General features: G+C 43.1%; 1 protein-coding gene and 1 long non-coding RNA gene across 3 annotated transcripts; one reads left to right on the forward strand and one right to left on the reverse strand.

Annotated features, from left to right (window-relative positions):
* The first annotated feature begins 3,487 nt into the window (after positions 1-3,487).
* On the forward strand, positions 3,488-4,976 carry LOC106148936. Its single transcript, XR_001234725.1, has 2 exons — positions 3,488-4,263; positions 4,630-4,976. It is a non-coding gene; the product is annotated as an uncharacterized LOC106148936 (long non-coding RNA).
* Bbs2 (Bardet-Biedl syndrome 2) lies at positions 4,900-60,490 on the reverse strand. 2 transcript variants are annotated; one of them, XM_013516125.1, is made up of 18 exons: positions 60,401-60,490; positions 56,637-56,778; positions 29,282-29,509; positions 23,801-23,926; positions 23,352-23,414; positions 22,342-22,419; positions 19,544-19,648; positions 19,369-19,455; positions 15,159-15,294; positions 14,780-14,919; positions 14,282-14,426; positions 14,027-14,198; positions 13,207-13,336; positions 11,420-11,551; positions 10,694-10,831; positions 9,602-9,714; positions 6,202-6,350; positions 4,900-5,312 (listed from the first exon to the last, which is right to left on the reverse strand). In XM_013516125.1, the coding sequence occupies exons 2-18, from the start codon at positions 56,652-56,654 to the stop codon at positions 5,206-5,208; spliced, it is 2,067 nt and encodes a 688-aa protein (XP_013371579.1). In that variant the 5' UTR covers positions 56,655-56,778; positions 60,401-60,490; the 3' UTR covers positions 4,900-5,205. The 2 variants fall into 2 exon arrangements, with proteins under 2 accessions (XP_013371579.1, XP_005388410.1); XM_005388353.2 differs by lacking the exons at positions 56,637-56,778; positions 60,401-60,490 and adding an exon at positions 34,555-35,639.
* Positions 60,491-72,089: the final 11,599 nt, after the last annotated feature.

Here is a 72,089-nt window from a genome sequence, read left to right on the forward strand (position 1 = left end):
GTATGTAGAAATAAGGACATAAAATAATTTTGTATAGCTATACAGTGTGTTTTAAGATAAGTGTTGGGGCTGGGGATTTAGCTCAGCGGCAAAAGCGCCTGCCTGGCAAGCGCAAGGTCGTGAGTTCAGTTCCCAGTACCAGAGAAAAACCAAAAAAAAAAAAACAAAACAAAAAAAAAGATAAGTGTTAATTGTACGTCAAAAAATTAAGCTTTAGGGCTGGGGATATAGCACAGTGACACAACACCTGCCTGGCAAGGGTGAGGTCATGAGTTCGATTGCTGATACCAAAAGAAAAAGTTTATGAAGTTACATATGGTAAGTATGTAACTTACATACTTTGCTTCCTCAGCAAAGTATGGTAAGTAAAATTTATTTTTGAAGAAATGTAGAAGATATTGTTTATAGCTATCCCGGTTTAGTAGCCAAAGAAAAATGTGCTATACTATACCATATAGCCTAGGTGTGCAGTAGGCTGTACTACCTAGATTTATGTAAGAACATTGTATAATATTTACATAAAAGTGAAGCTGCCTCAACTTGCAACTATACTTCATTCTGTTTTTTTTTTTTTTTTGGTGCCGGGAATCAAACTCATGACCTCGCGCTTGCCAGGCAGGCCCTGTGCCCCTGAGCTCAATCCCCAGCGCTGGTACTTCATTCTTGATCCTCATTACTTTTTAGGGACTGGGGCCAGTGTCAACAACTGCTGAGTGGCAGGTGAATTAAAATACAGGCATCTTTTTATACCCTTTCCAGAAAAAGATATGATGTTCAACTGTATAATGTATGGCATCTTCCTCAATAGTGAACTTCAAAATTCTTACAACTCCCTTTACTAAAGGAAGTCCCCAGCCCCCAAAGAGAATCGCTTTATGTTTTTCAGAAGTCCCTTCCCTGTTTCCAGTTATCCACAAACGTGTCCAAGACTTGAAGGGCCCTTTGAAGCAACAGCTATTTGGTACCTCATGCACACTATTGCTCACCTTATTGTCCAGAATCGGGATTTGAGCCCAACAGTGCTTCTTCACCTTCCCCTGGGTCTTCCTTCAGCATCTCTGATGAAGGGTTTCAGTTACTGCAGGATACCCACAGCAAGATCAAGCGCATCAAGAACTAAGGTTCACTCTGTCCTGGGCTCTAGCTCATGGCTGTGGGTTCCAGCTATTCTCAACTTTACATCCTATCTGCCACGTGGACTTCAAGCTCTAGCATCTGATGGGAAAGCAGCCTTACAGAGACTACCTCAACTACCTCCTGTGATTAAGTCACGTCCCCTTTGTATATTCACTGTCATGGAAATAAGGTACATTTTTAGAAAGCTGATTTGCATTTTTAAATTTTTTAACAGGAAGAAAAAAGGATAACCCTGTAAGTAATCTAATACCAGGCTGTGGAAAGTGAAGCCTAGAAGAAAGTTACGTTTTGAACCTCACTTCTCCATTGCCCAAAGCCTTTGAAATTTCACTGTTTTCTTCCCCACAGAATATCAGAAAAATGCAGTTGTGGGGCTACATCTCCTAGACCAGTGTTTCTGCAACAAGTTTTTGGCTGAAGTACTTCCGCACCACTATCATATACTTACGCCACAAGGAGGCTGTGCAGCCTTCAAGGAGTGGATGTCCCTAGAACAAGATGACCTCTCAGATACAAAAACCCAACCACACAGGCAATGGAAAAGATACTTGGGAACTATCTGTGTGGCATCCTTTTTTAGGAGTTCTGTACTGTACAAATAAAAAGATGACTCAGGAGCTAGAGCATATAGTGTGGGCAGGGGCCAGATGGAAATGGGAAAATGCAGAATAAGTTGGCAGTGGGTGCCTTACTGTACTTGTTTCAAAGTGGAATCGGAGATAATTTAGTTCTGTGATCCTGCAGCTGCCCAGTTTGTAATTGCTAATTATAAAATGTGAAGCATTAATAACCATGTTGGAAATCATTTTTTAGAACACTTCTGGGGTTGCAGAATAGTTGTGAAGCACCCAGTTCTGTGGTTTCCAAGGCTCCTGGCAGATGTACTGAGGACAGACAAGCTCACAGAGGGCAGCACCAGTGGTTCAGCCCCAGTGAGGATGAAGAACCTGTTCTCACTAACGGGATTAAGAGTTGTATAAACAGAGACTGTTAAGGAATAGACAGGAAAAAGCTTATGAGCTGGGCCTTGGTGTCCAATAGGCAGACAGTGGGAAATAATAAAACCACACTCTTGAAAATACTGCAGCCAGGGGTGGTGGCACACACCTGTAATCCCAGCTCTAGGGAGGTAGAAGCAGGAGGATCACCATGAGTTCTAGGCCAGCCTGGGCTACATAGTGAGCTCAAGCCCGCCTGAACTGCATAGCAAGATCTTGTCTCAAAAAACATACATAGATAAATAAACTGCATACCTGAATTTGGATTGAAGGTATGCACATGTGTGGTATTTTGGGGGATCCTTTCAAAAAGTTTTCTCCCATATACCAGATTTTCACAAAATCAGCTGTGAAATGAAGGCTGGAGTATTCATCTAAAGCTTCGTTAAAAAAATTGAGCAACAAACTAGTTTAGCGATAGCTGCTAGAAGTAGCACTCAGATTATACCAGGATATGCAAATAGCAACAGAATAGAACAGTAACTGATTAACTCATTTCTAAGGAATTGCTAAGCTGAACATGACTGCTAAGAAGTCAAAAGAAGGAAAAAAGGGTAGCTGTGTTTTGTGAATATCTTCTTCCCATACAGTCTACTTACTTGGGGACAACTTGGACAACTTGGACTAACTGGAAGGGCCATGACCACAGGACTAGGTTTCTAAACCTTCATACCACAACTTAACCCAGTTTCTGGGATGCTGTACAGGACAGTCTGCCTTCCTAAACTAAGAGGCTCATCCCTGACATGCTGATAGCAAGATCGAATTAATGTGAAAGTTACTTATTATCCTTCAGGGCTGCTTACACATCCTGCTGCAGGCCAGCCCTTTCTAGCCCTGCCACATATATTTTGGGATCTAAAGGAAGCTTTCTGGCAAAGAAAATGAAGCAACCAATGATTGTATTTGGCTTATGAAAGATGAATGGTACCATGTTATTTAAAACCAGCACTAAGACTGCAATCTCAAAATGTATGAACTAGGGCTGCAAATATAGCTCAATGTTAGGGGGCTTGCCTACCATGCACGAGACCCCGAGTTCAATCCCCTGTAAACCCCTCCCAAACACATACAAAGCTATGTTAGGCTATGGTTAAAACAGGAAAAAATAAAAAACCAATCAAGCTTGAATTTGGTACTAATTCTTTGACCCTGGCAAGTAATTACTCTCTGTTCCTCAGTTTCTTTATCTTTGAGCAGATATAATACTTTGTTACTGACGGGAGTGGTGGTGCACGCCTGTAATCTCAGCACTCAGGGCACTGAGGGAAGAGGATCATGGCAAGTTTGAGACCAGCCTGGGCTACAAAGTGAGCTTATGGCCAGCCGAAACTACATAGTGAGACCTTGTCTCAAGAAGACAAAAAAAAAAAACCAAAATAACACACAAAAAAACTATTACTTAAGGGATTGTTGGAAATAATATATGTATCTCCAGCTTATAAAAATTAAAATTATTATTATAGAAATTAGGACTCCATAAAGCCTATACTTCAGATATAGGAGGAATTGTAAGTGGCCAAGTTGAGGAGACAATAAAATTACTGTAGTTTCTAACCTCAAAGGGAAGGTCTCACTCCACCCCCAACTGCTTATGAATGCTATTTAAAATGGGAAAACTGACGTGTTTTAGGCATTAAGCCAGTCGTGAAGTCTACATTAGGGCACAATTTTACCTCCTAGGCAGGGACTGGCTAGCATGCAGGGAGATGACATTTCCCGGCCTCCCCTGCAGGCTGGCCATGTTACCCAAAGCAATGGGAGTGAATGATAGTGTGCTGTTTCCGCGCCACAGCTCGAAACAAACGGGCTTCCTCCTCACTCTTCCTTTTCTGCTGCTTTGGATATAAATAACTGTCACAGCCTAGGCCCACTCCTGTCAGGGCTCTAAGAGAATGGAGGGCAATGCTAGAAGGCCTCCATTGTATGCAGTGAATATGAAAATAGTCACCTAATTCATTTTCATTTTGTTTATAATAAATTAAAAAGAAACGAGATCTGTTACAGCAGCTAATACTACCTCAACTAACTGATCACCCTAAACTGACTCTCCTTTAATATATATTTTTTGTTTGTTTTTTCTTCCAGTACCAGGAATCGAACTCACGACCTTGCGCTTGTCAGGCAGGTGCTGTGCCGCTAAGCTAAATCCCCAGCCCCTCTCCTTTAATATATATTGTTTACACTGTTATGGCTTGTGTCTTGATGTCTTCCCAAAGCCTTATATGCTCATAGATGCGGTTTTTTGGTGCTGGCTAGATCTAGGGTATGATACTGTAAGGGTGTTTGGTACTAAATTAGTGCACTAAATGGGTTTAGCACAGTTGTGGGTGTGGATAATGGAAACCCCACCCTGGGTATGGGTGGCACCAATCAATAGACTTGTATCCCGGATGGAATATAAGGGGAAGGAGGGAAATGCACACTGCTGCTGCTACTTGCTGCTTGTTGCTGCCTTCTGCCAGCCACACTATGGACTTTTTCTCCTCTGCAGTGTCCCTCTGCCACACCATCCTGCCTTGGAGCCAGCGACTGTGGAGTGAAGCCTCTACAGACTGAGCCAAAACAAACCTTTCCTCCTTTAACTTGTGGGCGTCAGGTAGTCTGTGTCAGAACAAGCAAAGTAACTAAGATGTTCATGTTTCAGTGATTAAAAGGAAGGCACACAAATTGAATAACTTACAGTTTTTTCTTAACAAAATACAAATGGTTTATACAATTCTTCTATGGTAGTTTTTTACAATCAGTCAATAACAAAGTATAATACAATCAGTCAATAACAAAGTATGATTTTAATTTTAATAAAAAGAGTCTATTTGAAAATTATGAATTCAATTACAAGTTGAAGGAAAAAGATATATTTATGCATTGTCTTTGTATATATAAACAAAAATAGGAAGAGGTTTCATTTTTTCAGATGTAATGCTTTATATTTAATTTGTGCAGATCACCAAGGTTTTTTTTTTTTCCGTTCTGAGCAATCTGGGTTCACCTGGACATGATCCAGGACAAAAGAGCCTAGAATTGTAGGAAAAACCTTTTCTAGGACCTTGATTCTTTATTTACTCTTCTATGAAGGAGCTGTCCCCACCCGCATAATTCTGAACAGTGTGTTGATGTTGTTGCTTCGAATCGCATCCCGACAAGCAGTTATCACTTGGTTCTTTGGTTTTCCAACTGTATGAGAAGAAACATCAAGTCAGTATGTCCCCAAAAGACTATTAAAAGTAAAGTAAAATTATACAAGCACTCGGGAAGCTGAGGCAGAAGGATCACTGTGAGTTTGAGGTCAGCCTGGACTACCTAATGAGTTCAAGGACAGCCTGAACTACATAGAACCTGTCTCAAAAACCAAATAAATAAATGTTAAAGTATAGAGTCGTTTTAAAATAATATAAAACTAGGTGAGAAAATAATTACATATGCAAATGTTACCAATTTATGTTACCACTCTCAAAAAGAGGTAATTTGATAGAGAAATTTATCATAAAACAAACTTAGAGAACATTCATACCTAGAAACCAATCAAAACTCACATGCATCTAGCAGTGATTATTTCTAAAAAGGTCACAGCATTGACCCAAAACAGCAGAAGTCAGATATCAATCTAGCTACATTTTTGCTACATTTTTACATTTCTTCTCATACATTTTTGCTTCCTTTGGTTTATCCTGTTGTTTTCAGTTCAGTGGGGACTTTAAGGCTCTACACTTCCTTCCAGGTATAAACACTAGGGTTTTCCTAGAAGATGCATCAAGATAAAAAGCTAAGGTTTTCCTTTTTTTTTGGTTTTGTTTTCTGAGACCGTCTTGCTGTGTACAGTAGTGCGGCAGGCCCCAAATTCACAGTCCTCCTGCCCCAGACTCCCGAGTGCTGGGGTTAGAAGCGTGCACCACTGCACCTCGCTAGAAGCTTCTTTCCCTTTGAAGTCTAGAGACTGAAGCTAAACAGTAGGCTGACTGATGGAAACCCAAGTGACGGGGCCAACTTTGGAGTGTTGGGGCCCCAGTATGAATTATGCAACTGTTACCGCCCAAAAATTACAGTGCCACGAACAGAGACTTACCACGCAGACGACCTGCCCTTTGAATTGCTTGATTTACTGCTTTAAGGTTTCCTAATAGTTCTGTGTGATTGTTACAGCGAATTTTATATCCATTCAGCAAGTCTTTATTAAGGTCATACAGTTCCATGTAACGATTCTTCATTGTTTTCCTGTGTAAATCAACAGAAAGTTAATATCATTGTTTCTTAATATGGCAGGCTTACGAATCACCTGCACACTTCTTAGGCACAGTTTTAGAAAGAGAGAAGACATTCGTAACTCTGTTTTCATTAAAATTGGGTAACCAATAAAGTTTTCTTTGAAAACCTTGTTAAGTTTCCATCAAAATCACCTATTAAATAAATAGAAGTCAAGTCGATTTTCTTGTAACTGGTCCCTAGTTGGTTTGGCTTTAAAAACTTAAGAATTACAAGCGAGAAAAAAAAAAAAAAAGAATTTTAAGCCCACTGTGTTGAACGTAAGGGAAAGTGAAAAAGGTGATAGGCCTGCCTTTCAAGTTTCAGGTTAATATTCATTAGATAAAACTAACCTATTCTACATAAATATAGCTAGACAACAGAGTCAGCTTCATTTTTTAATCAAGATATTTTTAAAAGTATATGATAAAACCACATAACCACAAAGAAATATTATTACCCAATAATAAAAATGATTACATTTTTTAAAAACTGAAAATATCACGCTGGAACAACGAGAGCAACTAGAACTCTCATACATTGCTGACAAGAACACAAAATAATGCAGTTATTTTGCTAACTTCTTTGGCAGTTGCTACATAACCTCGCAAACCCATCCCAAGAGAAATGAAATGAAATGTGTGCAGAAAACCAGTATTAAGTATATACAGCAGCTTGATCCACAATCATTAAAGTCTAGAAACAGCCCTAATGTCCATCACAGGATGAAAGGATAAATTACTGCACATCTATACGATGGAATATTATTCAGAACTTTTAAAAAATGGTCTCCAAATACAGCACATGCAACAACAGGAGAGAGCCGCAAAGGCTTCATGGTAAGTTAAAGAGGCCAAGCTCAAGGCCTCTGTATTATGGCTCCTTTTATGTGATATTCTGGAAAATGTAAAACTGCAGGGGAAGTAGTCCCACGGGGTTAGGAGAAACAAAAGCACAAACGTGACAAAAGCATTCTAAGTCTTGGCTGCAGTAACAGGTAAGTTTCTCCAAATTTATTAAATGGTAAACCTCAAAAAGGATGAACTGTCTGTGTATATGTTATATATTAACTAAACTGACAAATAAAAACAAATATATACATTAGAACTTCTATGAAAAATACAAATAATTCCAGAAAACAGAAACTTAGAGGCTGGTGGTCACTTTTCTCCTTAGGCATTTTATGCTCTTCAGAGTCAAATGCCTAATAATCCAGCAACATCGTTCTGATTTAAAAAAAAAAAAAAAGAGTGAGAGAGACAGAGAAAGTAGAAGGCCTAGAGCAAGCTGGCCAGAGAAAGCAAATATCTATTTCAATTTACAGATGATAAAAGTACCTATGTGCTGTGGTTTATACCTAGACGTCCCTCAAGAGCCTCAGGCACTCACAGGCAGGGCTTTTCAAGGCGATGGGATTACAGGGGTGCTACAGCGGGCTTGCTGTTAGGAGGCAGGGCCTGGTTAGAGTGGCGTCACTGGGCTCCCTTCTCTCTTCTCTCCCTGCTTCTTAACCACCATGACATGGAGCTTTTTCTCCAGAAGGCCCCTCTGCTACACCTTCCAGCCTCGGAGCCAGCTGATTATGGAGCCAAAATAAATCCCTTGAGTTGTGGATGACAGGGCTTGTGTCTCAAAAATGACAAAAGTCAATAAGACAACATCTGAAAAACTAATTTTATTTTTTGGACTGGGAATCAGACTCAGGACCTCACACTTTCCAAGCAAGTGCTACGCCACTGAGCTATATCCCCAGCCCAAAAACTGTAATTTAGCTAAGTAGCAGAATACAACATGAGGAGAGGTTTATTTGGCTCACAGTTTCCCATTGGTTCAGGGTATTACTGGCTGGATCCGAGGCAAAAACAGCTTGGTGGAAATGCGTGGTAGAGAAAAGCAGCTCAACTCACGCAGGCAGAAAGCAGAGAAAGGAGGGGCCGGGGACAACAGTGCCCCCTCCGGGTGGTCTTCAGTGACACATCTTAGCCAGACCTCACTTCCTCACAGCACATTTCAGCACAATAATCCATTAGCCCACAGTGCAGCACCCCTATGATCCAGTCACTTTCCAAAGCCCCACCTCTCAATAAGGAGGCCTTGGCGGAGTGTGTTAGATCTAAACCATAACACTTCATTCTTTTGCAGTGTTAAGAATCTAACTCAGGGGCCCTGCAACACCAGTGCTCCACCTCTGAGCCACATCCCCAGTCCCGCTCTTTACAGTTTTATCATTCATATGCTTCCCAAGGAATAGAGTTTGGCTTTTTTTCGAACTGTGTAAGCAGGGGCAACTAGTCTCCAGTCAGTTGCCTGTGTTTGTAAGATCTGTCCACGGTGTCATGTGTCATGGAGACTCATACGCACTCTTTGCTCTACTGGGCCAATGTTTAGTATATACCCATTGCACTGGCACATTAGTTTGGATCATTTCTACTTTGGGATTTGCTATGATTTAGATACAGTTTAAGCACACCCCCCCCCCACCGCAAAGGTTTACATGTTGGAAACTTGGGCCCAATGTGACCATGTTACAAGGTGGTAGGACCTTTAAGAGGTGGGACCCTAGTACAAGGTCGTGAGGTCACTGGAGGCCCTGCCCTCAGAATGGATTAAGGTAGTTCTTATGGCACCCTGGTCAGTTCTCTCAAAAGAACTGTTATAAAAGAGTAAGACTGACCAGAAAAACAACAACAACAAAAAAAGAGTAAGACTGGCCCCTCCCTGGTCTGTTGGCTGCCTGTCTTTCCACATGCTCTCTCTCTTGCACATGCTCCTGCAATGACGCCATCAGCCCTTAGGTGATACAGCCAGGGAGCTGCACCAGAGCTAGTGCCATGCTATTTGGACTTTCAGCCTCCCAAACTGTGATAATCCTATTTTCTTTATTCAGTACCCAGCCTCAGATATTTTACAATTCTGATGGAAAACAAATACAGAATTCTTACAAGCAATGCCTTTATGAACATTCTCTTTTGCAGTACTGGGTATTAAACTCAAAGCCTCATGCATGCTAGGGAAGCATCAGTTACATTCCCAGCTCCTTTATGCCGACTCTTGTCCATATATCCTGGTTCACAAGCGCACAAGTTTCTCTAAACTGTATACACTTGCTAGGAGCAGAAATGCTGGGTCACAGGGTGTACACATTTTCAACTTTACTGATGATGCCGTGTTATTTTACAAAGTCACTGTACCAACTTAAACTCCTCCTGAGAGTTCGTACTCACATGTCCCTCATCAGACGAGCATCCTCAGCTCGGACCAGCAAATTTCGGATGAGATTAGAATTATCAGCCATGTCAGCACTGAGCTTCTGATGCACTGTGTGATATTCATCCACCTGGAGATGTTGAACACTCAGGCATTAAAAAGGCTTCACAAAATTCTTCAAAACTAGACTAAGATACTCTCTACCATATACAGAGGTTTCTCTGCTCTGTTCACTTACACCATCAGGAATAATATTTCCTGTTATTGTATCTCTTCTTCAACAAAATAATTAGCCTATGCTGCCTCCAAGGATGACACTCATGTGAGTCCTTCCCATGCCTTACCATTGGAAGCCTTAGCAATATACATACAATATTTTAAAGATCTGGACTGAGTCAGGCATGGTGGCACACACTTGTAATCCCAGCACTTGGGAGGCTGAGGCAGAAGGATGAACACGAGTTTGAGGCCAGTGTGGACTACATAGTGAGTTCAAAGCCACTCTGAACTGCATAACCAGACCCCATTTTAAAACAGATCTGGATTGAGAATAGTGTTATACTTGTGAGTCAATCATAATCCTCCTTATTTTGCTTCTTTAAAATTTTTAATTTTGGTTTTTGGAAAGCTATAAATGGAAGACCGAAGTAGATATAACAAATAGGATGAAGCAAAGGAAAATATTAATATGACATGCATTTTTAAAAGTGTTACCCTAAACCAAAGGAAAAAAGGAGGGTAGCCAAGTGATTACCACTCACTTTTATAAGAAAACTTTTAACTGGTGAACTCTCCAAAACTAGTTCAATTCTTTACAAAAATTCTTTAGAACATGAGTACATTCATTTTCTTGTGTGTGTGTGTGTGTGTGTGTGTGTGTGTGTGTGTTACTAGAGACCAAACCCAGGGCTTTCATACTGAGCTACAATTCCAGTCCTTTTTTTTTTTTATTTTGAGACAGGGGGCTCACTGAGTCACTAAGTTGACCACACTGGACCTGAACTTGTGATCCTCCTGCCTTGGCCTCCCAGAGCTCATTCATTTAAAATAGACATCTTAGACTATGAGACCACCAGAGTTTCACAAATGCAACAAGAAGGTTTCCTCACCTTAATTAGCACCTTTCGTAACTCCTCAAAGTAGATAGGAAAATCTGCTTCTACTTGAAGGTCTTCAATAGCGAAAAATGATGCCATTGACTGGATGATATCACCAGCCAGATCAATATCATCAGTATTTATAGTAATCTACCCAGGAAAAATACAGGCAAGTTTAGCATTCTCAAATATGAAATAAAATCAAACGAGATAGAACCTGAATTTCTTAACAGTTGACATAATTGCTAAGCATATATTTATATATAATGATAAATGAGGTAAAGTTTAGCCTTTGGGAAATTACTAATGATATTCATTATTTCTTGCACATAGCTAAAAAGGTCAATCTGTGAGCCTTCCGAACTAAATGACAAAATTATTCAAATAACAGGAATGTTTTTATGCAGTTCAGTAATCTCACCCCTTCCCAAATTATAGGAAACAGTGAAGGGAAGGAAGGAGAAAGGCAGAAACCCCCTTGTAGATCATACGCCAGTGTCTGCAGTAACACTAACAGGCGAAGTGGAAATGTTGGTTTTTAAGATCTTGACCCTGATGTCACCCACTGAATGGTTAAACTGCATGAGAAGACTATGGATACCCATGACAGTAACACTGTTCTCCTTCCCTTTTTTTTTTTCCTCTGATGCTGGGGATGCAACACGGCCTCACACACACTAGGCAAGCACTCTACTACTGGGCTACATCCCCTGCCTGCCCCATGACATTCAACGTTACCTCTCCACTAGATTTTATTTTTATGCAGAGGTGACCACCATTCCGCAAAGATGTGAAACATGCTTGAAATGGTGCATTCTGAATATTAGTGTCTTCTGGCAACAGAAAGTTCTGGTTGAGCCATAGAGCAATCTTAAAAATAACAGAATGAAATAGAACTTCAGTTTTTAATGTACAGTTATTACAGAAGGAAGACTTTTTCCCCTCATTCTATTTTTACTACTTGGTTAAAAAAAAATTTGTACTTCGTCCCACACTAAGAAAACAATAGTCACACTCCTTTTACACCTCTCATACATGTTCTCAAGTAACATTCAGAATTGAATTCTCTGGCCCCACAGCAGGCCTGATTTTACAGTATTTTCTACTAAGACATACTCTCACCATAATGTATAAATGACCATGGTTCAATGCTAATTCTGTTTACAAGATAGCTATTCTTGTGGGTGTGTCCTGGATATCAGTGTCTGCTTAAAACTAATTGATTCTACTTTTAAAAAGTTTTTAAGTGAAATATTCAGGCATACATTCTACAAAGATATTTCCACATGGTAAGTTTCAATGTTAGCAGTAACACAGTGGTTTGTGACCCAGGCTCCATATAAGAACCACTCACGAGGCTGTTTGGAAGGGTCCACCTATGAACCTTCTGATTCCACAGGCCAGGCAGTGGCCCGAGAATCTATGCAATTAAAAAGCCTTACCAGGCCAGGGATATAGCTTGTGGAGAAGGACATTCTTTAGTTATTCTTTTGTGTATTGCCTCAGGCCTGACCAAGTTGTGACTGTTGGGTTCTGGAGGAAGTCTAGCAGAAGTACTGAAAGCCTCCGGGTCAACACTAAATGCTTTGCTGAGATATCCCCTAAGGAATGATAACATGATGGCTAATTAGTCAAGTCTTAATTATTGTCCTTGCTAAATTGGTGGAGATCCTCCCATTTGCACTGATGCTTCTTTTGTTCTTTCTGAATAGTTACTGAAATTGGTAATTGGGGCTGCAGTCCCAGAAGCTGTAAGCCCCCTGAACTCAGAATTTTGCCTCTCTTGGTTTTCTTTTCTTCTTACTTTTATATTCATCTGCGGGTACCTCCTTCTCTGGACCTGCCACCCTGAATAGAATGACAATAGCTCAGCAACACAAGAGCCTGCCTGGCAAGCACAAGGTCCTGAGTTTGATTCCCAGTACCAAAAAAAAAAAAAAAAAGCCTTACCAAGAATACTGCAACCCAGCCAAGGTTAAGGCCACTGGTATTAGTACTTCAGACTTTACAAGGTACTGTCATACCAGTTACATAATCCTCAAGGGTCCTTTTTGAGGGGGGCAACACTATCCTTACCTATAGATAAGAAAATTGAGGCTCATAGTGAAATACCCAAAGATTATTAAGAATCTTAGTTAAGATAGAACTTGAACCCAAAATGTGTTTGCAGCTCCAAGTCCCACTCTCTCTCCATCTTTTTTTCTTCTTTAACAGACAAAGTTTCACTTTGTTGCCCAGGCTGGCCCTGAGCTCCTCGGCTCAATCTGTCCTCCTGCCTCAGCCTCACAAGTAGCTGGGATTACAGGCACATGCCACTGCACCCTGCTTCTCCTCTTTCCATCTTGATGTAGGCTCCTTTTGCAACACTAAGTCAAGACAACCACACGAAGGCCGTAACAAAAGAAAGCAAAGAATTAAATTCCAAATTCACTGGAAATGGAGGGCTGCTCAGATAAATAGTGTGTGCATTTTTAAAAAATAAGATAGGTGAGCAAAAGTACTTAAAGAACAGACCATGTACTCACCCTCTGTGCCCGTTCTGTAATCATAAAGTTAACGTAACTGATGGGCTCGCTCGCAGAGTCTGGCCTGGTCAGCGCATACATGGAGAACCGGGGCAGCTGTCTTGTCAACTCAAATACGTGGAACTGGGTGCTAGGGCCAACCAACGGGACACCAGAGAAGTGTTTGGTATAGTGTCGTTTCAAAACGCAAGGCTCCAAAACTAAAGCCACTACTGGATCATCATCAGTTGATGTTTAAGGGCTTCAATCCCCAAAATACTTGAGGCCTAATATATTATAGAAGTGGGACCTGGGAATTAAACATCACGAGCGCACACATACACATGCAGACACTAGAGCTTTCAAGCACCTGAAGAGGGATGTGGAAACTTTTATTTTCCACAAATGTAGTGGTTTCTCTTTATTAGCTGAGATTATATAAAACCCTACTCTAAAATACAGGTGCACCCCAACTCTTTTAGTCTTAGTGGCCCAAACTGTAAGGTGACAAATCATTCATTAAGCTTGTCTTGGTGGTGCAATGCTGGAGATCAGACCCAGCACCTCGCACATGCTAAGACACGCTCTTCACGGTGCTACACCTCCAGTCCCAATTAAAACATTTTTGTGACTCTGAGGTCATCTGATTAAAACAGAAAATAACCATTTTAAACTTACACATAGGCCCCTGCCCTTTTTCAAAGATTTCAAATCAAGGAAGTAAAAGGTCCTGGGAAACCTTCACTGGAGGGCAGACTCACTAAGTGGTATCGCTGGCCCCACAGACTGCGTGCATACGGGAAAACAAGTGCTTGATGGAAATGAACTCGTAAAGGGTCACCTGCTTCTGTAACCCACAAAGGCTTTCAAGTGCAGATCAACGGGGACATCCTTGGGTGGTACCACTGGGACGCAGATAGAGCTGGAGAGGTTGTGGATGCTGGGATGTACCACGTGGCTTTCACCTGCAAAAATTCCTTCTGCAAAAATCAGTACTGCTCGGATGATGGTGTCTGCAGGGAAGAAGAAAAGGCAGTTCAGTATCTGTTCCCAGGCGGCCCAGGCACCTGAACTCATGCTGTAAATAATGTCTTACCATTTGAAGTGGAAACACACAACTCTGTATGTGCAGCTTGAGTCTCGCTTCCCAGATTGACCGAGAAGATGGTGTGGAGCCTGGTATTGGCTGGTATGACGTCCCTCTGCCCATCAGCCTCATTCGGCAGACCACTCAATTCAGCCTGCAAAACACCCCGCCCTCTTCAACTCATTCACCAAAATGCTGAACTAATGTCCACTTTATTCAGCTCCATAAGAAAAACTCCCCTTCATCGTTTTTCTTTTTTCTTTCGGAAGTATTAGGAATTGAACCCAGGGCCTCAGCTATTCTACCTCTGAGCTACGTACCCAGTGGGGTTTTCTTGTTTTTGTTTTTCATTTTTGAGACAAGAGCTTGCTAGCTTGGCCATAAACTTACAATCCTCCTGCCTCAGCTTCCTGACCAGTACTGGCTCTGTGACGCTTTTCCCACACTGCTGATCTTCCTGGTCAGTCTCAACATTTCAGTTCTATTTCCCCCTCACATTAGGCTTACCTTGGCGTTTTCCTCATAGTTACGGAGTTCCAGCAACAGATTCTGCTTTTTCTGACTCAGCTCTCGGATCAGGTCCTGCTCCATGCTGGTGTCCATGAGGTTTCCCCTCATCTCAGCTGTGCCTGGCAGGTAGCCCCGGACTGAAAAGAGGAAAAATACTCACTCAACTGAAGAACATCCCAAAGATGGTCACACCAACCTTTGGGTCATCCATTACTTGCTTTTAAAAGCCAAAAATCTAAATTCATCCTTCCAACTTAGGTGAGTTTATTGTAACAAGGGAGCCTCATCACAATATCTTGTAGTGAAATTTCCTGGCATCTTGATCCAATGAAATTGAAAATTCGACTTTTCAAGGATTTTTCTCATCCCAATTTACTTTCTCCATCCACGGAGCAGCAGATTAGCTGTACGTGGCCATCCATTCGGTAATCTCCCTCTACCACACCAGCAACTGCCGAAGAAAAGTTGTCTTTAAAGATGACCTCCCCAGTCCGGTCACTTCGCGCATCCACCTGAAAATAAAACAAGAACTTAAAAAGTCACTTCAGCTACAGCGTGAAAACAATGGCACCACCACAAAATTTTTAAATGAAAATCAGCTTTCGAAGTCATGTAGTCTAGTAGTTTTCAAGAGTACTGCGTGAAGCCTATAACTTCTCTGGAAATACCTACGACTGCTGTGGCCAGGAGGACCAAAAGGGGCCTCACTGGCCTTCAAACAATGTTTCCTCTTAAAAGTGGGCCTGCTAAGAAGCAGTTCATACAGTATACACAGCATGGTGCAAAAGGGTGTGGCTCCGAGGCCAAGATGCCTGATCAGAATCCCTCTGTGCCGCGTACTATGGGATCTTGGGTGAGTTTCTTAACCATCCTGTACTTGTTCTCATCTAGGCATCAACAGCGAGAATATCACGGAAATAACAGTCCCTACACCTCCCAGGGCTGTAACAAGGCCTACAAGAGTTACTACATAGAAAGCACTTCCAATAGGACCTAACACAGAGAGATACACAATAAATGTTATTGCCATATAAAATTGTATCTCTTATATGATATGTAAGTATATAAAAAACATTTACAGCTAAAGTCTAAACAATGCCAAATTAGCCCAATCTTCTACCATAAAACATTTTACAATAACCCTCATTTTACAAGAGCCCTCTTCCACATAAAAACTATTCAGTTCTTAGAGAACTCTCAAGTCTTCTCTTCCTAGAAGCTAACACAAATAAATAACTGGCTGATCAGAAGCAAATGTATCTGAAAAATAATGATGAGCTGTCTGTGGTGACACAATCCCAGAACTCAAGCGGCTGAGGCAAGAAGATCACAAATTCAAGGCCAGCCTGACCTATATAGTAAGTTCAAGGGCAGTCTGGACCAAAAAGTGAGACCCGGTCTTAAAAAAATTTTTCATATGCATCTCAGAAGCAACATGAAATTTTCACTTACTTGAAATGATAATTTTGTTCCAAACAAGGACACAGGTATCATCAATAAAAGACTAAAACACTAGCTACAGTAAATCTGGTATGGCATTTCAGTGACAATGCCATTCACTATTTTGTCTTTTTTTTTTTTTTCCTTGCGGGCCCAGGTAGGGCTTGAGAAAAGGTCTCACTATGTAATTCAGGCTAGCTTTGAACTCATGTAGCCCAGCCTGGCCTCAAACTTGTAGCAACCTCCCTGCTATGCCTGCCCACAATGGGGATTACAGGCATGTGCCACCATACCTGAGTACTGTTTTGTCTTTGACATCCTTCTTGGTAAAACTTCGCAACCAAAAAATAATGTAAATCGCAGTCTACCCCCTTGCCTGGAGTATATCACATTCAAATACCCATGTTACGTAAAAAAACATCACCTAAGCCTAGAGATGATGACTACTAAAACCTGTGAAAGAATGCCTGCATCTTACCAAAGGTCTCTAACTCAAGCTGAACTGACTTGCTGCTTTCCAATGAAAGCCTCACCATCTAACAGTTTCTTGCACTGCATTTCCACAATTTGAGCAAACAAAAGGGTTCATTTGCTCACTAAGAAGGAGGATTATGCATTGCTATTTCTGTAGATATTCTGCTGTTTTGCTCACCCTACATGAAAGTTGTCCCGAAGACAAAGATGGGCCTCTAACTTAGCAAGTGACCTACTATGGAGTGAACTGGCTAGTAGCATTTGTTTAGCATCTTTACACCTACCTTCCCAAGCTGCATCTGTGTGTTTTCCATTTCTGTGCTATTCTTGTTAAGTGTAGATAATCAGTTTCCCACTTATATAATTACCGTATAATTTTCTTATCTTTTTTTACACTCAGACATTATATAACAGGAAATCCTCAAAATTTTGAAAGCATTTAACTATAAAAACTCTAGGTCCAGATCATATTTTGAGGTAACTTTTAATGATTTCTCAAGTCTAGTAGTTTTCTAATTCTTAAATCAATTGTAATACTGTCTCCCATAATGTGGTCCCTTGCTCTGGTATGAATGATTATGTCCCAGCAAAGGATGGTAAAATCCTAACCCCAAGGTGACAGTGTAGGAGTCAAGAACCTTTGGGAAGTGGGTAGATCATGAGGGCAGAGCCCTCATGTCGGGGATCAGTACCCTTACAGGAGACCCTGAGAAGCCCCTTACCCCTTTCACCTGTGAAGTCACAGTGAGAAGGTGGCCCGATGAGGAACCAGGCCTTCACCATACCCACAACCTGCCAGCACCTTGACTTTCCAGAGCCATGTAAAGTAAATTTCTGGTGTTTAGAAGCTGCACAGTCTATGGTATTTTGTTATAAAAGCCTGAGTGGACGAAGACACTCATTTTATGAACTTCCAAATACCTTCATAAGCAACTACACAGTCTTCATATATATAGTGGACTGGGGATTCAACCTAGGGCCTCGTTATGCTATGCAAGAGCTCCACCACTGAGCTATATCCTCAACTCCCTTACCATTTTTAATACCCACATCACAAACAGAACTAAGAAGGAACTTAACTTCTTTTTTTTATTCTGGAGACCAAACCTAAGGCCTTCACACTGAGCTGCATACCTAGACCTTTTTATCTGTAATTTTGAGACAGGGATTTGCTAAGCTGTTCAGGCTGGGGTTGGACTTGCCATCCTTATGCTTCAGCCTCTCAGAATACCAGGATGACCAGTGTGTACTACCACACCCAGCTCTAACCTAACAGCTTTCTTTTCTTAACAATTTTATTAGTACACATTTGTGATACACAGTGAATACAATCATGGGAAGTCGTTACATGTATATATCACATCTTAACCATTTTACTTCCCCTTGACCTCCCCTCTCTCCTGTTTCCATTCCCTCCTAGATCCCTTTCCCATCTCCAAAGGTCTAAGTCCCTGTTTCCTATTATCTGTCTTTTACTTTGCTCTTTAGTTATTATGGATTCACGGTACATCCATTTTTCTAAAAATGATTTGAATTTATCCTTTTTATAAAAGAGTAGAACTCCATCATGTATAAATATCATATTTTCTTTATCCATTCATTTATTGATGAACATATAGGCCACTTCCAAGATTGTGCTATTACAAGTTGTGCTGCTAGCCAGGGATAGATATCGTTTAGTGGCACAAGTGCCTGCCTAGCAAGCGCAAGGTCCTAAGTTCAATTCCCGGTACCAAAAAAAAAGAGCTGTGCTGCTATAAACATGGGTATGCAAGCATCACTGTAATACGGTATCTTTAACTCTGTGGAGAAGATACCTTGAAGAGGAACAGCTGGGTCAAACAGAATTTCTATTTTCCTTTTTTTTTTTTTTTTGGTACTGGTACTTGAACTCAGGACCTTGCACTTGCTACGCAGGCACTTGTGCCACTGAGCTCTATCCCCAGCCCTTGGAATTTCTATTTTCTAACACCTTTTTAGAAACTGCTGTTTACATAACATCAAAGGAAGGCTGGAGGTGCTAGCCATAGGCAAAGAAAAAGCAAAAATGACGGAAATTTGCTGCTCCTCTTTAGGCAGTCCAACACTGACAGAGAAGAAGCGAGGGCAAATGGTATCCCTGGAGATCTGGCAGCTACTGAGGAGTTTCTAACGAGACAGTTTTGACTTGTCAAAAGACTATAAGCAGCTCTGGTTTGAGGGGGGAAAAAAAGAAAGCAAAAGAATATTACTTTAAAATTACAGCTGGGAGAGCAACATGCTAGTGTAATTCTTTAATGATCATTTCGGAATCAATATGATTCTCCTCATTAATTCTAAGTTTTCAATTAGTGTTAAAGATTTACTAGGAAGGAGCTAAGACAGTTCACTATTAGGTTATTAAAATTCTTTTTTATTTTTTACTGGTCTATATGTACTATAAGCAATCTGAACGACGGATTTTCACTCAAAGGACAGACTCAAAAGGATCTCTCCCTGGATATTTTATCTCAAACGTGGCTGATTAGGCTAAAAGAACACGCACTCACTCAGGAAGAAATAATCTAGAAAGATTGAGAGAAACGAAAACACAGCAAAGGAACTCAGGTTTGCCTTTCCATGTTACTATTCTCACGCAGCCAACATCACAGTCATTACTTTGAATTATAATGAACTCTGCTATTTAAACCTACCTTCCCATTTGACCAGCCAGTTATCAGTTCACACACTCCATCGGAATTAAGGTCAAAAGCATGAATGCTCATGGCATGATTTTTGGACTGAAAAAGAATTCCCATAATTAGTACAGAAGTCTCTCAATAGTAGAAGCATCAAATCCCTAAATAGGAAAGGCTACACCATACTAACTTTAATTCTCCAGGATCGGGCTGTTTTGTCATAAACTCCAACTGTGCCATTGGAAAGGGCATACCCAAATCGGCTGCCATACATGGGGCATAAAGAGGTGATGATCTGCAAAAGTAATACATACAAACACATCTTTTTGTTAGGGTTTAATTTAATGTGATATATAGCTTTAGAGAATTGCAAACCCTGCTACAATTGTATTAAAAGGAGATGTAAAACCATTTCCAGCCCACTAGTGGGCAATGTATTTCTCTGCCATGTTAACTATTTCAGAGTTGGGTAAGATTTTAAGATTTTCATAAAACTCACAAACTTTGGCATTTTAAATTAAGATTTGGTTTACTAAAAGGAACAATTAATACTTAGATTTTTTTGACCAATTTTGCATGCTTATATATGGTAATCTAAACAACTAATTTGAAGACAACAATATGCAATATAACAACCGTTGGTGAATTCCTACCATCTTGTTTAGTAAAGCTCTGTATCATTTCTAATGTTTTTTCTAAATTTTTTATTCTCTTTAATGGTTTGATCAATCTTGCTTTCTTGCATCTGGTAATCTCAGCAACTTCATTGAAGATAACAATGTGTAATATAACACCACTGTTAATTTCTATCATTTTGTTTTGAAACCCTGTATCATTTTTATTGTTTTTGTTTTGTTTTGTTTTTTTCTATGTTGTTGCTACTTTATTATTGTTTTTATTTAATTCTCTTTAAAATAAAAAATAAATCAAGATAATGAAAGCATGTTCAGAACATTATTTTAGAAGAATGATAATGAAACAGGATTAAGAAGGAAAAATACTGAGTATGTAAGCTCTAGAATATCTACAACAGCAGTTATCATATATACTATTTCAAGTGATTTTAATGATTCTTTCAGTTTCCTTAAATTTTAATAAGAATTATAAGCCAGTATTAACTAACTTTTGAGTGTACATTTTTCTATGACATAATTTATTGTTTCCCAAAGGTAAAAAAATAAAAAAGGAAGAATTATCCTTTCAAAACTGAAAACCCAAACACGTGGATTTGTGTGGTACGTAACAATAGACAGAATGCACATATTATATGGAAATACTTATAGGACTATGGAATTGCCTAATATCCTTAAAAGGATAAAATTTTAGGTATTGAACAAAATTATCCTTTAAAGTTAAAACCAAAGCTTAATAATATCTATGATCCTACAGATCTATTTTCTAATTCTGGCCCTAATACAAGAGATATTAAGAAATACATTGTATAAAGCAGAGAATAGTTATATAATTTCCTTTACACCTACAGCATTTCTACAAAACTACCCACTTCACTTAACTCTGAATACAAAGTGCTGTGCAGGATTCCAGAATTATTTAACGCAAGCATCCTCCTGGCAATACTTAATACTGTTCAACTGCCAAACGTATCAAGATTTTGCTCACTTGAGAAAAGACATCTGAGCTAAGAGCAAAACCAAAATGGCCCTATATATGAACAATTTTATAAGGTGTGTATTTTCATAAATTTAGCCTCATATTCCCCAGGTCCCTTAGTGTTTCCTTACTTTATTCATTTCTTTCTTTTGCAGACTACAAGAGGAACAAGTTCCCTCTAATACCTAACTCTATTTTAGTTCTCCTCACCTTTTCTAGGATTTAGGGGGAAAAAAAGGTATTTCAAAAAATTTACTCTCCTAACATCTAAAATTGACCAAAAATTTTTTTTTAAATCATATTTATTCCCACCAAATGGAAAAAGATTTACTATAAATTAGAATGAAAGGGCTGGGTGTAGTGGTGCCCACCTGTATCGCAGTCCTCGGGAGGCTGAGGCAGAGTCCAAGGCCAGCGAGGCTACATAATGAGTTTTTGTTGTTGTTTTTTTTCCAGTACTGGGAATCGAACTCACGACCTCACGCTTGCCAGGCAAACACTGTGCCGCTGAGCTCAATCCCCAAACCCCTACATAATGAGTTAAAGGCAAGCCTGAACTACATAGCGAGACTCTTTTTTTTTTTTTTTAAATGTGATGTTGGAAAGGAATTTTATTGATCAGGCTTCTTGGTTACAAACAAGTCCATTTAGACTTACATTTTATTTGTTTTTGTGGTGCTGGGGATCGAACCCAGGGCCTTGTGCATGCAAGGCAAGAACTCTGCCACTGAGCCACATCCTCAGCCCCCATAGCAAGACTCTTGTCTTTAAAAAAATTGCAATGAAAGAAATATAATGATTCAGGATACAGCACCTATACCCTACTACAGAGTTGGGTGTTTTCTGGGGTAGGGGTGGAGCCGAAAATCTCTTTAAGAACCTAATCAAAGCTAAAGACCCTCTTTCTGGAAAAGCAGAGAAATTAGAACCCCATATACAGATACACATCTTTACACTACTGCTTCTGTACTCGTTTTTCTCCTTTATTTCTTCTCTATCCACAGCTATCATTTTAAATTAGAATAATTGTGAATATATAAAAAGTACAAAGTAAGATGGGTGTGATGGCGCATACCTATTATCCCAGTACTTGGAAGGCTGAGTCAGGGGGATTGCTAAAGGTTTGAGGCTAGCCTGGCTACATAATGAGTTCAAGACCAACCTGAACTACATAGCAAGACTTTGTCTCAAAAAAGCAATCAAATAAAGAAAAGAGATAAGATAGTACACTAAGTAAAAATCCAATTTTTATTCTAAAACCACCCACCCAGCACTCTCATGTGAGAAGATCCCCCAGCGCTGTCATGCGATATTACATTTGACTGCACCACTCGATCTTGCCCGTATTTATCCCAACTCCAGGGTGGTATTTCTTACCTCTGTTTCTGTCATTTCTGCTACAATCTCATCTTCTTTAAAAACCCGGATATCAAAATCTTCAGATCCAACAAGAAGCTAAACGGGGAGAAATTATGAATATTTAGCTTAATAAGTAAACAGCAAAATTTCCATAAATAAAACAAAAAAATTGCACAATACTTTGCTACTACTACCACTCCAGAGTTCCTATTCTTCAATAATCCAGCGCTCAAGAGGGGCCCTTTAATCGGGAACATTTAGTTTGCTTTTCTTTCTTGGGTACCAGGAATTGAACTCAGGACCTTGCACTTGCCAGGCAGGCGCTGTGCCGCTGAGCTATATCCCTGGCCCGGGGCCCTTTAATTGGAGGATCGATAGATTCAATCAGTGAAGAAAAAGATTTTACTTTGCCACGTGGAGTGCACATCTTGCCAGAATATTTTCTTTCACTGTGCACCTGAAAATGCTCCCTGGCTGAGTAACTTTCCTTGCCTGCAAATGGGAGCCCTACTTTAGACACCAGCGCCCAGAGTCTAGGGGCAAGTTGACACCCAAAGCAGCATTTTGCATGCTCAAGCCCAAAACACTCATTTCCAGAGTCATTATTAGAATTAATTTCGAAAAACTAAAAGATAGTTGCTAAAACTTTTTAGATTCCTAATGAAAAAAACAGGCCAAAATGGAAACAACTTACAAATATGTTTCAAAGCATCAAAAGCAATTTACAAGGTTGTGAATATGACCAAGGTCCTGGAAACTGTTCTGCCTTCTCTCCCCTCTCCCGTCTTTGAGACTCCACGGCCTACTTCTTTGTATTAGACAAACACAAATGATTTCTTGTTCAAAAAAGAGGAGATAGCAGAACTATCTGCTATATTTCACAAATATTTCAGTTGCTGATCAAAAGCAAATGTGGCCAGTTAGGCATCATTCAGGTAACAAAGCTCCAAAATTAGCACGAGAAGCTAATACTCCGCTCAACACTAACACAGCTGAACACACACAGAGGTGTCTCCTTCCCCACGTACCTCTTTCTTCCCATCACCATCAAAGTCACACAAAGCCAAGGAATGAACATTGTCTCCAGTAACCTGGAAATAAAGTCACAAATCAGCTCTTCCATTTCATCCAAATATATCAGCTACAGGAAGAGAGGGATTATACAAGCAGTCAGTGAATTATCTGAATTAATCATATTCTTTTTAATACATGAATTATAAATAATATTCTGTTTTATTGTTTAATATAGACAGTAAATTTTTTTTCTGCTTTTTTTTGTTTGTTTTTTCCAGTACCAGGAATCGAACTCATGACGTTGCGCCTGGCAGGCAGGCGCTGTGCCACTGAGCTAAATCCCCAGCCCTCTAGACAGTAAATTTAAAAGTATCCTAAAGAAAAAAAAATAAAATAATAAATAAAGTATCCTAAAGAAAATTAAAATGACTTAAGACTACCAAAAAGAATGTTCTGTCCATACCGTCCAAAAGAGATCATTTCCTTCATGATCAAAACCCTGTAGAACACAATTTCCACCAATAATTGCAAGAGGAGAGGCTACATCTCCCAGTGTCCCCAGCACAATGGCATTTGCCCCATCTGCTACCTAAGAAGAAAAAGAAACACAATTTCAGACACAATGGCAGGCAGGCACACTGGAGGAAATATGGATCCGCCTTCTCATTTGTATCCTCAACTTCCTGTCGAGATTTGTGAGAAACCACACAGTCTCTTGAGAGGGCAGCCAGGGCTGTCCACCAAGGCCATCACTGTGGCTTCTGCAAGGATGAGAACAGACACATGGTAGACTCAGAGCCCTGGCTCTCACGCTAAACTGATCCAATATGTTGCTATGATTATCTGGGGCTCTCCAAGGCCACCAAGTACTACGCCTCTCACCAAGCACGGTGACACACACCAGTAACCGCAGCACTCGAGAGACTGAGGCAGGAAGATTGCTGTGAGTTCAAGGCCAGCCTGGGCTACATAATGAGTTCAAGGCCAGCCTGAACTGCATAGTGAGACCCATCTCAAAACAAAATTTTTTTTTAAATGTTTGCTTTTAAACACTCAAATTTTATCATTTATTTTAACCATGTGGGGATGGAAATATTTTTAATACTACTACCTAGTTCTCTTACCACTACTCTTTTTAATGTTTAAGTTACTAAAAAGTATAAAGAATAAAACAAATCCTCCTAGGCCTAGCATTCAGAATTAATAAATATTTCAGACTTCTTTAATATATTACACAAGCATAACTTATGTATGGGAGATTCAAGGATAATTTATTATATAGGAATATAATATTTATAATAGCCTTATGAAAAATATAAAGAAAAGAGTGACTATAAAGGAAATGAAGACATCATAAGATATTAAAACTTAAATAACTAGTCAATGAAAACATAAAAGGTAACTAAAGAACTTGGAAAAATAACTGCAATATATGTCAGAAAGTTATTTTGTTATTAAAAGGCAAATAAACAAGAAAAGAATAACCATCCCAGCTCCCCCAGAAAGAAATTCACAAGAACTGCAGCCAAAAAACATGAAAAATGTGCCTTCTCACAATATATAATTTTTCACTTTTCAATAAGCAATGATGAGAAAGAACATTATCCATTGTTGCTCAGGGTGTTATACAATAGGCACTCTCATATTGTGAGGAGGAGGTAGAAAAACAGCAGTTTTTCTAGAGAATAATTTAGCAACATCTGTCAGAAATCTCATCTAAAAATGGTTTTTGACTCAGCAATTGTATTTCTTCTTTTCCTGTATTTCTTTTTGTATTTATGTCCTCTTTAATTTGTCCTGACTCAGCAATTGTAAAGCCAAGGCCTTGTAATATTAATTTTATATATCAAGCTGGCTAGACCCTACCATGCAGATATTTGGTCAAACATTATTCTCACTGTTACTGTGAGGATATTTTGTAGAGGAGATTACATTTAAATCAGCAGACTAAGTAAAGCACATGATCCTCCATAAAGTGAGTGAGCCTCAACATTCAGCTGAAGGACTTCATAGGAGAAAGACCGACCTGCCCCACGGAAGGAGGGATCCCGCCTTCAGGCTTCAGGGTCCACACCAACTTTTTCCCACGTCTCCACCCTGCAGATTTTGGACCTGCCAGCCACCACAATCAGGTAACGCGATTTCTTAACCTACTCCCATTACATATATACATATTTTCTTGGTTCGGTTTCCTTGGAGAACCTTATGAATCCAGTCCTAAACTCCATTTCAGTCCTCAATGAAAATGTAGTAGGATTTTGTGACCTTGAAATAGGTATAAGGATTTCTTAGAAGGATAGGAAAAGCACTGATTATTAAAGAAAATACTGCTCAGCCGGACTTATTAAAAACTGAAGTCTTCTGCTCACCAAGACACCTATCTGTTGGAGTGCATTATGGACTCAGAGAAAATGTTTCTTATACAGAACTTACATCCAGTATATCCAAAGGATATCTACAAATCAGTAAGAAAGTGGGAAACTACCAATGAAAACTAGGTAGAAAGCGTAAGCACACTCAAGAAGCACGAGAAAAAGTGCTATATATCACTGGTCATCAGGAAACTGGAAAATAAAACCACAGTATGATGCCAATTCACATCTACTAAAATGAATCAAATCACAAAGCATGGTGGTACACACCGGTAATATCATCACTCTGGGAGGCTGACACAGAAGGATTGAAAGTTCTAGCCCAGCCGGGAAAACTTAGCAACTTAGCGAGACCCAGTCTTAAGATAAAAAAAATAAAAAAATGTAGCTCAGTGTGAAGGCCCTGGGTTCAATTCCCAGTACCAAGGGGGAAAAAGCTTGGTAATATCAAATGTTCACAAAGAATGTGCAGCAACTGAGACTCTCAACACTGCTGAGATGGTAGGAGTAGCAAACGGTACAACCACTTTAGAAAGCAGTTTGCCAGTGTTTTATAAAGGTAATCATATATCTGTTATACAGCCCAGCAGTTCTACTCCTCAGTGTTTATCCAAGACAAGTTAAAACACATACTTACAAAAAGACTTGTACATAAATGTTTATAGCAATTTTATTCATAATTGCCCCAAACTGAAAGAATTTAAATGTCTATACTACCTGTCTATCACCAATACAATAAACACACTGTGGTATATTCATGCAATAGAATACACTATTTTTGTTACTGAGCAACAAAAAAAAAGAACTATTGCTATATGCAACAACAGGGAAGACTTTCATAGATATTATCCTGAGTGAAAGAAGCCAGATACCAAAGGGTACACTCTGTATGATTCCATTTATATGAAGTTCAAGAACAAGAAAAGCAAATCCAAGCTGTCAAAAATCAGAAAAGTGATAGTCTATAGGGAATCAGACTTGAATGGAATGAGACACGATATTTTCTGAAGTGACAGAACTGTTCTATATTTTAATTGAAGGTGTTGGGTATAGGGCTCAAAACTGACTGAATTAAGCTGGGCATGGTGGCGCATGCCTATAATCCCAGCACTCAGGAGGCTGAGGCAGGTGGATTGTTGTGAGTTCGAGACCAGCCTGGGCTACAAAGTGAGCTCAAGGACAGCCTGAACTGCATAGCGAGACCTTGTCTCGAAAAGACAGAAAAAAACAACTGACTGAATTGTACACTTAAAGTTTGTGCAAAAAAAAAAGGTTTGTGCAACTCACTGTATGTATATTTTACCTCAATGGACCAAAACACCCCACAAAAGGGCATCTGCATATCTAGAAACTTATCCTTGGGAAATAATCAGGAAAGTGGTGGGATATATGCTTATTGAAGTATCAACTATAAAAAGAAACTGAAAAGGACACAAATGTTCAAAATATTGTATTGATGAAACAAATTATTATATATTAACACAATGAAATACTACAGAAACAATAAGAATGATATATAGATACACATTATCTTCATATAAAGATGTTCAGAATATATATAGTAAATGAAAAGGCCACGTGTAATAGCTAGGAAGTGGATTGCCCATTAACTTATAAATGGATAAATAAAATGTGATACACAATGGAATAATAAAAGCTATAAAAAGAAATGAAGTATTGATATATGCTACAACATGAATCAATATGGAAATTTTTATGCTAAGAAAAAGCAGCTAGACCGGACATGGTGATATACACTTGTAATGTCAGCACTTCGGAGGCCAAGGCAAGAGGATCACTGTGAGTTCAAGGGCAAACTGAGAGCTACACAGTGAGTTCAAGATCAGCCTGGACTATACAGTGAAAATCAGTCTCAAAAAAGAAGAAGAAGAAGCAGCCAATCACAAAAGACTACACAGTATCCTAGTATATGATTCTGTATTTATGAAATGTCTAGAATAGATAGAAAGCAGATTGCCTCAGGTGAGAAGGCCAAGAGAAAATGAAGACTGCCTACTATTGTAGCATTTTTTGTTTTGTTTTGTCTTTGGAGGTAATAAAAATGTTTAAAATTGATTGTGGTGGTGGTTACAAAACTTTCTGGTTTCTTTTCTTTCTTTTTTTTTTTTTGAGAGAGGGTCTCACTAGATAGTCCAAGCTGGCCTTGAGCCCACTATGTAGCCCAGGCTAGCCTTGAACTCGTGGCAATCATCCTGCCTCAGCCTCCCAAGTGCTGGGATTACAGGCATATGTCACCACACCTAGCTTAAAAAACTTTCTGAATACACGAAAAACTAATTAATTGTAGTGATAAATAGATGATAAGTTGTATGGTATGCAAATTATATTTAAAAAAAATTATACAGGAAAAATAAGCTAAACAACTACATGTACATAGTATGATCCCATTCGGTAAAAAAAAACTTTTTTATTTGCATATGTATAGTAAAAAATCTGCAAAAATAATTTAAGAATTTAAGAATTTTTTCTTTTTGCTTCCCTATTCTTTTCTATAACAAATATGAATTACTTGGTTAAGAAAGTTGCAATTGCCTGTAGATGGCAGGCTACAGTAAGGGCTTCTTTAAAGTACCTCTAAACTTTAATGCAAGGCCACCCGAAGAACTGCATGCTGGCTTCCCAGCCCTAGCTGAATTCTCAACAGGAGATCCTGACGAAGATGGCATCACACATGAGGTGTGACTGAGGTGTGTGCTTAGAATGTTTAAAAATGTATTACAGTAAAAGACACATTATTATTAATCCCCTCAGAACACTCCCATCCATTCAAACACACTTGTCTCCTCCTTCTTGCCACTTTCGGAAGCAGTTCTGGAAATCCTTTTCATAGGTGTCCTCAGTTTACCTATCATGTACGTCCTGAATCAATTCCAAATGTTTATCCTTCATGGTCATTTTGACTTCAGGAAGAACCAGAAGTCACATGGAGCCAGAACCAGGGAATCAGGTAGATGAAGACACACTACAATGCTTTAAGAGCCTACTTTTCCACTGGATAACATTCAACAACAGTATTCACTGCACTTTTTAATCATGCCTCCTAAAGACACTCACAAAAGAGAACTTCCAGAACTGCTCAGAAAGTAGCAAGAATGATGGGATAAGTGTGTTCAAAGTGAGGGGGAGTACTTAGAGCAGGATTAATGATAGTGTGTCTTTTACTACAAATTTTTTTCAAAATTTAAACATTCACCATATTTTTCAGTCACCCCTTGCATACCTCACAGATAAAGTACAGTGTTATCACGTTATTACAAGCCATGACCAAATAAAAAAGCTCCAATTACATAAAGAAGATGTAAATGACAAATACTCCATGTTGTTTAATTATGTTACAATGGCCACACAGTAAAGCAAACTAAATGGGGGACTTCTTTCAAGCATAAACAAACTAGACGTTAATAAGTAATGACGGGGCTGGGGATTTAGCTCAGCGGCAAAAGCGCCTGCCTGGCATGCGCAAGGTCGGTTCCCGGTACCGGAGAAAAACAAAAAAAAAAAAAAAAAAATAAGTAATGACAATTTTATGGTTGTAATGGAGGTATACTTGCCTCTCTGTAGAACAAATCTGAATTATTGTAGACATCATAAGCCAAAAGATTAGTCTGGGTCCCCACTAAAAGAACATCATGGCCAAGCTCAGGGTTCAGTACTCCTGCAGTCAGGCAGCTGACTGCCTGGTTAATGTTCAGAAGAGAAACGTCAGATTCCAGCGGGCTCTGCGAGACTCTGGGCGCACTGAAATACTGGCTCCGTGTATGAGGATTGTGAATAAAAACCTAAAACAAGAACAGTTAATTGCATTCCCTTAAAATATTAAAAATGACAAATTAATATCATACTTTTTTTTTGACAAAACACAGGTTAAAAACAGATGTCAACATTAACCAGAAGATACTTTAATGCCTTACGAAGCTTAAGACACCCAAAAATAGTTCTGTGCACAGCCAACTTTCAGTCATTACATAGTGTGGAAACCCAGTGATGAAGAAGCAGGTTATGAATAAGATCTAATTGTTGCTCACCAGGGAACCTTACATGCTGTTATGGTTTGTGTCTAGGTGTCCCCACAAAGTCGTATGCAGTCACGGGGTAGGTTTCTAGAGTTTGTGATAGACTCAGGATCCAATGCTGGGATTATGGCAAAGTGGCACATGGCAGCGGGCAACAGTTTATGGCTGAAGAAAACAGCAAAAGCAACAAGAGCAAAAAGGGGAGGATTGAAAGAGCAAGCCTCTTTCCTTCCCTTGTATTGTGTGCAGTCTACGTGCCCCAGGGCACCATGAACTGTTGCCCAACACCATGTGCCACTTTGCCTTGGAGCCAGTTGATTACTGCAATCTCCACAAACTGTGAGCTAAATAAACCCTTCCTTCCCTAAGTTTGGGTGTTGGGTATTTTGTCCCAGCAACAAGAGAAAAGTAACCAAGACACATGCTATCACCTACAGGAAGTCAAAGTACTCCTGCAAACCAACCTCTTCTTTGACCCATAGGAAACTGCTACGAGCTTCAACCATACTACACACCAACATCACAGAAAACAGAGCAGACCTTTCCTTTCATATCTTTGGTCCACTAAATTCACATCTCAATTCCTAACAGCCTAGTAGTTGGTAAATATATTTACAAACTTGAGACATGCCATGCAAATCAAGTTTCTTGAAAACTTTCCATCCTCTATAGTTGTAGGACGAATTAGTCTAAAGACGATAAATTCAACAGTTTCAATTAACATAAATGAATTATCTGAGAGACTAAATAAATCATTCAACTTCCATGGGCTTCACTTGTGAAAAGAAGGTTTGGACTAGAAAATGCATTCTTTTTGTTTGTTTTGGTTGGTTTTGGTTTTTGGAGACAGGTCTTGCTATGTAGTTCAGACTGGCCATCAAACACTCTGAGATCCTCCTGCCTCAGCCTCCCACATGCTAGGATCACAGGTGTGCACCACCCACGTCCAGCTTAGAAAATGTATTAAGAAAGGTGGTACACTACTGCTCCAAAGAAGAATAAACAAGTTTGGGATGGAGAGCTCTTCAATATTAGAATGGCTTGTGGCACCTAAGGGCTACAAAATGAGTACAGAATAAGACATACAGCATACATATATTATTAAAATTTCAATGGGGAATTTGTCTTTATCTAAAAAAGGCTCCATGAAGCCAATATGAAAAAAAGGACAGAGAACACTGGACTAGAGATCCTTTAGGTCCCTTCTATCTGCAAAATTTTGATAATTTTAAATGAGTATAAATCCAAATAGTATGCCAGGCATGGTGGCACATGCCTGTAATCCCAGCATTAGGGAGGCTGAGGCAGGAGGATCATTGTGAGTTCAAGACCACCCTGGGCTACACAGTGAGCTCAAGGCCAGCCTGAACTGTATAGCAAGAGCCTGTCTCAAAACGACAAAAAAAAAAAAAAATTTCCAAATAGTACTAATTTTAAATTATTACCTACACACACTAATCTAGTCAACAAAAATAATTTTCAAAAGAATTGATGAGAAACATGCAGAAAATGTGTACAGCTACTGAAGGCTGCCTTCATGTTCTCATCTGCATGACACTGCACAACATTCTTTCATAAACATGAATTCCACTTAATCCTCGCTCCAACCTGACTTACAGATGAGGCCAGAAGGGCATGGCCCCTTCCAAGGCCTGAAGACTGTGACCAGGATAGAACATAAAACCTCGCACGTCCCAGGCCCCAGCCTCTGACTCCCACATACTTTCTTTCATAACAGTTCTGAACAAAACAATTCTTACAATCTTCTGGAGAAAGAACAAGAGGAGAAACACCTTATGGGCACCACATTCATTGTTACCAGAACGGAAAGACTGTGATTTTTGCCAAGAACAACAGGAATCTCAGGAGTCAGACTCCTCCCTTCTTGGAGTCCCCTGCTGTCCTCTGCTCACAGAAAACAGAATCCCAGAGGAGACCTACCTGTCCCTCCAGGCAAGGGAAAAGCAAAGTTCAGTCACATAACAAATGGAGCACTCCCAGCGCCTATTTTTTAGACTCCTTCTAAATGACTGCCTGTAGCTCACCTAATGTTTGTTCTAGCTGAGGAGGTGCTGCTGACAATGTAAATTCAACTCATCCCCAGCTCCCTGGTGAGGGAAAAAATGTTCCTGGAGCAAAACACTGATGTCATCTTGTAAGAAAACACTTTTCAAAATGTCCTTGTTCAGGCCCAAAGTCAGGGTCCCAGATGAAATGACAACGGTCTGCTTTTAGATATGCAGGCTCCAGAGGTCAAAGAGGAGGCTCTGGCCTTACCTGGAATGTTTCTTTTTAAAGAAGAACATATTTATCTGTTAGATCATGAAAGGTTCTCAATTTTTTTTAAGTCTCAAAAGAAAAGAGTAGGCTAAGCTAGAACCCTGCAGAACTGTTGAACATCTGAACACAAAGTAACCAATTACACAGGACCTTTTCATTTCTTTTTTTTTTTTTCTTGCCATTTTCAGAAACAGTCCCAGAGTCAAGTGTCTGCTCCCCACTCAAGGTCACACTGTGATGTAAGAGCTTCCACAGAGGCTTGACCTGATTCCCCGCCTCTACTCCTACACCCACCTCCCAGCAACCCACTGCAGTGCATCCCCACATCCCAGCCCCAGTCTCTTTATCTAACATGGAAAGCAAATCTCATCGCTCACCGAATTAAAACCCTCAGTGACCTCCCAACACAGGCAGCGTCAGTAAGGTCTTTGCCATGGCCCACATGTGGCTCTACAAGATCCAGCCCTGCTTGCGGCCTGCATCATTCCATCCCAGCCCCAAAGACTCCTTGCGTTTTACACTTGCTGATCTCTGCCTGTAAGGCACTTGTCCCATGTATCTGGAGAGTTTGTCTGCCCATTTCCTCCCCCAACGCCAATTTTTTTGTAGTTGTTGCTTTTTGACAGAGCTTTGCCATGTACTTCAGGCTGGCCTTGAACTCACTATAGAGCCCAGACTGGCCACCAACTCACAGCAATCTTCCTGCCTCAGTCTCCCAATTGCTGGGATTACAGGTGTGTGCCACCATGCTCAGCTTCCTTCAGAATTCTGATCATGGCATCACAGGCCTGTCAAAAACAGCAAGTGCTCATCATCTCCCTTCCCTTAGTCTCTTGGTTTGTTTTCTCCTATTAAGATAGATAGATAATACAGATAGATACATAGATACATAGACACAAAGACAGACTTTTTTTCTGGTAATCATCTGGCTCCCCCTCACAAATATAAGCTCCAAAGGGAGGAAATTTGTCTGTCACATTCACCATTGCAGCTGAAGAGCTAAAAACAATGCCCAGCACATGGTAAGCCCTCAAAATAGAGGCTGAGCTAATAGCAGTGAAATATTTCAGCTCACTGTATACCTGCTGTGCACCTACAGCAGAACAAATATGAATTTCTTTTTGGCATTTGTCAGGGCCACCAACTAACATTATCAGGTACCAGACCCTATGCTAAATAAGTGCTTTACTCCATTATACTACACTTAATGAAAATGAGTCTTACTTCTTGGGTATCCCAAGGCATAGCACATGAAATAATATGGTCCTGAGAACTATAAATCACACAAACACTAGCTATGAAATGCACCGTGGGTTGGAGAACACGCACTGTAATCTCAATTCAACCACTCTCCAGCCGAGTGGCACCAGATACTACTTTGAATCTCTCTGAACTGCTATTTCTAATCAGTAAAGTGAGGATCACAAAAGAAAATAACAACTAATAACTAGTGACCACTTTCAATACGCCAAGTGCTTTACATGTATCATCTAATCCTAACAACCCTAGGGTAGGTACTATTATTAAATATCTTGCCAAAGGTCATGTTTTTGTTTTTGGTTTTTTTTTTTTTTTGGTTTTCCTCCGGTACCGGGAACCGAACTCACGACCTTGCGCTTGCCAGGCAGGCGCTTTTGCCGCTGAGCTAAATCCCCGGTCCCTTGCCAAAGGTCATGAAATTAGACAGGGGAGCCAGGATCACCCACACCTGTGCGATGCTACTGCCCTTGAGATAATTAATGTAATAAGCCTTTGTACCTGTTAAACGCTATTACCCTTGCAGTCTCCGTATTCCTTTGATTTGGGGGCATACTTCCATCAGCACACAAGACCAACGTGTGCAATGACAATATCTTTTTAAAAAAATCTCTATGATCCTTACAGTACAGAAAATACCTGACGTGTACTAAGCACTTAATACTTCGCAAATAAATTCTAGGGGGAAATTTGAATGTATATGGTCAAGGACCAACAGTGCAATGTGAGGGCTGGGGATATAGCTCAGTTATAAGAGGGTTTGCCTAGCATGTGAGAGGCCCTGAGTTCGATGCTGTGCAACACATACACACACACAATTTAATTTAGAGGTGTCTGCAGTCTTTTCTCTGTAAAGGGTGCGAGCGAGTGGAAGGAGTTTCAAGCGACAAGCAGAGGCACAGGGCTGGAATCTGAGGTCGGCTATTAGTGCTAATCTCAGCCAAGAGCCTTTTTTTCTTTATGAAGATTTCTCTTCCTAAGCTGCTTATCTGTCCTGGACTTCAACAATATCCCAAAGTGCCTAACGATAAGAAACCCAACTACTGTACTACAAATACGCACTGATTTTTAAAAAGTAAATGGAAAGAAAGAAAGGAAGAGAGAAAAGAAAGAAGCCAAACTTCTTAGAAAAAGTGTGGGAGGATGAAGCGGTACAAAAATTGCCCGATTGGTTGCCAGGCAACCTGGGCTGGGGCGGAGGCGGGGTGAGGGGCGGGGCCGCGGGAGGTCGCGAGTCCCCAGGGTCCGCGCTGCGTGCGGGTGGGAGCGGTTACCTTGCCCGCTTGGGTGGCGGCCGCCAGGCACGGGTGAGTCCCGTCGTAACGCCCCACGGCCACCATGCGAGGGCTGATTTTGTGGCGCAGTTTCAGGGTGAACACGGGCAGCAGCATGATGGCAGCGGCTCTGGGAAAGACTGGCACCCGGCGCAGGCGGGGCGGAGCCGGCCCCAGTCGCCTGGGTTAAGGGATCGAGGACAAGGTCCGCCTGGCCCCCGCGGCCGAAATAGCGCGGAACAGAGTAACGGGGACTCTCGCCGGGTCTGTCTGCGGCTGCGTGGATCCGTCCGACTCCTTCTGCGGCTGCGCAAGTCTCGCCCGTCTTCCTCTGCGGCTGCGCGTGGCGGTGCTGCATCGTGTGTTTGATCTTGTAGTTCTCTTGGTGTTAGAGTCTGTTTTTTGCTGCTGTAACTTCCCTGCCGGAGATTCAGCTCTACCCTGGGGTCTATGATAGCCTTGCCTGAGCCAGTGTACCCTCACATTTCCTCTTCAAGCAGGGCAATCAAGCTGCACCTCTGCAAACTCCACACACTCTTACCCTCCTCCAGAAAGTTATTAATTCAAGAAATTTTTGCATGCATTCTCTGTCCCTTGCTTTACTGTTACAATGAGGCAAGCCACAGCAGTTACCTGCACTAAGTACTGTATACCACTCTGCTCAAACGGGGGTGGGGGTGGGGAGGTGTGTGTGTGCTTCAAACACTCAGGTTTAAATAGTCTGAGGCAGTGAATGCAGCCTTACTTGGGGAAAAATGGGCTTTATAGATGTAATTAAGTTAAAGAGCTTAAAATAAGATCATAATGGATTAGAACGGGCCCTAAGTCCAATGACAAATGACCTTATAAGAGACAGAAAAAGACAAGACCATCGTCAGAGATTGGAATTATGCTACCAAAAATCAATGCCTGAGGGCAAAAGACCTTGAAAGAAAGAATCCTTTCATAAAACCTTCAGAGAGAGCATAACGCTATGAACATCTTGATCTCAGAATTTGGTTTACAGAACTGTGAGAGAATACTTTTCTGCTGTTGTCAACCATAAATGAGTATTAGGGGCTGGGGATTTAGCTCAGCGGCACAGCGCCTGCCTGGCAAGCATGAGGTTGTGAGTTCGGTTCCCGGTACCGAAAAAAAAAAAAAAAATAATAATAAATGAATAAGGACTGGAGACTTGTAAGACTCTCTGTACATTTTAAATGCACAAAAATTGTGACCATTCAGCAAGTATTTTTTGAGGGCATATAGTGTTTCAGGCACTTTTCTAAACCATAAATAGTAAATAAAAGACAAACTCATGTTCTCCTGGAAGCGACATACTAGTCACAGGAAATAAGCACTAAACCAGAAGCTCATAGTTTTGGTAGAAAGCACTATACAGAAGATCAAGATGATGGAGAGGATTGGAGGGAACAGGATTTTAAATAAGATGGCAGAGAAGAGACTTCACTGAGAAAGTGGCATGCAGACAAGGCTTGGAGAGAAAGGGGGCGGCCAGCCTGGAGGGCTTGTGTTCCAGCAGAGAACACTGGGGTACAAAGGCCCTGACGGCTCATCAGCTCGTTCAAGCTGCTTTCTGGAAACAGATGTTTAGAGGTGAGTGATGAAGCAAACGCTTCTCAGAGGGGACTGATAAGGAACAGTGACAGTGAGAAAACAGAGCCAGAAAACTATACTGTCTGGGAAGGGGAGTGAAGAGAGGATTGCCGGAAAGAGGGAAACAACAACTGGTAGACACTGCACATAAGCCTTTAAAGGTGAATTCTAAAACATTCTTGATATCTGCATTTTGTCCTGACAACCAGTGACCATCCTTGTACAAATGTGCACCTCCTTTCAAACATGTTGGTGTGTGTGTGACTACGTGAAACTTCTTTTGAAGAAAATGTCAAAAAACTAAATTTGAGGACCCTGATGGAGGGAAGACCAGACCTGATCCAGTGACCCCCAGGATCCCTCTGGTAGACCAGGCCTCTGAATTCTCCCAGCCCCTTTCTGTTGCATCCCTACCCCCCATCTGTCGCCTGTCGAGAACCCACAGTCCTGCACCAGCTCTGTGACCAGCTCTGTAATAGACATTGCCTTGGGCCTGTCTTTCTGCCCTTGGCCATCAGAACTTACTTTGTTTCACAAAGTCCCTTCCCTTCAGTCCACAGGCTCTTCTGGCATGAAGTGCTCACTTCACTGAATCCACTGCACTGTGCTAATTGCTGGTCACAGCTTGACAGGCCTCCTCTGCCAGGAGCGGCTTAGAAGAAATACATCTCTAATAGAGATCATTTGGGGCCCTTCATTTTTCTGGCAAACATGTATTAAGGTTCTCCAGTGTTCGAGGACCTAAGGATACAGTGGTGAACAAGAAAGGCAGTGTGTTCCTCTATGCAGTTCACATCCCATAGGGGTAGGGAGCAATAAAACGTGAAAGAAAATAAGGTCTTTTTATCTGGTCATAACGTCACGGTGCCGGGGTTCAGGAAATGCCTCGCAGAGGAAGTGGCATTTGAAATAATTCTATGACTCAAAAGTGCAGCCATTAGGAGCTGTGTCAGAAAGGCATTCCAGATAGAGGGAACAGCAATGGCAAAGGCCTAGGGTGAACATATTTGAAGATTAGAAGAAAACAGAAAAGTCTGCCAGGGCCAGATTACCTAGTGCTTGTGAGCCACACCAATAAGCTTGGGTTTTACTGTTTAGTAAGCACACAAGTCTGTGACCTACTGCATTTCTGTATAAGGCTAATCTTGGCTCCCATCTACCTGGCCAGGCTTCACCTACGTTATGTGCTGCCTTGGTGGTCTGCGTCTTGCGGTTACTCTTCCTAACAGGACATTATAGTTAGCAGCAGCACTAACATTTATTGAGCATTTTCTAGGTGCCATTTAAGTACTTTACATGGATCATTTCACCCAATCCCAGTATAGCCCTATGAGGTAGGTACTATTGCTAGCCCATTTTATAGATTGAAAAATTTACCATCATCACCTCCTCTCTCTCTATATGTCTTCACTGGCTCTCTATTTTCTTTTGGGGGGGGGGTACCAGGAATCGAACTCAAAACCTCAAGTTTGCCAGGCAGGCACAGTGCCACAGAGCTATATCCCTGGCCCCTGGCTATTTTCAACCAAAGAAAGTCCAAGGTCTTTAACAGATTACACGAAGACCTCTAAATTTCAACCACCTCTGCAGTCTCTTCCTTTGTTTCTTGCCTCAAATCTGGTCTCTTCTCAGATGCTGTTTCTTGCTCTCTCTGCACATCATGCCTTCTGCCTGGAAAATCCTTCCCCTGACTTCATAACTTTCTTCCATCTTTGGTACCGGGAATTGAACTCAGAACTTTGGACTGGAAGGCATTTATGCTGCTGAGCTATACCCCAGCTTTCCTTCCATCTTTAAAGACTCAGGTTGGACATCACCACTCCAGGAGTCATGTTCGATGGTGTCTGTCACTGCCATTACCACACTTAGGAGGTAGCTGCACTTCCTCTGTGCCGTTATCAACTCTCCAGCCATTGTATTAGTTGCCACATTGACAGTATTTGAGCTTTGGAGGCACAGTTCTAGTAAGTATTGACGAAGCTCCCCGCCCCAATAGAGTACACCCCATCCTCCCTACCAAGCACCAAGCCACGCCAGGGACTTTGAGCTTTCCTCTAAGGAGAAGGCCCAGTCCACCAGCAGTTCCAGAGTTCTCTCCCTCCCGTGACCCACTAGGAATCCCTGGTTCATCAGAGGAGACCCTTGTCATCCTCACAAGCTGGGGCTCCTAAGGACCTAGGACTTTGGGGGAGACAAATTGGGAGCTGGTGGGCTGTAGAGAGGTAGCACCACACAGTGGTGAGCCCATGATCCTCAGTAGTGTGCAGACCTGGTTTCTGTTCCTCCTCTTCAGCTGAGACCTGGGCCCAGTATTTAATTGGAGCACACAGGCACTTAACACCCCCAACTCACTAATCCCACAACCCTGAGAGGGAAACACTGTCATCATGCGTATTTTATTAGAAAGAATACTGAGTCACGGAGGTTCTATTATATAAGCCCAAAATCACAGAGTTGCTAAGTAGTAGAACCAGGATGGCAAAGGCATTCAGGTTCTAGAGCTGGAGCTCCCAACTAAGTGAACTTCTAAATGAGGTCCAGTGTCCTCATCTAGAAAAAAGAAATATTAGCTGTGCCTATAATCCCAGCACGCTGGAGGCTGAGGCAGGAGGCTGAGGTGAGTTTGAGTCCAAGTCAGCAACATAGTGAGACCCTGTCTCAAAACTTTAAAAAAGGGGCTGGGGATGTAGTTCAGTGTGAAGGCCCTGGGTTCACTCCCTAGTATCACAAAAAAAGGAAGGAAGGGAAGAAGGAAGGTGGGGTGGGGAGAGAGACAGACAGAGACAGAAAGTGAACAGTGCTGATTCTGAGGAATATTGTGGGAATTTGATGCAATGCCTGGCACTGAATAAGGGCTCCAATAACTGGTTAATAAATGGCTGTTATTATTATTATTATTTTATTATTACTACGTCTACCTGAAAGAGCAGTCTTTGACTGATTAGGGTGGCAGTGGTAGTAAATTCAGTGTCTTTTTTCTTTTCTGGCGGGTGGCATTGTACCTGGTTTCTTCTCAGCTCTGGGATGGAAGAAGAAGCCCTAGTGGGCTAGGTCAGGATCAAAATTTTACATCCTGACTTTTGGAGAAGGGGAGGGGGCCCGAGGTCCCACCAGCTGCCTCCACTTCCTCTCCTCGTCTTCACCTTGAGTTTACAAAGCAGCCCACTAGAGGGTGTGCAGGTGTAGAAAATAGAGACCCAGGCACCCAAGGACTCCATAGAAGAAGACATGGAGGGAGGGGGACTGGGAGGGCCTGCAGGATGGAGCCCCCAGCAGTGGCCAGGCTTGCTTCTCAGGAGTGGACTGGGGATCGAGGAGGACTCCCAGTCACAGGGCTTCCTTGTGAGGAAGGCCAGCTGGAACGGGGTTTCTGTCTTTTCCTTTATGCACTGTAGTGTTTGCTGTTTTTTACAGCAAGCTTGAAAGGTGGAGGCTGTCTGTGGATAAGTTCAGGCATCTGAGGCCATAACATCTCTCTACTTCTGCTACCCAAAGCCTACCAATAAAAGACCACAGCCTTAAAGTCGCCCATACTCTTTAAGGGAAGTGGCCATCAGGACTCCACCCTGGTCCATGGAGGGACAGGGGCCACCGGAGCAGAGCGAGCTGCTGTGAAGGCATTTTGTCCTGGTTTCCCTCCAGGAGCAACCCTCCTGGACATCCCAGCCCCCTACCTTCCATTGCTGTCTCCCTTTCTGGAACTCCGGGGAGCTGTATAATGTGCCTCGTGTGGGTTATGGGGTAGGGCTGCCCACTCGGTCACTTCTGTCAGCTCATTTCACACAGGTCACAAATGAGGACATGAAGCATTCTGTTCAGACCCATTCAACAGTATGTCACATGTGAAGAAAAAGTCAGCCACCTCTGACCAGTAGATGGGGAAAAGCTAGAATACCTATAAGAATAATAATAGCAAACATTTGTTGAATATTACTAAGTGCCAGGCTGCTAAGTCTTGTATTGTTATCTCACTTAATCCTCAACTCCATGAGGTAGGTAATAGCCCCGTTTTATAAGTGTAGAAACTAATTTCAAATCCAAATTGCTCCTCCCTCACATCGCATGCAACTGGCAGGAGATGCATCAAAGTCCTTGTTGAGGTACTTGTATCTCAGAGACCCATAAGAATCAGGAAGACCTAGTGGAGCCAGAAAAGGGTAAAAGGGCCTCTGACCGCCAGTCCCTTGTGGTAGCAGCTATCCTTGTCTTCGTCCAGGCTTACAGTGGCCTCTTGTTATGGGAGATTCTCTGACACTTCCCAGGGCTCGAATTCCCACAAAAAACACATGTTCCAGTGTACGGCGTCCCATGCCTCTTGAAGAATCATGTGGCCCTCCTCTAAGGCCTCATGCTAAGGCGTCCTCTAAGGCCCAGATCCATGGTGTTAAGATGCTTGTAGCTTAAGTCTGTAAATAATCTTAATAAGAGGTGCTGAAATTAGATTAAATAACAAACACGTTAAAATGGAATTGCAGGGGCTGGGGATTTAGCTCAGTGGCACGGTGCCTGCCTGGCAAGTGCAAGGTCGTGAGTTCGATTCCCGATACTGAAAAAAATAAAAAATAAAAATAAATAAAATAAAATGGAATTGCAGTACTGTGAATTTCAAATACATCCCACGAAGTGAAGAAGTTGTTTCTAAAGCTCCTCTACTATTGAGTTTTTGAACCTGACTTGCTGGTTTGTTATTCTGCACTTGCCTCTCCAGATCCATTTTCTCCTTCCTCCATTCTGCTCTGTGCCCCCGAAGGCTGACCACTGCAGACTCCGGCACCCAGGTCAGAGCAAGGGAGGACAGAAAGGTCAGGTGCCGAGTCCGCCCTCGCTGCTGGCTGTCATTTTGGCCATGGCTATGTTCCTCTGTCTACGGCCAGAGCTCCCGACAAGAGTGCCTCAGCCTCCGCGGCAGCTCCCACTGAGCAACACTGGTGCCACCTCCTTCTCCCGTTCCTCAGGCCTAGGAGGGCAACAGATTCCCTGGGTGCTAGTCTCGGGGCACCCCGTCATCTCCCTTGTGGTTTGCTCAGCCCCGCCCACACCTCTGTAAACACTGTAGCCCCTTCGTTAAACTCTTACCCCGCTGAAGGCTTGCAGAATATTTCACCCCAAACATGCTACTTTGGCATAAGGATTAGTTTTGAACTGAAGGCAGTGGAGAAATCACAGATATAAGGAAAGCTTTCTGCTTGCCCCCTATTGCCTAAAGCAGGATATACAGGTACAGGGGTGCTCCCTTACCTACCAAGAAGGACCAAGGTTGTCAGCAGAGATGATTTAAGGCCCTTATTAGGTCTTTATCAGCCTGGAGATGATACCAGAGGACTCCGCATAACAAACTTCACTAACCAACCTCAATCTACCATTACTTTACCAAATATTTGTCTTTCACACTTTCCTGACCCTAAAGACCCAAGGTCCTCTTCCTTCATCTTGTCATTTCTCTAAAATCTTATTTTTCATTGAAGATGCGGTGTAATTTGAAGTTCTAAGCCACTTTTTTGACAATAACTCATTCTTTAAACAAATGAATGGATAAAGCAAATGTGGTGTATATATATATATACCGTGGAGTACTACTCAGCCATGAAGAAGAATAAATTTGAGCCATTTGTAGGAAAATTTATGCACCTTTAGCTCATAATACTTAGTGGAGCAAATCAGACACAGAAGCTTAACTATCACATAGTTTTTCATATATGAGAAGCCCAAAGTATAAATCATTTAAAGGACAAAATAAAAGATAGTAGTAGATAGTAGTGGTAGAAAATAGAAGGTGAACTTTTGCAAATAGGAAGGGGATCTAGAAATGAAGGGCAGGGGATGGAACAAGAACAGAATTTTGCTCTTTCTGGATCATTTCCATCGACATACAAATATGCCATTGTTTCTTCTGTCTTAAAATAATTGCAGTGCCAAAGAATCTATGTAGATACGCTCCCTTCCAGGAAGTGGAGCTTGACTTGCCTGCTTTTTATTGTGGGGCTGAACTTCATGACCTGATTCTGAAGAGTGTGTTTTGGGTTTTTTGTTTTTGTTCTTTGTTTGCTTGTTTGTTTGTTTTTGTACTGGGGATCAAACTCAGGACTTTGTGCTTGTTAGGCAGGTACTTGTGCCACTGAGCTATATCCCCAGTTCCAAAGAGTGTGGAAAGGGCAAAATATTAACTTTAGGGAGAAGTCTGGTAGGCACCATTGTAACCAACTGATCAAGGTTAACACCCTCAGTGACAGGCGGTTGACATCGTGTCCACACGATAACGATATGGTGAGAAGGGCCTTTCATTCCTATCTAATTGTGAGAAAATACTCGACACACTCAAATGGAGGGACAATCTGTGAAACAGTGCTGAGCAGGGCTCATCAAAACTGAGAACAAGGAAAAGATGAACAAACTCTCACTGATTGGCCCAAGGAGACTGATTGCCAAGTGCAATTCCTGGGCAATCCTGGATGGGATCCCGAAACAGAATAAGGACGTTAGTGAGGAAATTGGTGAAATCCAATTAGAGCTTTCAGTTTGCTTAATAACACTGTACCCACATTACTTAATTTCCCCCAACCCTGGCACTGGGGACTAAACCCAGAGTCTTGTGCAGTGCATCACTGGGATGCATTCCCCATCCTTCTTTATTCTGAGACAGGGTCCCACTGAGTTGCCCAAGCAGGCCTTGAACTTTAAAGCCTTCTGCCTCAGCCTCCCTAATAGTGGGATTACAGGTATCTGCCACTGTGCCCAGCTCCTATGTTATTTGCTTAGTTTCAACATAATGTGACTATGCAAAACGGTAATACTAGGAAAGTGTCTATAAGAACTCTCACCTAGGGCGGAGGGTTGGGGAGGTAATACAAAGGTCAACTGTAAAGGGGTAGATGGGAACTTTGGGTAGTAAGAATGTTGTATACTTTGATTGTGATGGTGGTTATATAAACGTGTGTAGTGGTCAAAACTCCTCAAACTATATTATTTAAAATTAATAATTATTTAAAATAAGTGTATTTTATTATTGTCTATAAATTAATGCCTCAAGAAAATTGATTTTTAAAAAAATTTAATCAGCAAATAAGATCATGTGTCTCCTATATATAAAATCTTGCAATGACTTTCCATTATTCACTGAATAAAAAGAAAATCCAAACTCCTAATTTGTTCTGTGGAGCGCTGGTGTGTTTGAATCATCCTAGCACATCAAGTTCAATCTTATCTCTGGGCCTTTTGCACTTACAGTTCCTTCTACCTGCAATGCTTGGCCCGAAATATTTCCGAGTGTGGCTGTTTTATATGTGTTATATAACAGAGCTCTTATGTGATGGAACTCCCTCTGCAAGACATACCCCAGCCTAACATCAGCTGCACACCTTCCACATTTCCTGACAGATGGTGGGTGTGCTCTTTAGATGTTTGGTAAAAGAATGCTCATCTATTAAAAAAAAAAAAATCGGTATTTGCATCTTGAATAACTCATTTAGCAGGACCTTCTATATAGCACCTTACATTCCCCTCCACCTGAAACACTCTATCACCAGATCTTCTCATGCATGGCTCCCACATGTCAATCACATATCAGGTCAGGCCTCTTGTCCTCAGAGAGGACTGTCCTACAGTGACCTCTCTCATGTCACCCTCCTTTATCAATCCCAGCCTGTTCAATCAGCCTATATAATTTCTTCTCTTTGAATATACAAATTAGCCTATGTGGGCTTGCACTACTAAGCGTTGAGAAGTGGTGCCTCTTTCTTATTCCCATTTTGCACCATTTACCTTCTCCTTAGTAAGTGACATGACATCTACAAGACCATGCTTAGGATTCTGTGCATTGTGGGTGAGCCAGAGACTCCTGAAGCAAAGGGAAGCCATAGAAGAACATACCATTTGTACATATTCGAGGACCCCGAATGATTTTTGTTATAAAGGACAATAAGGCAATGTTGCACTTGTATCCTCAGTTATTCAAAGATTTAATGAGCTATGTTTAAAGACTCCTTCACAGAACAACAATAAGAAAGTGCTAGCAGAATGCAAATATCTTAGCAATGACTAAATAATTCACTCAAAGAGAAAAACATTTTGAGTAGTGGTTGATATTCTCTGGCTTTGGGCATAAGCTGCTGATTTGAAATCCCTGTGTAACTTACATAAACTGTGATGGTTTGGAATCAATGAATCTATTCTCTTTAATCTTTTTGTAAGGATCTATGAAAACCTGCCTTTCATCTCTACCTGCCATGCCCACAGAAGTAAGTAGTATTGATGGGAAGGTGTGACCAGAGCTCTGCTGATGATGACAAATCTGTTTTGCCAGAGTAACAGAGAACAAAAAAGTCTCAAATGATTTTGAAATTAGAGGTGGCCACAGTGGGATGGGTAAACCCAGCACCCAAGGAGCAGTGAAACCGGCTTCTGCCCCACCCTGCCCCCAGGTTCAGATCAAAGTGGCTTCCTGGAACTGGTCCATTTTCCAAAGAGTGTGCTCTTTACAACCCCCTGGAGCCATCCCTGGGTGTGGCCAGCATCAGACGCTGGCTAAGACTTGACTCAGCGTTAGTAACTGCCAATTTTGGGGGGAAGCCAATATCTTGGACACCTACCCTGGAAGGAAGGAGTTTTTCCACTTTCGTCTTAATTCACACTGTTGTGGATCTGAACGTCATATCTTCAGGGGACACAGAAGGCTAGAGGAAATTCCAAGTTCCATCTCTATACAGGTAGCATTTCTAAGTAGGAAGGGGCAGAGAGGTCACCAGCCTAGGCTTCTGCCCAAGGCAATAATCACCATCCAGCCCATGTGAATATTTCCTGTGACACATGGCTCACAACACATAGAAAGGCCATTTCATCAAGCATAGTTCTCAGAACTCTATTTCTTTCTTCTTTCTCTCTGTCTTTCTCTCTCTCTGTCTTTCTCTGTCTTTCTCTCTCTCTTTCTTTCTGTTGTTTGTTTCTTTTGAGACAGGGTCTTGTGCATGCTAAACATACTCTTTTCTACTACTGAGCTATACCCCAGCACAGTACTTCTTCTGAGAAGAGCAGACAAAAGCCAACTGGCCTAGGCGCTGAGGTGGGATGGGTCCCTGCAAAACACAGAAGTCGTGCTCATGGGGATTGTGAAGAAACTGATGAAGGGTATCATTCGGGAGCCCACGTGGGATAAGGTGGCCATAGTAGAAGCTGTGTCCACTTATTTGTGTCCCCATCCCCTACAAAAGATGTGTTCAAGTCCCGACCTCAGTTCCTCAGCCTGTGAGCATGTTTGGAGACAAGGTCTTTACATAGATAATTGAGTTAAAAGACATCAAGTGTCTCTATAAAAGGGAGAAATACGGACACAGGCACACACACACATACACACACACATACACAAACACACAGATATACACACACACACAGATACACACACACAGATACACACACACAAATGGAGATGAAAGCAGAGATCAGAGCAATGCTTCTGCATGCCAAAGAACACCACAGCTTGCCAGCAAACCACTAATGGCTGGGGGAAAGGCATGGAACAGATTGTTTTTCACAGTCCTCGGAATGAACAGCGCTGCAGACACTTTGATCTTGTCCTGGTAGCCTCCAGAACTATGAGAAAATCAGTTTCTATTGTTGAAGGCATTCAATCTGTGTTACTCTATTACAGAAGCCCTGGCAAACTAATACATTACCCCTAGGCCTAATGGCAAAAGGGGAGGAAAATCAAGAGCCCAGTAGGAAGGAGGATGGCTGAAGCTGTCTTCACAGAGGCTGTAATGCAAAAAGGGAGCGGGCAGTGAAGATCTTGACCATCTCTCCTCCCACCCTCCAGTCTCCTCTGTGGTCAGTGGACGAGGGAGGTGGGTGATTCAAACAGAAACTCAGTGCTCACTTTTGTCCACATTTCTCTTTTGATGTATATGGAGGAGGTCCCTGGTTGACAGAACGGGAAGGGAACTCAGAAGCGCCTGACCCAACCCTTTCATTGGACCCCTGGGGAAACCCAGTCCCAGAAAGCGTGTGGCAATGTGGCCAGTCAAGGTCAAGACTAAAATTCTGCTATCCTGACTCCTATAAATTCATTTATTTCTTTCTTTTTCCAGTACCGGGGATCGAACTCACGACCTCGTGCTTGCCAGGCAGGCGCTGCGCCGCTGAGCTAAATCCCCAGCCCCTATAAATGCATTTCTAAACATCAGGGCTGCTTTGTGTTTTATCATTATTGTCTTCCTGCTGTCACTCATCTATGGCACAGGGCCGTATTTAAGTTATTATCTGAATAGGTAATACTTTGATATGCCAAATTAAAAGATGCGAAAGGAATATACACAAAGATATGGGCAAACTGCTGTTGGGACTGTACGGAGGTTGGTAGTATAGTCACTGGGGAAAACAGTAGGACAATTCCTCAAATAATTAAAAAAAAAGAATTACCACATTATGCAGCAATTTCATTCCTAGATATATGTTTTAGTTTGGGGTTTACAAGGGGACACAATACAATACAGGACATTTAATTATAAGATTATTTTATTATAGTCACCCAAAGAGTCACATACAAAAAGAGTATAAGAAATCTGTCCACATACTAAAGACCAAAGAATCCAGTTGAGGGCCTGGATTCCATGGTAATGTCCTACATGAGTTCAGCTGAAGACCTAGAGCCCATAACAACGCCCCCAATGAGTCCAGCTGGAGGACAAGAGCCCATGACAATGTCTCATGCAAGCCTGTTTCATGGATCTGCACTAGGAAGGCCCAAAAGTCAGTGGTGGAAGCTAGAAAATCTATACTAGCAGGATGAAGCATCTGTGTTAGCAGGCTGAGGGATCTGCACTGCAGCCAGGAAGCAACACTCAACGTAAGAACCAGAGCTCCCCCAGACAGTACCACAGCTATCCTCAGCAACAGCAAGGTTCCAAGTTCCTCCAAAGATGAGAACAGCTGTGTCCATATCAGGAAAGCCAGTACAACAAGCTTCTCCAGGAGACTGCGCAGTGCACCATCTTCTCCTCCAGAGCCAGGAAGTGATGCTCAAAGTGAGGACCAGAGCTCCCCTAAAGTGAAACATAGTCACTCTCAGCGATAGTAAGGTCCCGAGCTCCTTCAACAATGAGAACAGCCCAGTTCATCAGAAAAGCCAGCATGACAAGGTCCTCCAAGAGAACGGACAGCAGCCCCAGGAGAACCAACAGCTCCAATAGTTCCCAGCAGCTTCTCTTCTTCTCCAGTTCTTTTATTTTGTTGGCAACAATCCTCAGGTGGGCCTCCACACCCAACACCATGCTGGTTCAGGTCACCTGGGTGTTACAAGTTGACCACCAGTTGTCAATCCACTACAGTATATATATCCAAATAATGGAAAGCAGAAACTCAGATACTTTTACCACTGTTCATAAAAGCATTGTTTGCAATAGCTAAAAAATGAAGATAACTCAAAGTTATCCACCAACAGACAAAGAAACAAAGTGTAGTATATGCACACAATGAAATATCATTAAGCCATAAAAAGGAATGACATTCTGACATATGCTACACCATGAATGAACCTTGAAGACTGTATGCTATGTAAAATAAGCTAATCAAAAAATAAAATAAAATAAGCTAGTCATAAAAGGAACAAATACTATGATTCCACTTACAATGGCATTTAAGAATAGTCAAACACGTAGAGACAGAAAGTAGACTAGAGATGACCCAGGGCTGAGGGAGGAAGGAATGGAGAGTTAGTGACAGAATGAATAGGAAGTTTTTGGGGGAATGATGAGAAAGTTGTGAAAATGTTGGTGATAGTCACACAAATTTGTAGCTTAAGGTGACTTAATTCGATACTGTAAAATGGTTCAAGGTGTTACATTTGTGTTATGCATACTCTACCACAATAAAAAAATATATTTTCTGAAAAAGCATGTGCAATGACAGGAAGTCCCCCTCCCATCCCTTTTCTTGCCACCAACATTTCCTTCCTGAAGATCCCCACTGGGACCAATCCCAGGGTCTCCTTCCACGGGTGGTTTGTGATTACACAGGTATCAGTATCAGTATTTCTAGGTATCAGTCTCCCTAGCTTTTGTATACCCTATAAATGGATGCATACAAGATACCCAGTTTTATATTTCACTTTTTTCACTAAATATACTCTGCAAACTATCCTCATTTTCTCAAGGCCACATACAAGAGTAGGATTTTTGTGTTTCCTTTTCTTCTTGAAGTACTGGGAACTGAACACCTAGGTCCTCACATGCTAGGCAAACACTCTACCACCAAACCAGAACCTCAGCCCATTTTATTTTTCAGGGCAGGGTCTTGCTCAATTGCCCACACTGTCCTTGAATTTCTAATACTCCCTCCTCAGCTTCCCAAATAGCTGGGAATACAGCTGTGAACTACCATGCCAAACACATTTGCATTTTAGAAAGGTTTAATGTCTTCCAAAGACTGAGTTAGGAATGGTAGAATTTCAGAAACCTCCCCAGGATATGTATGCATAAGGGGAGAATGGAGTGGCAATACAGTGTTTTCAGTTGAAAGTATCAAGCTTTATGGAGGCCACACCTGGAAAAGTGCCTTTGCTAGATTCTGGGATGGTAATAGCCAACAGCTATCTGTCTTCCTGGGGCAGCTAGTGTTTTAAGCACTTTAGTTGTACTAATTTATTTAATTAACAATTTGATATTGGTGCTGTTCTTAATTGCCCCCACTGCACAGGTCAAGTCTCCAGGGCATGAAAAGGTTAAGTTATTTGCCTAAACTCTAACAAATGACAGAATTTGGAGTGAGCCCACAAAGTCGGGCTCTAGGGTCTTGCTCCTGGTCACTGTGCCATGCTGCCTCTCGGGCATGCAAACATTTACTGAATTCCATGCCAGCCCCTGGGCATCCTACTGAGAGGGGTATAATGATGCTTTAGACATAAGCCCCACCCTCAAGGAGTTTATGACTGTGACAAGAGCACAATTCACCCTCATATAAAGCAGAGAATTCATTGGTGTTATAAGAAGAGCACACAGAATGTTCTGGAGCTTAAAGAAGGAATGGAACAGAACGATGCCATGTTGCACCAAGAAAGTGATCTTCAAGTGTGAAGAGAACCAACGTTCAGGAAGCCATCACCCGACACCAGCTTCTTCAGATGTTGAATCCTTCCAAAACCTGTTATCACCCCTACCTGACAGATTACAAAAATTAATTGAGGCTTCCAAAGACAGAAAATTGGTGAAGATGAAGTTTTCTCTCTGGATCCTCTAAGTCAGAGCCAGGGCTTCACCAAGTTGAAGTTCTGCCATGAGCCTGACAGGGTCTTCCCCATGCCATTTGCATCAGAAATGTTCGGGATCTTTGGTTGGGAACTGACGACCTTGGCAGGGATGCCCAAGCCTATTAATAAGCCCAAAGCACTTTGAAGATGAAATTGTCTATAAAAAGAGATGGTTCCCACAGTCAGAGGCAGCGAGGCAGGCACAGCTGGGGAGGAGGCTGTGGTGAGGATAATGTAGGCGCAGGTAGGAATATCTGGGCAGAAAATGCTTGAGCAAGGAGACTGAGATTCCAGGCTTTCCAAAAACTTCCCTCTCTAGCTTCAGAGGAGGCCACAACTTTCTAAACTTTAGCACAAATTACTCTTCCCTGAATTTTGCTGTAATTACGTTCTGCCTGTGCTATAATTTAGTCTCTTCATTAAATTGACTCACGTAAAAATCATTCCTCCTAAGCACCCACCTTTGTGAAATCGTAAGTTCAATGTCCTGCTGCATTTCTTGTTCATATGCATAAGACTAAGTTAAAACTACTAAATCATCTGCAAGTGTCCCCCTTGTGGGTCCCCCACATTAGAGGACCTAATTTCCCTGGTGAGCAGAGGATGCACTAATTCATTTCTTCCTTGTGTTCCGCGAGCTTGGGCAATGCCCTTTTCTTTCTTGGGGCCTCAGTTTTCTCATCCCCAGGTTCCTCACAGCTCTTATACAGCAGGTTGGTGAGATCCAGACCCCAGCCTGAGTTACCGTCCTGGCCCTACCTTTTTCCTCAGTGTAACCTCAGGGAAGTTACTCTTAGTCCATCTCTGCCTCAACTGCACGTTGTGGATGGAGACTACATCATGGGGCTATTGAGGGGCTTCGTGTCTGCTCCAAGGAGCCTATGTCGCTGTCCTCTTTTGTCCCCCACATGTCCTCACCTTTTGACATCCCCCGCATGTCCTCACCGAACACCTTATTCTTCTTGTCCTTCCTTCACAGCACTTGGTATCTTCTAACAAAATACAGGATCAGTTCATTGAGTGATTGTGTTTACTCTGCCCTCCTTGAGATCGTAAATCCCTGAAAGCAATGATAGCCCCAAGATCTGTCACTGACAGAGCCCAGCACCTGGTCTTAAGTGCCAACTTCTCAAATGAACGGAATGACTAAGTGAATCCTGAGTCCCATAGCCTCCCAAAGGGGATAAGAATCCCCTTGCCATTTGCAACAAAACCTCTGCCCAAAGAAACCGCTGCCTTCAGTTTCACATTTTGAAGAGTGAGGGGTTATTACGGAACAGTGTCTGACTCACAGGGAAGCCAGTCTTTTGGATTTTCTAGAAGTGCCAGTGTCACATCGCAAAAAATGAAATTATCTTAGAAACCAATGCCTTTTGTCAAGTTGGGAATGTGGGTGGGGATGCTGCCATGTAGGCTTTAAAAAGCTCTGTCCTGGGTCTAGAGAAGGCCTGTAGGTTGTGATTTCACCTTCCCTGCTGGATTGGGAAGAGTAGCTACCAAGGGCTTCTACAGATGAGCTCAATTTTTTTTTGTTTGTTTGTTTGTTTTTGGTTTTTCTCCGGTACCGGGAACCGAACTCACGACCTTGCGCTTGCCAGGGAGGCGCTTTGCCGCTGAGCTAAATCCCCAGCCCTGTTTGTCTGTTTTTAAGACAGGGTCTTGCTATGCAGTTCAGGCTGGCCTTGAGCTCACTTTGTAGCACAAACTCACAAGGATCCTCCTGCCTCAGCCTCCCAAGTGCTGGGATTACAGGTGTATGCCACCACTCAAAGCTCAATTATTTCTCAAAACAGTTAAATGTAGTAGGTGGAGTTATGCCTGTTTCATAATGAGATAACAAGGATGGGAAAGGAAAATGACTTCCTGATGGTCACCTGCCTGACTGACTGACTGGTAGCAGAGTCTGGGTTGCATCCCTGGCCTGTCCAGTTCGAGGTCTCCCTCTGTGGTCCACTTTCTCTATATTCTCCATTCTTGCTGCCACCTCGCTTTCCCACCTGTGTGGCCTTCCTCAGATGATGATGAGGGTGTGTAACTGTACTCACCATGGGAACATGCTCATGGCATCAAAAAAAAGCCAGACTTTGTTTTATGACCCCAAATGGATGTCCCACCTTGTCTACCAGGCTGGCTTCAAGAAATTCTGGTTCTGCCTAAAGGGATAAAAGGATTCTCCTAAGGGACTTTGGGAAACGTCAGTTATTAAGGCTACTGTCCCACAAAAACCATGTGCATGGGGGCATTCCTACACAATGCCAGTCAGATTGTCACCACATTGTGGATTCACCAGATGTTTTAATAGTATAGACATCCAAGGAGACACATAAAAAAGGAAATAGTTGCTGTTTCAGGGAGGAGAATTGCTTGGCTGGGTCAGGGGAAGGAAGAAGAGTTTCTATTGCTTCTTCTTTTGAATTTTGAATCATAGAACTATGTTGTCTATTTAAAAATAAATACAATGGTGCCTCGGTTCATGAATTTAATTCTTTCCATGATTCTGGTTGAAGAATTCAAATGTCAAGAGTTAAGCTCATGAACTGAGGTACCACTGTAAAGGAAACTAATTTTTTCTGGTGCTGGAGGTCAAACTTAGGGCCTAACGAGTGCTAGGTAAGCACTTTACCCCTGAACTACATCTCCAGGCCTTTTTAAATTGCTAATGTTAAAAAAAAAAAAAAGATAGTCCCAATACATGGTTAGGGAGAAGTGAAACTTACAAAGTAGCTTATAAGCTAATTTTTATGTTTTTAAAAATGTATGTGTAAGCCAGGCGTAGTACCATGCGCCTGTAATCCCAGCACTTGGGAGCCTGAGGTAGGAGGATCATCGCGAGTTCGAGACCAGCCTGGACTACAAAGTGAGCTCTAGAGCAGCCTGAAGTGCATAGCAAGACCCTGTCTCAAAAAGACAAAAAAAAAAATATGTATGTAACCAGGGATTTAGCTCAGTAGTGCACACAGTGCCTGCCTGGCAAACGTGCAGTCCTGAGTTCAATTCCCTGTTCAATACCCCCCCCAAAAATGTGTGTGTGTGTGTGTGTCTGTGAGTGTGTGCGTGTGTATGGTACCAACAATGGAGCACCCTGACATCGCTGGTCTCTTAATCAGAGGCACTAAGCACAGACCACCATTTCTGTGGTGTTTCTGGCAGAAGTGCAGAACCTAAGTCTAATCATAAACACTGGGCAAACCTTTAGGGATACTCTGCAAAGTAGTTGGCCTCTACTCTTCAAAACATCAAGGTCATAAAAGAGAGAACGAGCAGAGAATTGTTTCTGATGAAAGGGGAATATAAACAATGACAACTAAATGTAATATTGTGGTTCTGGATTAGAACTTGGGCCAGGAAAAAAATTATTATGCAGGACATGAATAAAACAACTGCTGAAATTTAAATAACACCTGTGGACTAGAAATAGTATTGTGTCAACATTAAATATCCTAGTACTGTTAAGCACATTATGTTTATGTAAATTAATATTCTGTTTTTCAGGAAATACATAATGAAATATTTAGTAATAAGGGAGAAATTTCCTCTCAGGTAAAAGGGAGAAAATAGATCTATACACCTATATATTTATTTATATATAAATATTTCCATAGAAGGATATAGATACATGTATAACTGACAGGTGTGTATGTATGTATGTATACACACACACACACATATACACACCCCTCCACATATACAGGTTGAACATCTGAATCTGCAAATCTGAAATCTGAAATGTTCTAAATCTGAAATTCTTTGAGTGTCACATGACACTACAAGTGGAAGGTCCCACACCTGACCTCGTGGGATGGATGGCAGTCATAACGCAGGCACCCTAAAAATAGTGCATAAAATGACCATCAAGCTATGTACATAAGGTGTACATGGAACAGAAATGAATTTCTTCGTTAGGGTCCCACCCCCAAGATGTCTCATTATGCGTATGCAAATGTTCCCCAAAGCCAAACTCTGGGACACTTCTGGTCCCAAGCATTTCAGATCAGGGTCTCACAGCCTGTATGTAGAGTAAGAGGGGAGAGATGGAGAACAGAAAAGGGGATGGAGAAGACGCTCATCTCAGTAAAGAGTGCGTTATGTTCCCTGTACTGTTGCTGCAGCTTTTCTTTAATATTAATTTAACAACAATGGAAAAGTGTGGGCTAAAATTTAATTAGTGTTTACTTCTGAGTGTTAAGTTTTCATTGCCCTTTTCTTTGTGTCTTCCTTTATATTCTTTCACTTTCCTTTTGAAAAAGTAATCCAAGTATTTGAGGAAAAAAATCCAAATACTGGGGCTGGGGTGTAGGTGAGTGGCAGAATGTATGTTTAGCAACCTTGAGGGGCTGCGTTCAATTCCCAGCATGAACAATAACAATAATAATAATGATAATAATCCCAATGCTAAAAAAGTTCCTAGAGTATAAGTCTCTCTCCCTGCTGAGTTAACTGCAGCTCCCCAGTCCTCCCAGAGGTGACCACTGATGCCTGACTCTGTACCTCCTGGCAGATGTTTTCCCTTCATAAATAAACATGGGTGGTTGTGCTGCCTCTCTCCGTCCCTCCATCCACAAATGTTGGCACCCTGATCCACAGAGGTCTGTACTTTGCTTTTCCTAGTTAATATTTGACCTTCATGATCCTTCACTATGGTGACATACAGAGATACCAGGTATTTTAAAAGGCTGTCTAGAATTCCACTGTGTTGACATATAATTCACAGACCCCATTCCTATTGTCATGGACATTTAGGCTTTTTCCAGTCTCTTTCAATAAGATTGCAACGAATGGCAGCCGATTCCTTATGCACAATATGTCCGCTAATGTCCGGGTGATCTCCCAACCACCAGTAGGATTACTTTGTGAAGGCCTATGGGCCTCTCACATTTAGACACATCGGTGTCTGAGCATGCCAGCTTCCCCACAGCCTCCCCACACAGGCACCGTGCTTCACATGTTTGGATCTTTGCCTATCGTGGAGATTTTTGAAATATTATCGGGCTATTGCCTTAATTTGCATTTCTATTATTATAAGTGTAGATGAATATCATGGCATTTGCTATAAAGGCATTTACACTGTTTTTTCCCTCTGTGACCTCTTTCTGCACTTTTGTGAACCCAGCCCTTCCCTGGAAAAGCCTTGGCTTTCATCCCAGGCTGAACCTGAGTGCTGTAAGGAAGAGGATCTGTGTCTGCTGGTGTACTTGACTTCCCTGTGTCCCATTGTGCCCAACACCGGGCTTCTTTTTGAGTTTTCTAGCTATAAATCCAAGGGTGATCATTAGCCACAGGTGCTGAGTCTATGATGTAGCCCAGGCCCGGGCAGCTTCCTTGCCCCCCATAGATCTGCTGAGAAGCAGAATCTAGTCCCTCTGCATTTCTGTTTTCTCCCCACATCTTCAAAAGTTTCAGTGGGAACAAAACACTATTCAAGAGGAGGCCCTGAAAGGCCCTTTGTGCCATGTTCATTCCAGGAACCTGCTAAGTGTTCTCTAAAGACTTGGACAAAAGCTGCCATCCTGAGAATCCTGGAGGTCAGCCCTCATTAATGAGAGATGGGCGTCCTTGCCTCATTAGTAGGCAAACACAGAGCAGGGCTTCAGCTCCTCCCGACCGAGCTCCACGTACATGTTGACTCAGCTTTGCACAGATATTGATTTTAGAGGTAGGACTTCCCCCCCTTGTCTAGCATCTGCAAGGAGATCTTCACAGATAGGGGCCACTATCCGTCTCCTAAGCACCAGCTCACCACTTAGACCTGGGCTCCTAGCCTTAGCCAGTTTGAACATCTCAGGTCTGTGAATATTTCATTCTCCCTACAGCTGCCTCCAGGTCCTGAAAGCTCCTGCTACCTGAAACATCATCCTAACTTCCCTCCTGCTCAGGACTCCAGTGTCAGCTGAAGCATCACTTACTGGTAATAGGAGAAGGGGATCCTGAACCCATGGCTCAGAACCCCCTGCAAGTTCTGTCTTGCAATACATGCTGTGCATGTCATATCTGACTCCCTGTCTGCTTTCCTTGCTGGGATGTAAACTCTGTGAGGATGCATTTCTAGAGCCAGCATCTCTAGATGAGGAAAGGGCAGGTTGATGGGGAAGACTGGGCTGACCCAATGTGCTCCCTGAATTCCCTAGCAGAGAGCAGCCATCTACTGTTCTTAGAACTTCCCTAGCTCAGGCCTGGGGATATGGGACCTGCGATGGATGGGATGGGTCATGCTAGCGGTGGCACTTTAAGGAACAACCCTTTGAAATCTTCTGAGCTTCGGTGTGCACTTAACTTTTCTGCTTTCGGAAGCTTCAAAGTCATTTTCAAACCAATTATCCCAAACACTGTAGCCCTAGGCCACAGCCAAACTTGGCTCCAACACTTGCAGTTGCAAATTAGGAAACTGAGCTCCGCAGTTAAAGGGTTGCCTGGGGCCTGAAAAGAAAATCAGCCTGAAAGGCCCTTTGTTCTTTTAGAAAGCACCACCAGAAGCAAGAGCTAGAAGCTGAGAATGCTCTGGGTCTCAGTTTACCTTGGTGAGTGAGAGACTCTGCTGTGCAGTTCCTAGACTCCCTACCATGGACTTGCCCAGCTCAGGGGCTACAAAGGGGCAGCACTCCGGCCATCAAACATGCATTGTGAGGATCTAGAATTCTTTTTTTAATTGGATATTTTGTGTAAAATCTAAATTTGGGGGCTTTCTTGAAAAAAAAAGTCTGGTGTTGCTGGACTCAGACAGGTTCCATTTCCATATGTGTGAACCTGGCTGGAGGGGAGCAGGAGCTGCCTCCTTTACTCAGGGTGTATTTTATCCAGTTGTCACAATCCCCTCTGCTTTCTTTTATCTCTGACCTGGCTCACTTCATTCCTTCATGAAACCTGCTAAACTCTGTTGGTATTTGATTTATGGCTCTTGAAGTACCTTTTCCCCTTCAGTGGGCTTTCCCTGAGTTTCTCAACAAACCCATGCTCTTTTCAGCCACAGGGCCCTTGCATATGCTATGCCCTCTGCCTGGAACACTTCCTTCCACAGGTCTCTGCTGAAAATCACCTCCTTTGTATGAATTACATTTCTCCTCATACCCCTGTAGCTATCTTCCATGTCACATGTTACAATTTGTAGTTATTCATGAGTGTGATTATTGTTTTCTCTTCCATCTCCCCTGTTAGATAAACTCCAGGAGAGAAGAGACCTGTGCATCATAGATCCCAGTACCTGACGTCCCTTAGGAACTTGGTAAACCCTTGTAGAACGAATGCCTGGGTGAGTGCCTACCAAGCCACGCGCACCCATTCAGCGAGATGTGGTCAGTTAGCCTGTCTTCTGGCAGATGTGGTCAGAGGACTATTTCCCAGCCTCCCAGTAGGGCTCACTTGGCTTCTGTTTGCAGGTACAAGTTTCCCTTTTTCCAGAAGTCCTGGGATGAAAAGAGAGGGAAGATATTAAGGGTTGTTTGCATTCAGCGTGGTACCTGTGTCAGGCAACCGCAGATGGCTAGAGTGATCAAAGCAATGGCAAGATGACAGAGCCATGAAATGAGGCCTCTTCCAGGTGGAGAAAAAGCAGCTTGGCTTGGCTTAAATCTATAAATTCCCAAAGCAGATGCAGAAAGTCCAATGCGGTCACTTCACCTCAACAGAAGGAGAGGTCGTCCTTGATGTTAAAATGAGTTCAGGTCAAAGAAACACCCTTCCTCTAACCTACTTTGCTCAAAAGGATCTTATGATGTGTTCTATCTTAAGAGATAGCGTGGACCAAGAATAAAAATGGGGTTCAGAAGATTTTGCATTCTAAGTGACAGATCTGATGCATGTGACGGGAAGTAGATTTGAGGCCCATTTGGGACACTATGTTCAACATTCAGTCAATGTTCAATGCATAAGTGATAGCATTAAATATCACAGAAAGCAATTTCCCTTTGCCCAAGTGGCCCCCAGACCCTGGTCAAAGCCACAGCACTGAGCTAAATGGATTCTAAATATTTGCTGTACTGGTGTCTCCTATCTGCACCTGATTCATGTTGAAAAATCCATTTCCAGGCTTGGGGGCCACCATGAACAGGACAAGGAAGCTGAACTAGAAGTGAGCATACAGGTTTGAAATTTCATCCTGGATGAATAAAGGGAGGAGGCAGCATGAATGGACATCCTCAAGAATCTGCTCCAGGGTGCAAGAATCAGACCCAGGGGTGCAGCTCAGGGGTAGTGCACTTGGCCAGCACATACAAGGTGCTGGGTACAGGCTCCGGCAGCCAACCAGGTAGGAAGGTGTCCCACTGAGGTCACTGTTTCCTCCAGCTCACTGCATTTCAGAATGCCCAAGGAACTTAAAAAGTCGGAGGCCTCTCTCCCGTGTCCCAGCATAACTCACTGAATCCAAATCTCTAAAAATTGGTAACTTGTTGAGAGGCACAGGTAAGTCTGTTAGATAGAATTCAAGAAACACATACTTAAAAGGGAACGCAGGCTCTTGATGGATGAGGAACCAAAGATCTGTACTTTTATAAAGCTCTTCCTGAGTAATTCTGAGGCTCTCAGCTAGACCAATCTGAATACTCTCCAGGTAACCAAAGGTCTAGATGAATTTTAAGTGCCTCTATATCCCTGAGGCTTTATGTTTTCAAAGCAGATTTCACAAAATGAGACCTTCTAAGCTGCTCTGGTCTACGAAAGTGTTTGTTCATAAAGAAGAGTATTTTAAAAATAATTTTTAAAAACTTTGACCAATGTCTTAAAATAAGAGTATCTCATACATACATAAAGTCCAACTTTCTAAGTTCTCTATAAAATCGGAAGAGCTGTTAATATTTGACCCTCATTCCCAAAGCCCAGTACTCCAGTAGAATTTAGTTTGCCGTAGTCTCCACTATGCCCCATTACCTACAGTCGGCCTACTGTACTCTCAGCACCTCTTCCTCTCCTTCCTCTTCCTCCTCCTCCTCCTCCTCCTCCTTCATGCTGGGGAATGAGTCCTAGGCCCTGTGCATGCTGAGCTCATGCTCTACCACAGAGTCACACCCCCAGCTCCTACCCGCTTCCTCATATTAACTATCTAGCCCCTGATCGCACTTCACTTTGAGACCCCCAGTCAAAGTTTCCCCAGAAATTCATCAGCTCGGGCCCTGGTTGGTTCTACAGTGATTCCTCAGTTGAGACCGTGTCTGTCTGCTCTTGGCTAAGCTGGAAACCTAGGGGCTTCAGGTCCTCACTTTCCCCACTCCCTGCATCTCCCTTGCTGACACCTGGGTGTTGTGCTATAGCCCAACCCCACCCCCCCAGCACTGGGGCTAAGGACTCCAAAGCCAAACAAGATCCATTTAGTTGGCACTCACCCTCTTCGGCCTTGACCTGTTTTCTTCTGCCAGGTGAGCCTTCCCACCTCTGCTCACTTCCTATTAAAATTAACAAGCGTGGCAGGCAGGCATCAAAGGCAGGTTGTGCTTTTAATATCCTAGGCAGGCCCAGGCGAGGAGCACGGCCCCTCCCCCTCCTCTCTTCCAATTGAACTGGGGAACACAGTCAGGCCCCCAGTGCCAGAGTCAAAACGTTGCCTTCCTCATCTGTTTGATATCTGTACCAAGGAAAATTCCAGGCCCAGCAGAACATCCTCATGGTAATTTTCTTCAAAGTGCCCTGCAAAAGCCGGCCAATTATTCTTAAAAGGCACACTTAGAGGGATGTATTATTATCCCCTTTTTATTGAGAGGAAAACTGAGGTCAAGTGGCTTGCTCAAAGCCATAGCAAGAGAAAGACGGAATCAAAGCACTGGCAGCATAGTTCTGCATCCACCCAGGCGGCTCACTGTGACCTGTATCTGGCCATGCCCAACCCAGTTGTCCTGGCCACCCTTCTTTGTTCTCGCCATGGGCTCCCAGGACCCGATCTGTGTGAAGACCTTGGGTCCGTAGCCTTGCAGGCGCTGTGAGGCAAAAGGCTCAGCCCTCACCCCCTGCACAACACAGGAAATGCGTGCAACTGATAATTATGCTCCTTCTGTACAACTGCCAGGCTCTTTGTTTTTTTCTCTCTCTCTAACATTAATTGGGAATGATCTTATTATTTTCCAAGAAATATAGATTTTATACTGGAGAGATCAGCAAGTAACTAGTGCATAATGGTTCTAGGTTATTAGTGAAATCCATGACAGATGGGTGAGCCTTAGTATCTCCTTGGGGGTTGTTCAAACAGTCCCGCTCCAGGGTTTCAGAGCTGGTGGGTGGGAGTATTGGTGACCTTGCAAGCCTGCCGTGAGGGGAACATACTACAAAGTCCACAGGGCCCGCGCTGCCAAACCCACTCCCCACATTTTGTGGAAAGACACACCAAAAAGAGCCTGTGGGCAGGGAACAATTACTGAATTTTCTCTCCAAAGTGGCTTTGAGCCCGGTGCTTTAGATACAATCTGCTTTTGGGGAGTACTGGCCGAGCAATGGCCTCTCTGGAAATCTTAGGGATAGGCAGCCTCCAAGCAATTGTCTCCTTATTGGCAGCAGGAACAAAGCCAGGAGGACCTTGAGTACCTGCCCAGCTTTGGACACCTCCCTGCTGTGGACGAGAAACTGAGGCCCAGGGCAGAGAAGTGCATTTGTGAGTGAGTGATGTCAGTGAGTGAGCGTAGAGATGTCAGATGTCCTGGGGTCCCAGGCTGGGGTTGGTGTGCTAGAAGAAAGAAAAGAAGAAACAAGGAGGGAAGTGGGAGGCAAAAAGGTAAAGGAGGAAGGCAAAGGAGGAGGAAAGAAGAGGAGGAGGAAGAAGAGGAAAAGGAGGAAAAGGAGAAGGGATGGAAAGTAAGAGAAACTAGAAAGTTTGAGATGCACGCTAGGCATCTTAGTTCATCTCACCATCTCAGAGCACAGTCGGTTCCGTGACGCTCCCTTGGCGGTGCGCTAGCTCCCCAATTACACCACAGAACCTACTTTTGCACCCCTGTGGCACCGGGGCGGTCATCGTGGTTGCTTACTCCAAGCAGGTGGTTCTGTGAACAGCCACACTCTACAGTTGCCTAAGAGGTTTCCAAGGCCCCGGGAGGGTTTCATTACCTCACTGAGCTGGTTCACACTGGAGGCAGAAGGATCGGCAAGACATCGCCCTGCTCGAGACCTCAGGCTCCCGCTCTGTTGGTGGGGTGGGCCTAGGGGGAATGTTTGGGTGCTATCACTTCCCTGGCAACCCTGGCATTCTAGAATTATGTTACCTTCAGGAGTGATTCTCCAAGCCCCCTCCTTCTTCAAGTGACATGGGAAGCATTGCAGAGCTGGTTCGGAACTCTTACTTTGACCTAGTTACCGCTGGAAGGAAGGGATGCTGAAAGAAAGGGAGACAAAATACAGAGCCTCAGACAAACTTTTCTGACTGAGCCAGAAATGTTTGCCATTTTTAAGCAAATGTCTGCCAATGACTTGATGGCTGAGGATGCTGCTCCTGATTGTCACCTCCACTCCCCGGACCACACTTTCCTCAGGTACACCAGGATGTTCATCTTCTTCATCTTCTAAGGTCAATTTTTGAGCCTCCTAAACTGGGACGTTATTAAAAAACAAGAATGTGGGAGGACAAAGACATGCCGTGCACCTGAGAAAATGATATACACTGGTCCCAAAGTGAAACTGGTTAGTGCTCTGTCCCAGGCAGCAAGCATGGCATGCAGCATGTTAGATAGATCACTGGGCCTGTGACAGAAAAGAGAGCTGAAAGGGCCCCCAACCTTACGATCATATGCTCAGCCTCAGTAGTAATTAGCAAATCAACAATGAGGAAACATCATTTCATAGCTGTCTCATCTGAGCCATCTAAAGGGTAGCTGCAGCCTAAGCCACAGTTTGGCAAAAATATAAACCTCTGACAACACCAAGTATCCACAAGAATATGGAGAAATGAGCGTAAGTCTCTACAATGAGCAATCCAGGAATATCTAGTAAAGTAGAATAAGCATGTTCCTTCTAACTAGCAAGTCCATGCCTAGGCATACCCAGTAGAGAAGCCAACACATTTCATACACCGAAACATGTATGCGTGGACATCCATTGCAGCAGTATTGGTCATGATGAAAACATGGGAACATCTAAATGCTCATCCACAGGGAAAAGGATAAACTGAAATAGTCATACAATAAAATACTAGAGAAGCAGTTAAAGTCACAGATCAACTTCAAAATGCTGGGCAAGAGAAATTGTAAAAAGCTATATAAAGAATGATGCTATTTTATATAAGATTTATAAACCTATAAAACAAGATTATGTAATTTTATAGATGTATATATACCTATGTAATAAAAGCTCAAACATGTATAGACATGATAAGCATCTAATTTGTGAAATTGGTTCCTTGGTTTGTGATGGGGTAGAATGTTACATAAGAGTTTCCCCTCTCTTTAATTGTTTTGTTTGTTTAAAAAAACTGAAATGAATAAAACAGGCTATTAATGTTTAATAATGTTGGAAGAGTCTATATTTAAATCTCTAGTCTTATGTGTTCCAAAAATATTTGAGAATAATTTTGTGGGGTGGGGGATTGATCCCAGGGCCTTCACTTGAGCTATATCCCCAGCCTTTTTTCTTTTATTTTTTAATTTGAGACAGGTCTTGCTAAATTGCCCAGATTGGGCTTAAACTTGTGATCTTCCTGCCTCAGCCTCTCAGAGTGCTGGAATTACAAATGAGTGACTCCAGGTTTGGCTAATTTTTAAAAAGAAGAGAGAAAAGAAGGAAGAGTAGAAGTCCAGAAGCTCCATCCACTCGGGGCTACACATCCAGATCAGCCTCCATTTCCCTGGCTGGACTTGAGCAAGTATATCAGCCTTGCTAGGCAGAATTTGTGTATAGCGGTTTTCTAAATCACAGTGCTTCAGCACCGTCTATAGGGTCCCTTTCAAAAACCACCGTATGTGGGCAGAGGAAGAGGGCTGCACAGGTTTTTTTAAAAGAGGAGCTGCCTGTTTAAGCAGGGAAAGTGGAGGCCTGATGGAACCCAGGATCTCCCGCGCAGCGCCCTATGATACACCCCCACAAAGCCCCAGGGCTCTGAGCATGTGCAGTGTGAAAACCCTGGGCCTGGATCCGACATTCCATGAAGAGCCCAGAGATGACCTGGGCTACCACGCAGGGCGGAGAGTAGGGCAGTCAAGTGACGCACAGAGGGTACAATGTTTAATGGGGTGCTTGCTCTGTGGGTCATCTCAAGTGTTGCCCTGACCTTGTTTGCCCTTGCAGACATTGCTGGCATTCTCCTTTTCTGGCCGTGGAGCTTGCTTATCACTCCTACTGAGGACCACAGTACGGGTCATGTGCTTCATCTGGAGGGTCCCCAAGGCCTGGCAGACAGCAGGCTCTAACCACTCTAGACTGATTTTTTAAAGAAGGATGGAAGGAGAAAAGAAAGAGGAAGGCTGAAGGAAGGAGGATGGGATGGCAGGAACCTGCTTGCCTTCCTGCGGAGCTGGGATCTGGGCTGCCAGCCGAGCTGGACTGGCCACTTTGCTACTGGGGGCAATGCGTGTGGGTAATTGCTGGCTTTGGCCTTACTCATCCTTGCTTAGGGCTGTGTGCAGAGTGCAGGGTTTCACTTGCCCAGTGGGTACTCAATTATAGCTGTGAGCAGAGTGCCATGTAATTACTCAGCAGCCTCGAGCCCTGGGGAGTCTGTGAAGCTTGTCGAGCACACAGGTGCACAGGGAACTGATCGAGGTGGCAGCTAATTAACCTTGGCCTGATTTCTGCCCTCACAGCACAGGGGCACATCTCCCAGGGGCCTCACTGCACCTAGCTATGGAGTTCTTCACTAGGGCTCCTTCGGTAGAATCAGGGGCCAAGGAAGTAGCAATGTGTGTGTGTGTGTGTGTGTGTGTGTGTGTGTGTGCACGCGCGCGCATGTGCGCACTTGTGTGTGTGTGTTGGTTAGGGGACACAGGCGCAGTCTCCTGGCTTGTATCGTTTCCTCAGGCTGGGTATCTCTCTGCCTCTTTCTGTCTCTGTCTCTCTCTGTCTCTCTGCCTCTGTCTCTCTGTCATTCTCTGTCTCTGTCTCTGTCTCTCTCTCACACACACACACAAATATAGACACATATATAGGCACATAAAATCGCAAATAAAGCCAGATGCAACACACCAACAGACAACATACACACGCATATACATGCATCTAAACAGACATGCACACAACACAGACACTTAGGTGTATGCCCTACCTTCCCCTCTCTGTCACTCTGTCTCCTTTTCCCTCTTACACACACACACACACACACACACACACACACACACATACCTTAGCTGGTGGAACAAACATCTAGAACGCTGAATATATTTCAAGGTAATGTGAAAAACCTTACGGTTTATCAAAGTCTATAGAACATGTCCTGGATGATAAGCTCTTATAATCCCTTCAGCCTGGCTGACAGAACTTGGACCACAGACATGGAACATCCTGGTAGCCCAGCAGGGAGCGGAAATAGTGTGTGGCGGGGTGGGGATGTTGCTCTTGCTTCTGCCAACCAGTCTCCCCTCCCTAAAACCCAACCCCCAGGTCTGGGGTTCCCTGCATCGTGCTGCAGGCTGACCATGGGCAGATTTAGGACAAATAAGGTGTTTGCCCGTAGCGTCCTCCACAGCCTCCAGCCCTCTCTCAGCTTTCCGCTCTATCTCCTCTCTTGCTATGTCCACTCCTTTTAAGATGACAAAGCGGACACCCGGGAGAGGACGCGCCTTGCCAAAGCCCTGGGGCTGAACTCCAGGAATATCAGCTCCACACCAAGTTGCCCGACCCTCCACTATCTGCATGAAATCTTGCTAATATCTGCCATCCCTTGAGTATCTGATGTGTTAAATGCCCCCTCCTTGTTTTCTACATGAGTATCATTTTATGGTAGAGATCATGGAGCTTATCTGAGGGTGTAGAGCAAACAGGTAGAGAAGCCAAGATTGAATCCAAGCCTGAAGGACTGCAGCCCATGAGAGCTTCGCTGTGCTCTCTCTTGCTAGGGTGTGAAAGGCTGAGACATGCACCATAATTGTGAAGAAACCTGGACCCTGGATCACTGGATGTCAGTGGATGCTGCTATTGGGGGCAGTGATTTACAAATGACTCCTTAGTGGGACATCACACATTTCTTCATGCTCACTGGGAGGGCAAACATTTCCAAGTGTGAATACAGGAAACGTTGGAAGAGGTGCTGGGGAAATGGGGGCTCTCAGAGATTGCTAGAGAGTGTAACCTGGCATGGGGTCTTTGGAGGGCGATGGCCCCCTACAGCCTCACTGTCCTCCTTCTAGGGATGAGCGAACCTCGCACACTCAGCTGGGTGGCATAATGGAGGAGTTCCCTGCCTCAGTTTTAAAAGCGAGAAGGTGCAGAAACAGCCTACATGTCTGTCAGTAGGGAACCAGAGAATAAAATGTGACATCTTCATATGATATAACAGTGTTGTTCAGTCATGTTTCAACGTGGGTGGATCCCAAAAACATTATATTGGGGACCCAGACAGGTGTAGAATGGCACTTGCATTATGGTACTGTGTATATACTTTTTAAAACAAAAAGCAATGCCATACACAGGTCATGTATGATCACATGTGTAGAAAAGTATCAAAATAAGAATAGGAAGGACTCATGTGAACTTTATCAATGACTTCCTTATTGAAAGAAGGAAGATAAAAAGGACTTTGAGTATTTCTACAAATTGAGGGCTGGGGATGTAGCTCAGCAGTGCAGCACCTGCCTGGAAAGCATGAGGCCCTAAGTTTAATTCCTGGTACCAAGAAAGAAAAAAAAAAGACCAAAAAAAAAAAAAAAGAAAGAAAGAAAAAAAGCCTGCTGGCATGGTGGCACATGCCTATAATCCCAGCACTCGAAGGGTTGAGATGGGAGGATTGTTGAGAGTTGGAGACCAGCCTGGGCTACAAAGTGAGCTCAAGGCCAGCCTGAACTGCATAGTGAGACCCTGTCTAAAAAAGACCGAAAAAAAAAAAAAAAAAAAGAAAGAAAAACAGCCTAATTGAGCACCTGTTATATACCAAGCACTTTTATTTGTTTTGAGACAGGATTTTGCTCTGTTGCCTTGGCTGTTCTTGATCTTGTGATCCTCTTGTCTCAGCCTCCCAAGTAGCTGGGATTACAGATATCCACCACCATGCCCAGCTTACCAGCTACTTCTAGATACAGAATACAGCAGGAATGAAATCCCTGCCCCTGTGGAACTTATATTTGGAAAATGAATCAGACAATAAACAAGAAAAATAAGCAAAATACACAGCGTATGTCATGGTGATAAGTACTAAGGAAGAAAAAGAAAACAAAAAGGCACCCAAGAATTGCTAAGGGAGGAGGCAGATATTTTAAATAAGGTAGCCAGAGTAGCTGTCACTGGAATAAAATGAGCAGACATACAGGGGAAGATTCTGGGGCCATGCAAAGGCCCTGGGGCTCTCTGGAGACAGGGAGACTGGAGCAGAACAAGGATAGGGAGAGATGTAAGAGACAAAAACAGAGGGCAACAGAGGCTGGTCATGGGTGACCAAGAACTGTGCTGCTTACTCTGTGAGACAGAAATCCTCTCAAGAATTGAAGGAAGAACATGAACGTGATATAACCTTTAATAAGCTGGAGGATGGGGAGGTCAAGAGGATGGGTAGCAGTAAGGGGCGTGCAGAGACCAGCAGTTAGGAACAGAGTGCTGGGTCTAGGTGGGAGACGATGGTGGCCCCAAGCTGGTGGCAGCCGTGGGGGCAGAGAGCCTGTGGGAAGATCTGGACGGAGTGAAGTGGGGTGAGGCAGGGGTCAGGTGTTGTTTGACCTCCATGTTGAGCAGCAACCAGAAACATGAGCCTGAGTTCAGAGGGGAGGCCCAGGCGGGGAGGATGAGCTAGGAGTCACCAGCACACACATGATGTTTAAAGCCACGGGCTTGTTAATCTCTTTTTTAATTTCTCGTAATTAAAAGAGCTGACGCAAATAGGACAATGTTGACATCTAATTCTGGGTGGTAGGTACAGTATTCTTTGTACTTTTTAGTACGTTTGAACTTTTTCCTAATAAAAAAATATAATTAATAAACAGTTTATAAAGCCACACAGGCTTCAAACTGCCGAACAATTTGGTCACAAGTACTTCAGATCTGAAGAGTGGGTGCCAGCAATGAGAACGGAGCAGAGTTCAAATTCCTCCTCCCACGGCCGAAGTTTAGTGACTGAGGCGTTGGCCCCGTCTCTCTGGGCTCCTGTGTCCTCATTTGGTCAAGCAGCATGTGGTCCCTGGCTTCTCCATGTTCTTCTAGTGCAGCCGTGTAAGATCCCAGGTGATGGGCATACTCCTGCCTACTCTGACTTTGCCCCCACATCTCATGCCTCGTCCTATACACAAGGCCAGAAACACCCTATAAGAGGACACTGTAGGTGGAAGGTCAACTTCTCTTCCAAATGAGACAGCTAGGGACCACCATGATGGCACTATGGAGGCACAAAGATAGGGAAAACATGGGACAGCAAAGTAAGCGCTCAGGTGCGGTAAACTATTCCCCTTTGCAGTACAACGCTTCAACAGAGCCACCATGACAGGCTGGTAAAACCATAAAAGTAGACCGCATAAAATGAGAAATTTTCACTAAGAAAGAACCTAAATAAGCCCTCTAGCCTCTTTTGCTCTTAGTCAACTTAAAATCACTAATTTCGGAGGACACGCTGCTGGGCGATGCATTCTCAGCGCCCACTGGCTGTGCTATAGACAGCGTCTCTGATTGTGGGTTATGATAACGGTTGCCTGGGTTACTTCCCAGGGACGTAAAGGCCACTTTTCTTGAGAACAGTGACTCTTCCTTGGGCGTGGAGGTGTCTGATGGGTCACTAAAGTGGGACGAAGGCTCAGCATCCCTGTCTTTGTGCTGTGTCTGTCCCCTTTGCAGTCTTAGCCCTTGAGACAGACTGTGCTAGGCTCGGCATGTGACGTGTTCATCATGGAAGAAATGACCCAAGAGCTTGGCCTCTCGCCCACTGGAGCTGGTGGTGTGTTTCTTCCATCCCACCTGTGCTTCCTCAGCAGCTCAAGCACAGCCCTGTCACAAGGCCAGGACACGTATGCAGATGACGACCCCAGCCGCGAGCACAGCCCAGCAGCTCCTGAGCGAAGCTGACCTCCCGCAAGCTCGCCAAGTACAAGGCTGGGGTGGGGAGCACAGGACGATGGCGCCAGGTGCAGGACAATCAACAGCTCTGGGAAGAGTTGACCACGCCACCTGCCGGTCCACGTCCATCACAAAAAGGAACATCTTTCGACACCACGGCCCTGAGCAATGGTGATTACACTCAAGCCTTGAACTTGTGTGTGTATCCCACCACCCCACAAACGGGGTCAAGAGCTTTCATCAGGATTTCAAGAGACTCTTGGAATCCCCCAAGAAGGCTAAATGGTCACTTCCCCAAAGAAATATTTATTTCTTTTATTTTATTAGTATACACAATAATTAATAATACATTGTAATAATAATAATAGCTACACATTTTGATAATTTTTGGTACCCTTTTTTCCCCAAAGTGCTTATTTTCTAAGTGTGGGTTTAAGCTGTGCTTGCCAGCCTTTGCACGGCGTGTGTGGCGTGTGTGTTCCTGATTTCATGCTGCTGGCCAGAGTTCAGGAGCTAAGAATCGGAACAGCCAGGTGGGCTCATGGCCGCTCCTTCCCAGGGTCTAGGAGAAGAACTTAAAAAAGAACTGGACTGTCCCTGGCACTGCTCAAGCTGGGCTGGCCTGGACAGTGTGGCATATGTTTGTTTCAATCTTCAGAGGTCAGAAATTGAGAAATATGTGAATAAGAAGGGATAGGATTTTGATTTTCATTCAACTGGGGGCTTAATGTCACACTGTAACTCTTCCAAGGAGGAAGACAATGCTGGCAGAGGCAGTGAGGAGGGAGGATGATGGCTCAGATAGGCTGAAAAACAATCCCTGCCTCTCTCCGGGCTCACTTGGTTGGGCCTGTCCTTGCTAGAACTAGACCATCAGAGACACCGTGAGGACAAAGGGCAGGTACACTCTTAAGACTTAACTCAGGATCTGTTACTCTTTCAAAGTATGGTTTATGTTCTTCCCCACCCCCTCACTCTCCCAAACAGGGCCTTTGCCATCGTGTCTCCAAGAATAAACTTGATGAAAGAATAAAATTGTTGGGATCACCAGAGGGACAGAGGTCAGGCAAACACACAGGCCCTTAACCTGTTACTCATTAAAAGCATGATTTGTCTTTTATTCTGAAGTAGACAGGAACTTAAAAGCTGCTTTTGTTTAAAAACAAAACAAAACAAAACAAAAAACAAGCAAAGAACTAAGCAAAAAATAGTAACGTGCCAGTATTATGGCTCATCCCTGTAATCTGGGCACTCTGGGAGGCTGAGGCAGGAGGACTGCAAGCTTAAACCTAACTTGGGCAACATAGTAACTAAGCAGGACCCTGTATCAAAATTTTAAGAAGCGGGGAGGAGGGCTGTTGGGGATGAGGCTAGTCCTGAATTCAATCTCCAGTGGAGGAAAAAATGACTCTACTTTGGGGTACAGATGCCCGATGAGTTACTAAAATCAGCACAAAGCTTGAGATCTCTTCTTCATCTGTATCTGTCAACTTTATTATCTTAAAACTTTGAATCAGGCAGGAGGTATGTGTGGCACACATCTCTTATCCCAGCACTTGGTAGGGGGCGGGGAGCGGGGGAGTGAGGCAAGAGGATGACAAGTTTGAGCTTGGCCTTGGCTACATAGTGAGTTCAAGGTCAGCCAGGACTGCATGGTGACACTCTGTCTTAAAACCAAACCAAAAACAAAACAAAACAAAACAAAAACTTTGAGTCAGATTCTTACTCTCCTTACTCAGGTGTGCACTTAAGCAGGTTAGTCATTTAGGGAGTGCCTGAAAACTGGTAATATAAGGGTTACTAACCTTAAATTTATCTAACCTATCTCACACTCTTCAAGATTGAGGACACCAAGACAAGAGATTTGCAGGAAACTTCAGCAATCAGCTTTTACAACAGCCTGCACCAGACCCCTTGGAATGCACACCCAGAAGCCTCCCAATGATGTCCCGAACCGGCAGCCACCTTGGATCCTTGGATATTGGCAGAGACTCTGCAAAATTGACCCCCCCTCCACACACACACCCTGTCCCTTCACTGGAGCAATCATGTCATGACAATGGGATTGCCCTGTAAGGCATTAGGATTTCTCTAGAATTGCAAAATCAGAGGTAGGTAGTCAACCAGATCCAAGCCGGTCTCAGCAATCCCATAAAGCCTGGCTTCCTTCCTTTAACAGACAGTGTGATTTTGGTTGGGGCTGTGCCTCCTCCAGTTCTTTTCTCTCTTTTTTTTTTTTTTTTTTGAGACTTTTTGAGACAGGGTCTCACTCTGCAGTTCAGGCTGGGCTTGAACTCACTGTGTAGCCCAAGTTGGTCTTGAACTCACAGCAATCCTCCTGCCTCAGCCTGGCAAGTGCTGGGATTACAGGCACGTGCCACCACGCGTGGCTATCCTCCAGTTCTCCTCTGCAAGATAAAGTCCCTTCCCTGTTTTCTCTTACTTTCCAATTAAAACTTTTGCCTGTAGATTCATGCTTTCACCGCAGTTTTCACTTCTATTACCAAAGAAGCAAAGATTCATACCAGCTGGTGACAGACTCTGGACTTTTGGAGAAGCCCCACCATGGGTTTCCTGACTGAGATTTGCTCCTGACTTTCAGGTGGCTTTGTTTTTACCCATCACTGGCTCCTTCGAACCCTGCACAGTGTCTGGTGCTAGCATGACTGAATTTGCAGGTTTTTTCTGCTCAGTACTGTTCACAAATCACCAAACAGTCCTGGGAGCAGACAGAACATTTTATTAAATGCCAATGCATGGATAAGGGGAGCTCAGTTCTCAAAGCACCTTCTCTCTGGGCTGGTCTAGGGTCTGGGTTTTTATTAGACTGGGTTAGGAACCAGTGCAGTGTGCATGCTGTCACAGGCAATTTTCATGGAAAGAGAGGAGATTTCCAGAAATCAGGGAGCTACCTCTCTTCTTCCTTAGTTTGGCCATAGTCTGATCTGTTGTGGCACCAGTGGGTGTGTTTTTACCACTTTAATGAGATGAGAATGATCCCGAGGTCATCTGGAGTGTCACCCTCAGAGACTGGAAATGTGTGATAACTTGATGGCTGCCACCTGTATCCAAGCATGTGACAAGACAACAAGGCATCAGTAATTTCAGCATCTATGCTGGGGACCCTGGGAAGGTGAAGGATAACTCAACTTCTTTACTAAACTGTGAACACCTTTAGGTCAGGGACCATTCCTGAGTTACTACAATCTTGCCTCTACCTCTGCTTCCCTAGTGTCTGTCCCAGTGCCCTTCTGATGACAATGGTGCCAAATCCTTTCTCACTAGAATTTCTTGGCTCAAATCTGTGGTTCCAGCTGAGTGCAGTGAGGTCTGCCTATAATTTCGGCACTTTGGGAGGCAGAAGCACTGCAAGTTTGAGCTCAGCCCGGGCAACTTAGTGACTTAAAGAGACCGTCTCAAAATAAAAATAAGAAAGAGCTGGGGATACAGCTCAGTGCCCTGGGTTCAGTCCCCAGTGACACACACACACACACACACACACACACGCACACACACACATGCGCACACGTCCATGGTTCCACCAGATTGAGGCCCAGATGGTCCTTATGGATGACTAATGGGGAACACAAGCTGAGAACTGGGAGGAATTGTATCTACCTGTTATGGTCTGGCCCCATTTTTTGCCTTTTCTGAATGGTGACACTTCCCAGCAGATGTCTTCAGTACAGCCACATGCAGAAGATCCATGCATTTGTCCATCCCTCATTTCCACTCATTCATTCACCCTGGCTCACGTCTGCTGTCATCCTGGTATTCACTGGATTCATTCAGTCAACATGCACTAACCATTGTGCAGAACCCTGAGCAGGCGGAGAGATGCTTCAGACACTGGTCTTTCCCCTGCGACCTCCCACTTTGGGATGGGTGGGTAAGAGCCTGCCTACCTGCTTAGCCTTGTGTTAAACGATCACACAGCAGAGTAGAAATGAGTAAATGGCATGAGAAGTGCCCAGAGGGGATGTAGATTTCTTCCAGCCCAGAGAGGAAGAGATCAGAGGTAGCTTTCTGGAGGAAGCACATTCAGCAGGGGCCCCAGAATTTCTGCATTGAGAGTGGGTAAGAACAGCAGCTTGTGGGTACATTTGGAGCCCCACTTTCCATAAACTGGAAAGGTACGCAGCAGTTGCCTTTATTAAAGAATAGCATAGTGATGGAGTTTAGGAGTTAGATCCCCCAAGTCCTCTCTTGCTCCTGCCATTCCATGTGTGTTCTAGGAGAGGTTGCAAACTCCAGGGGAGAACATGCCCCCGATTTTCTACCCTCTCACCCAAAAAGGACTTTTAGAGTCAACCGGGGGAGAAAGAATGAGGCTCTGAACCATGGCAGGAGTAGCCCCGAAGAAGGAGGGAACAGAAATGGTAGATAATAGAAGAGCAGATAGGACTTGGAGACCAGATGCACACAGCTGCCAACTTGAGCCTGAGCCTGGTTCCTTGATACCCACTCCACCGCTAAGGTGTATCCCTTTGTGACAAGCCACTCAAATGACTACTCCATCTCTCTGCCTGCTCAACCCAACCCCCAGTCTACAGCGTCTGGCTGGGCCGTGTGCAGGGCGTCTGGCCCCAGGGAGAGGTGGGGTGAGTTGCAGTCCACACCTACA

The sequence above is a fragment of the Chinchilla lanigera genome, unplaced genomic scaffold, assembly GCF_000276665.1.
Source record: "Chinchilla lanigera isolate Chin_1 unplaced genomic scaffold, ChiLan1.0 scaffold00032, whole genome shotgun sequence".
Classification (NCBI taxonomy): domain Eukaryota; kingdom Metazoa; phylum Chordata; class Mammalia; order Rodentia; family Chinchillidae; genus Chinchilla; species Chinchilla lanigera.

What these genes read in the sequence shown, in the direction of transcription:
- Bbs2 (XM_005388353.2), bottom strand. Translation starts at nt 34,671, where the DNA reads ATGCTGCTGCCCGTGTTCACCCTGAAACTGCGCCACAAAATCAGCCCT. An exon ending in CTGGCTGGTCAAATGGGAAG is followed by an intron (nt 15,295 to 19,368) that starts GTAGGTTTAAAT and finishes TTTTATTTTCAG; the next exon opens with GTGGATGCGCGAAGTGACCG. An exon ending in CTGCTCCGTGGATGGAGAAA is followed by an intron (nt 14,920 to 15,158) that starts GTAAATTGGGAT and finishes TCCTCTTTTCAG; the next exon opens with TCCGGGGCTACCTGCCAGGC.